This window comes from Lissotriton vulgaris, chromosome 4_1 (genome assembly GCF_964263255.1).
Source record: "Lissotriton vulgaris chromosome 4_1, aLisVul1.2, whole genome shotgun sequence".
Taxonomy (NCBI): domain Eukaryota; kingdom Metazoa; phylum Chordata; class Amphibia; order Caudata; family Salamandridae; genus Lissotriton; species Lissotriton vulgaris.
This window is the reverse complement of record NC_141691.1, coordinates 1,018,971,328-1,019,043,416: the sequence shown is the minus strand read 5'-3', so window position 1 is coordinate 1,019,043,416 and position 72,089 is coordinate 1,018,971,328.

Sequence of the window (72,089 nt, the reverse complement as noted above, 5' to 3'; positions counted from 1 at the left end):
CGATATTCATTGACAATCCTAAATTTAAAGAGAGTTTTAGCTTTGTCTCTAACAACTGTTCCCACCATGGTGCTCAAGACAGAAACAGCTCTTGAGGAAGTCAAACAGCTGATGAAAGAGAAAGCCAATTTGAAAAAATAGACCACTGATGACAAAGCACTAGTCAATGCTAAGAAAGCTATAGAACGCCTGGAGCGAACCATAAAATATTTTTATACTTACACACAGGCCAAGAAGCTAGATAGACTGGCAAGGGATATTAAAATCTACGATAAGAAAGTCACCTACCCTTACTCGGTACTCTAGTAGATGCCGGGGAGGATACAGGAGGTTGATGACTTTCTTGGACGCCTCTGCAGCTAGTGGATCCAATAGTGAGACCAGTAGACCTGGCACGAGCACAAGCACCCACAATCTGTAATACCTAGACCCCTACCCAGAACACCAGCAAGGGTTTTTAGGAGAGGGACAATGGTCGGGACGCAGGGGAAGGGGTCCACCCTGGGAGAGACTAAGTGGATTGACAGAACCAGGCTGAAAAAGAGTCAGGAGCAGGGGCAAGAAACAAGTGCGCTTCCAACTAGAAGGTAACAGCGAGATACAAACACAACACCAAAATTACAGATGATGAATTCTGCAACATTAGACCTGACAACCCTGTGGTCAATTTATCTGGTTATATCTTGATTCCAAAAGAAGAACAGGTACTCTGTAAGAATCTATCTCTTGTTTCTACCACATTACCTAACCATTTTAATCTTAAAATTGAACTACACTACTTTTTCAGGAAAATTCGTTTGAAGCAGATTCCCTCTAAACAAACTTTCTCCAACACAGGCTTAAAACAACACTCTAACATCACACCACCTTCTCAGGTTGTGTCACACAAAACATTGGCATGTGAACAAACAGTACTAAGAGATGTTATGAAATTCTTATCATAAAAGGAACATGTCAAATATAATATCTCCAAACCTGAACGCCTGCCGCTTGAATCATTGAAAAACAACACTGACATAGTAAGTAAACCTGCAGATAAGGGAGGGGCAACATGTTGTTGACTAAAAGACAGAGATTTTTACACAACTAGGTGTGCAAAAGAAATGCATGAAGCTCAGAACAGATCCCACTAGAGAAATCTCTGTGATCATCATAAGGGCCACGGATGAAGGCCTACAGGAATGTTTTTTGACCATGCACAAACATGGTTATCTTAACAAAAGACAGCAGAGGATGGCAACTATATACACTCTACCCAAAAGTCATAAACACATGAATAAGCCACCTGGTAAGCTCAATATTTCATGCTGTGGTTCCCATTTGGAGCCACTATAGTAGTATGGGTGGTGGGTTCATTGCCCACATTGCTAAGTTAGCATGAGCTTCACTGCCATGAGGCTGCTTTCATGCACAACACTACATGCCCTTATTTTGCAAGACTTTGTTTGTGCCCTTTTCACATGAGAACTGTCGCTTTTCGCGTTCTCTGCTGTGCTCTGGGGTTTAGTCTACACACAATGTACAAGGTCAATAAACAATGCCCCTTGTTATGGAGAAGTGTGGCTCAATTGTTAGAGTGGCAGACCCTGATGCAGAGGTCTAGCCTGGGACCAGGGTTCAATTCCCGCCGCGGCGGGTCTTGGGCTCAATTTCTGCAGACCTGATCATTCTCGCCTCAGTGCCTATTCTAATCTTGGGTCCCACTCTGCAACTCTGGGCATTAGTTTGCTTAATCTCCACAACGGCCCCAACAACACTAGGATGCCTGGCTTCACCTTGGGGGTGCCCAGGAGTGGGCACTTCACAGGGAAAAGCCAGGAAGGGTTCCACAGCGGTATGCGTACAAGCACCTGAGATACTCCTTCGGGGGTCGATTCGGTACATTTACATTTACGTATTCTGTTCTGGTCAAGCGAAGCATGTTGTTAAGACACTTGGGGCATATTATCAAGAACGGTGTTAAAATTATAGTCACTTTATCGGCAGGAAACTGCCACTAAAAGCGGCAATAATGGGCTTGGTAATATGCACTTGTGAATTCCCATAGAAGCCCAAGTTCTGGTGTGAACCTGGGCCTCTATGGGAATTCACAACGGCATATTATCAAGCCCATTATCGTTGCTTTAGCGGCATTTTCCTGCCACTAAAGCAGTGATAATTTTAACGCCATTCTTAATAATATGCCCCTTAGAGAGAGACATTTCCAGAGAGCAGTGCTTGTCTTGAGATGTAAACCTTTCATCTAGGTCTTGAGGTATGGGGTCTGCTGACAAAGCCCAGAGGTCTTCTTTTTTATAATAAACTACTTCTTGTCACGGTGAGGGTGGTCAGGCACCATAGCCCTTTTCAGCTGTCTTCATAAAATTATATCCTCATTTGTATTCTTTGGAATTGTGACAATGCTGACTATATATTGTATTTATGCATTTTGCTGTTTGTAGTGGCACGTGTACTGTACCACAGTGCGCGTTAGTTAAAATAAACATTTTAAACTATACAGTGACTCTGATTACTTTTATTGTGGACAAGTATGAGCGAATGAAGGGAAGAGTTGTCTTGCTCCCGCGATTCTTGAAAGAGTCAGGAGTGCGATGTTCTAGGTTGTCAAAATATTGGTTGCTTCGCTGTTAGTTGGAGAACTAATGAGACACTATTTCATGTCGCTTTTTGTGATTTTTGGCACTGAGGTGAGAGGTTGGTACACCACTATTCACCGAGGTCCTGGTTTCCTGTGCATAGCTCTGTAAATGTGAAGAATCCCTGCAACAATATGTAAGTATGTTTACATATTCCTAAAACCCATTGCAGAATGCACAGCATCTTTCCTGAGGGAAAACAATTGAAACCATCAAGTTGGTGAACAATATGACATTCAGGCCCAGCAAACAATGACTGGTTACTATGGACATAACATGACTGTATACAAGCATTCCTCAATGGGCTGCTTTAGATTTAATCACAACAGTCCTGGACAACAGACCCAGACTCTTTCAGGTCCCAACTGAATTCATAATTAGTCTGTTGGAGATTGCCATGACCAAGGTTTTTTTCTTTTTCAAGGATACTTACTACCTTCAGACCAAATTAGTTGCCATAGGGGCAGGCTTTGTACCCAATCTGTCTTTTCTATATATGGATAATTATGAACATGATCACGTACTTAGTGACCATGATCCATATAAGGCCAATATTGAACTTTGGAGATGCTACATTGACGATGTAGCTATGATCTGGATGGGGAGTGAGCAACAACTTATCGCAATTCATGACTGGCCCAATAAAAGGTCCAATGACATCCAATTCTCACTTGAATACAACAACAAGGTGATACATTTTCTGGACATCACGATATGGGAGGATAGTGGTAGGCTTTATACCTCGTTATACAGAAAAGAGAGTGAAAGGAACACTCTTTTATGGTATTTTAGCCACCACCCAAGGAATATCAGAGATAATTTACTATTCGGCCAGTTTCTTAGGTTAAGTAGGAATTGCACAAATAAATAGGACTTTTTAGAGGAATCTGGTGATCTCATGACCCGACTTGCCGAGAGGGGTTACTGGAAGAGTCTACTAAAGAAAGCTCATAAAAGAGCATGGTTCTGTCATCAGGAACTTCTTCTAGAACCTAAACAAAAAGTGGCTTGTGAACAGCAATGCATGATTTTTGTAACCCCTTTCTGTACACAGAATAATGTAGTTAGGAAGATCATCAGTCATCACTGCCACCTTGTGGCTGATGATGTAGGTATCTCTAAACCACCAATGCATGCATTCAAGAAAGGTAAAAGAATAAGACATCATGTGGTAAAATCCTTACGTCCCACACCCACTAGGGACAATCAATCCGACCTTTGGCAGATAGCACCGGTTAAGGGACATTTTAAGTGTGGTAGATGCAAAGCCTGCTCCATGACCAAGGAGATAAAAAGCTTTAAAGACAATTGTTACACTCACACCCTCAACGACCATACCAATTGCCACGCCATGGGGGGTGATATATGCAATAACATGTCCATGTGAGTTTATGTACATTGGACAGACTACACCAAAGGTTACGACACACATACAGCAACATTGCAACATTAAGGTCCAGGGTTCGCCCCTGGTTGAGTATTTCTCCCTCCACATTCGGAACACCCGTCCAGGAGTCTAAAGTTAAATCATTTTTATGAAAATTCTTATATATGAGTTCATGTTTAATGCAAATTCATCAAGCCATACTTTGCTCTGTTCTGTCCTTTGTGGATACATTACCACACACAATTGTCTGCTTTTATGTGAATCTCTAGAACTTTTTACAAGATAGTATTCGATTGAAATACAGTGCACTTTCTGTTTTTGAAGCATTTTGAATTGCTTCCTAATGCTGTATAATTGAGTTGTGTCTGTCTTCTGAGCATAACCTCAGTTAGAACATCTACAGTGTCTATAGTGGACTGAGGCACCGGGTTATGCAAGCTACTCTGACTCCATGTGCACTCGATGTATGCATGCAGAGGTCCTGTTGACCCCGGGCCTCCCAGCGCGTCTGCCAGTCAATGTCACCCGCTCACAGGAGATGATCGTATCACTGCGACTGAGCCGCTTTAGTGGGGTATGAAACTAGACATACTATGGTTATCCCTTAAACTGTGTATGAATATTCACAGGGTCGCACACCTGAAGACTGGCTTTTTCCTTATTCTGCATATCTTTCTAGATATTCCTGCTGATTTTTTCTCTTTGCAAATATGTCGCATTGAGTATGTAACACTCTCCTTCTCACATGGGGAGCTCTATTCACCACACATAAACACAGTGAAAACCTTAAGCGATTTAAGCATATGTTGGCACCACACTCTGCTGGATGCCTCATTGAATACTTTTATTGTTCTGCACCAATGTGAAATGAAAATTTCATGTATGCATTTTTGTGTTACAAACAACCCAGGCACAGGAGCTGTGACCTGGCTGGCCATATCAGGTGCCAGCTAATGGTCATTAGTCCATGCACCCATTTGAAACTCCTATTGAATCAATACACCAGAGAGACAGGTTTTAATTCAGTTTTTATCTCACTTAGCTTGTCTCTTACATACCCATTTCTCCTGATGAAGCCCCACAAGTGGAGGTCTTTAGACACCCTCTACACATTTAGGGGCTGATTACGATGGAGATCCGCCCACCATCATAACCTGATTTACCCCCGCCATATTATAAATGGTTGTCCCGATTGCTGGCCGGGCTGACTTGGGCCACAAACGTGGCAGGCACCACACGATGCCTGCCACCTTGTGCATGGAAATGTAGGGGGTACCATGGGTACCCCCCCCAGTGCACATACATCCTCCCCCACACAGAGGGGCCCATAACGGGCCCCCGAACCTAGCCTCCATCAGCCTTTCCATGGCGGTTTCACCGCTAAGGAAAGGCTGACTGACGCCAGCATTGTAATCTGGTGGGCGGTGCCTGCTAAGTACCACTGCCATTTTACCCATGCTGACTGCTCCGCTTAGCATTCGTGATGATTGCCTGTGGCGGCAGCGTGGAGGGCTGTCTTTGTAACTGCTGCAGTCACAAAGCGATTCCCCCCGCCATCCTAATGTGGCGGGGGAAATGGTAGTCAGATGGCGGAGGGATTGGCACCGCCGGCCCTGCGGTGGCGGTCCTCCCGGCATCATAATGAGCCTCTAAGTTCTAATCTCATGGCTTGGGTTCCTTTAAGAGTGTTCAAATTGCACAGATTATGAAGAATTTGACTCTCAATTACATCTGTAAAAAACTATTTTTCCACTTCAGTTATTTCAGTTGCATACTAATGAGTTGGAGGAACCTTTTGACTATAGACCAATATTAAATGGACTAAATGCCTGCGACCTAAGGCATTATAAAGTGCTGTGAGGCATGTTGAGTGTGTTCTTTTTCATTAAGACTGCTGGAGAAGCATTTCAACAATATAAGGATACGTTTTCACAACTTCCACATCTTCACTGTCTACTTCCCATTTAAACTTATTTGTCTTCCTATATATTTTTTCTCTGTAAATCAGCACTTTACTTTTCATAGTCTCCGAGCCAAATCAATCGTTTTTGTAAACTCTTTGGAGTGAGGTCAAAAATTACATTATTGTCTGCATATAACAAGAAGAGAATTGTATGATAACCAAATTTAGATGCAGTTCACTGTAGAAGATTGATGTAACAAAGATCGATGTTCTAAATATCAATTGCAAAAATATCAAATGCAAAAATATCGAGTTCAATACCTTAACAGGTAAGTACAAAAATAATGAATCAAAAATATCGAGGTAAAAAATATAGATGTAAAAAATATCAATTTTAAAATATATATGAAATAAAATAATACATAGTAAATCTATTAAATATAAATGTTATCTTTAACAAAATAACTGAAATGTTATGTACATTCTAACTAAATATAACATATGAAGTTATTTGAAAAAATATATAAACACACAAATATAAAAATATATGCATATACATATATTTAAATATAAATAATGTATTAATATTATCTTTATTTCATTTTTAAACTTTAAAATAATATAAAAATTATATATATATATATATATATATATATATATATATATATATATATATTACCTACTGGCGGTCGCCAGTAGGTAGTTATAGTTAGGATAATTTTCAATGTTAAATCTCAACATTCTATTTTGAATAACTTTGGCGCCGGTTGACGAATCTGCCTGAAATTTTCAGGAAAATGGTCTCATGGCGGTCCGGTCCTTCCCTGAAAGTTTGGGGGGGATTCGTCAAGCGGGGGCCGAGATAAAAGGGGGGTCCCAAAACGCGTTTTCCCCATGTTAATTTCCATAGGGCGGTCGATTTCACTTTTAGCCCGAACGGCTGAATGGATTTCCACCAAACTTGGCAAAATTGTAGGGACTGGTAGCCCGATGTGCCTTTGCTATGTCTCAAGATATGTGCTCCAGTGGATTTTGAGTAATTTAGGTTCAAAAAAATATATATATCTATAGGCGCTCTCCCGTGCGCGCACCCGAGTGCGCTCCAGGCGCGGCACGCGACTTGCGCGCAGGAAGCTGATTGGCTCTCAGTTGTCTGTAAACATTCTAAACAGTCCGGAGCGGCCGCCATCTTGTGTCTCGGTAAAATCGAGACACAAGGGGTTTGAAAAAAAAAGGGGCAAATGACCATAAGGGGGAAGAGTAGACCCCCTCTGACCCCCTAGGTTTGATGTAGGGACTAAAATAGGGTCCTGCAGGGCATTAAAATTTTTTTTTCGTTTTGCGCGGGGGAAGCGCATGGTACGCGCACCGGCGAAGCACGGGGAAAATCCAGGATTATATTTATGAAGGCCTTGCGCTGTTAGTTTTGCGCTTCCTGTGCGTCAATTTTTGTGACGCACCAGCGGTGTAAAAAAATGCGCATTGTTATGCAATATTTAAAAAGTGACGCATCTATCTAGATGCGTCACTTTTTAAATATAGTGCAACGAGGTACATTTTATTACACTGCTGGTGTTATGCGTCACTTTTCTGTGCGCACTCCTTATGACATTCCAGATGTGTCATATTTAATGTATGACGAATCATGTTGCAGATACAATATGGCGCAGAGTTTTAAAAAGTGACCCATGTACCTAGATGCGTCACTTTTTAAAAATAGCGTCAGGTATAATGCATGCAGAGGGGGTGTTCTCCCGCAAAAAGCTTTGTAATAGCGACGCAGTGAAATCTTTCAGATTTCACTGCGTCAGTTTTAGGATGCTGTTGCGTCAAAATCTTGTGCCTGCTTTACAGCAGGTGTTAGACTGAGGCAAGACCTTTCATATGCTGCTTTCCCCATTTGAAAGGACACATTACTGGAGTTGCGTCACTTTTGTGACGCACTCCAGCAATGCGTTACTTGGAATGTCATAAGGAGTGCGCACAGAAAAGTGACGCATTGCACCAGTAGTGTAAAAAAATGTGCCGCGTTGCGTTATATTTAAAAAGTGAGGTATCTAGGTAGATGGGTCACTTTTTAAAATCAAGCGCCACATTATATCTGCGTGAGGTATAATGCATGCAGAGGGGGTGTTCTCCCACTAAAAGCTTTGTAATAGCGACGCAGTGAAATGTTTGAGATTTCACTGCGTCACTTTTAGGATGCTGTTGCATCCTTTAAATATAGTGCAACGAGGCACATTTTATTACACTGCTGGTGTGATGCGTCACTTTTCTGTCCACAGTCCTTATGACATTCCAGATGTGTCATATTTAATGTATGACGAATCATGTTGCAAGGAGCTACAGATACGTCAGTATTTCTGACATATGTGTAAACATAAAAGTGATGCGAGGCCGGCGCAAAATTTTGACGCAATAGCATCCTAAAAGTGACGCAGGGAAATCTCATAGATTTCAGTACGTTGTTATTACCAAGCTTTTTGCGCGGGATTGCCCCTCTGCATACAATATACCTGATGCAGATACAATATGGCGCAGAGTTTTAAAAAGTGACCCATGTACCTAGATGCGTCACTTTTTAAAAAATAGTGTCAGGTATAATGCATGCAGAGGGGGTGTTCCTTGCAAAAAGCTTGGTAATAATGACGCAGTGCGTCACTTTTAGGATGCAGTTGCGCCAAAATCTTGCGCCTGCTTCACAGCAAACCTTTCACATGGTGCTTTTTCCATGTGAAAGGACACATTACTGGAGTTGCGTCACTTTTGTGACGCACTCCTGCAATGCGTTACTTTTGTGTTTACAGATATGTCAGAAATACTCCAGTTTATTCACTGTGTCATAACTTTCTTTTCTAACACTCACCTTCTTTCATTCCTCCTACTTCACTTCCTTTCACCTCTCATACCTTTCTGTTCTTTCTTACTCATTCTCCTTTCAATTATCAATGCACTATATTTCACTTACTCTTCATTTTTTAAGATTATAGCTCTTTGATGAGAATTGGAGGTAGTTCTGAAAAGAACTTTTGGTTTTCTTCTTTTAACTGAAGAGGAACAAAAACAGGGAATAGAAACTGCTCAACAGGAGCAAAAAGAAAAGAAAAAAATTAGGGGTGGGAAGGGCAGTGATGGTTCTCCAATGCCCGAACCATGAGCAGGACACTTTGCTCCCCATAGGTGAGGAGTTGATTGCAGTATCTGCATTTGACGACCCCATGGTTGAATGCAGGTTGAATGTTTGCTACCTGCCCCTGAGATTGTTCTCTTCCAGAAGAAGTTGCTCCTCCTGTTGATGTAGAGGCCCCATCTCTGGGAACCTCCTGTGCCAGAGCCCTGACACTTTCCCGGGCAAAATTCTGGGGGTGCCTCCTCTCCACATGTCGGATCATCGTAAAGTTCCCAAAAGAGTATTTTTTTTGGGGGTTACCCCGTGACAGGACCTGTTTGCAGATCCTGCACTCTACTTTTGGTGCATTCACCTTCTTCTGGCCTTCTGGAAACTTAAAAAATTTCCAAATGAAATGTTCCTTCACCTTTGGGGTAGGAGGCTCTTCATCAATGAAGTCATCTTCACTGCTGGATGGTCTGGCAGCCATGATGAATCCAGGAATATGGAGCAGCAAAAAAGGCAGGTCTTTCAGTCACAAAAGTGAAAGAAGAAGTGAAGGAAATGGGTGGGGATTTCATTCATTGTAAAAAAAAACTGTTAGCAACCAATGAAAAGTGTTATTTGAGGGTCACATGACCCGACGCGTTTACGCTGCGCGCTCCGGAGCACTTCCGGGTGCGTTTACGCAGCGCGATCGTAGGCGCTTCCGGGGCGCAAACGTGGCGCGATCGTAGGCGCTTTTCCGTGCGTTTATGCGCCGCGCACGTATGCGCTTCCGAGGGCACTTACGTTGCGCGCCGAAGTGACGTCATCAATCTTTTATAGAAATGCATAATCATTTTCCATATTAAAAAAAACTAATTTTATTTGTATGGTACGAAATGTTTTGCATTATTATTAACTTTTCATTCATATTTTTTTTTCACGAACGACAGTTGCGCTCTGGGTGCGCTTTCAGATGAGCTCTCGGAGAAGCTTACAGGAGAGCTTAGCTGAAAGCTTCCCGGAGCGCGCACCCAGAGCGCAAAAGAAAAAAATTATAAGAAAAAATGAATACTTAAAAAAAAACAGCAAATTGTAAAAAAAAAAAAGGTTAGAAACTCGATATACAAAGGAATTAGCATTTAAAAAACCTATGAAATTCACTGAAAAAACCATAGGTTTCACACCAGTTATAGTTAGGAATTAGCATTTAAAAAACCTATGAAATTCACTGAAAAAACCATAGGTTTCACACCAGTTATAGTTAGGAATTAGCATTTAAAAAACCTATTAAATTCACTGAAAAAACCATAGGTTTCACACCAGTTATAGTTAGCTGGAAATTTTACTGATATAAAACCATTGAAATTCCCACGTTATAGTTAGTCGGACTCACTATAACTTGCGCGTGCAATGCACTGCTGATGACATCACATATTACATCACTCATGACATGGTCAGTGACATCACTCATGACATCACTGATGACACCATCCTTGTGACACAGTGACAGACCTCCTTTCAGTGTAATGTAACCCATGAAACACATATTCAAAAATAGAAACTAATATTTTCAAAAAAGTGGATATACCCATACCAGTTACAACAACCAATTCAGTAATATCACCATCTAATACACATCCACTCATGTGTATGTATATGGGTTATTAGATATTTTTATTAGTATCAGTATGAGTGTCTATATGGTTTGGTGGGGGTATTACTTAGCACATAGATGCATGAGTGACTGACTCTTTGTTTGTATGTGTTTTGAAGACAACATATGTACAGGACTGTATGGGTGGATGAGTGTCTATATGTGTTTGTTAGTGAGTGAATGACTGTCTCACTAGTGTCTTTATCAGTAACTACATATGTTTTAATCTAGTATATATGAATATTGATGTATATAAGTGAGTATATGTGAGAGTAAGAGATTGTAAGAGTTCCTGTTTAAATAAGTATGTGTTTCTATAAGTGATTGTTTAAGAGAATAAATATGTGTAATTTTAAATAGAAGTAAGGTGGAAGTGTGTGTATAACTCTATATTCAAATAAATGGATGTCCAATAGTTTATTTGCACGTGTGAATATGTGTGTGAGTAACTTTTGGATGAATGTCGGTGTGTAACAGGATGTATAGGTGTATCACTTCATATGATGAGTGAGTATATGTATGAGTGACTATATAGAACTATTGGTGAATGAGTGGATGTGTATATAGATAGTGGAATTACTGAATTGCTTGTTGTAACTGATATAGGTATCTCCATTTTTTAAAAAATTTCAGTTTCTATTTTTGAATATGTGTCTCAAGGGTTACATTATAGTGAAAGGAGGTCTGTCACTATGTCACAAGGATGGTGTCATGAGTGATGTCACTGACCATGTCATGAGTGATGTAATATGTGATGTCATCAGCAGTGCATTGCACGCGCAAGTTATAGTGAGTCCGACTAACTATAACGTGGGAATTTCAATGGTTTTATATCAGTAAAATTTCCAGCTAACTATAACTGGTGTGAAACCTATGGTTTTTTCAGTGAATATATATATATATATATATCAATTATTTAAAATAAAAAGTATTCTATAATAAATAAAAAGAATAAAATTATTTTAGTAAATCAAACTTACGTTTCCCAATACCTTAGATGTAACAGTAGGGAAAGTGTTGGATAGCAGAATAATTAAATTTACTATTCCAACCCCAGTGAGTGCAACAGTAGAGAAAGTTTTGGACAGCGAATGTGTAAAAATTACTATTCCCACTCTGGTGATAGCAGTAATCGGAAAAGTGTTACATAGCTGAGGGAAAAAAATACTATTACCACTCCAAAGAGTGCAACAGTGGAGAAAGTGTTGGATAGTAGAGGGGTAAAAATTACTATTTACACTCCAACGAGTGCAACAGTAGGGAAAGTTTTGGATAGCAGAGGGGTAAAAATTACTATTCCCACTCAAGTGAGTGCAAAAGTAGAATAAGTGTTAGATAGCGGAGGAATAAAATTACTAGTCCAACTCCTCTGAGTACAACAGTAAGGAAAATGTTGGATAGCGGAGGGTTAAAAATTACTATTCCCACTCCAATGAGTGTCACAGTAGGGAAAGTTTTGGATAGTTGAGGGGCAAAAGTTACCATTCCCACTCCAAAGAGTGCAACAGTAGGGAAACTGTTGGATACCTGAGGGGAAAGAAAAAACTATTCCCACTCCAGTGAGTGGAAAAGTAGGGTAATTGTTGGATAGCGGACGAACTAAATGTACTATTACAACTCCAGTCAGTACAACAGTAAGGAAAATGTTGGATAGCGGAGGGGTAAAAATTACTATTCCCACTCCAATGAGTGTAACAGTAGGGAAAGTGTTGGATAGCGGAGGGTTACAAATTACTATTCCCACTGCAGTGAGTGCAAATGTAGGGTAAGTGTTGGATAGCAGAGGAATGAAATGTATTATTCCGACTCCAGCGAGTGCAACAGTGGGGAAAATGTAGGATAGCGGAGTAGTAAAAATGACTATTCCCTCTACAGTGAGTGCAACAGTAGGGAAGGTGTTGGATAGCGGAGGGGTAAAAACTACTTTACACACTCCAGTGAGTGCAACAGTAGGGAAAGTTTTGATTAGCGGGAGGGTGAACATTTCTATTCCCACTCCAGTGAGTGCAACCGTAAGGAACGTGCTGAATAGCGGAGGGGTAAAAATAACTATTTCCACTCCAATGAATGCAACAGTAGGGAAAGTGCTGAATAGCAGAGTGGTAAAAATGGTATTCCCACTCTAGTGATCACAACATTAGGAAAAGTGTTGGATAGAAACAAAAATTACTAATACCACTTAAAGAAATTAAAAAAACTAAAAATATTACATTTAAAAAATCATAAAAATAAATAAAGATTGTTTCGAAAACATCAAACTAAATATATTAAACATATAAAAAACACATATAATAATAATCACAAATAAAAAACACTACAAATATTTATAAAATAAATTAATGAATACATTTAATAACAAAAATTATTTAAAAGTGCCAAATATTAACTAACAAACAATTTCAATTTCAATTTTATTAGTATATGATTTGGAACTCGATTGAGGTTTCACATAAAAGCAAGACATGGAAAAACAACAACAGTTACAGATACATAAGATCCTTAAAAATACACTCTATTATCACAGAAACTGGAATATAGGGATCATGTCCATTACTACAGTTCTAAAAAACATTTAAAAAAGTTAAGAATTCTGTAGCAAAACATTTCATTGGGGGGGTTATGAATAGCATCGATTAAAGAGTTGGCTGACAAAATGCTTAATTGTAAACAAATTGGTCTCACCCACTTTCGGCGATGAGCCATTAGGGCAGGGCATACGAAGAGAACATGGGCAGTATCCTGGATCGAATTATTACACAGGTTACATTTGTCGTAGGAACCATACCATCTAGCTAGTAATTTATTCAAAGGGAGGAGATCCTGCTTCAAGAGGAACCAAAAGCGGCGTAAGCTGTGGGGAAGGTTCCAAGAAGCATAAGGTTGCATATGTTTAAATAAACAGGAATTAACAACATGAGTGACCCTTTTCTTTGAAATAAGGGAATCTCTGTCCCTCCTAAAACTTAAATTCCATGTTGCAACTTTTAGGGTGGACTTTCGCTGATGTGTAGATAACAAAAAAAGAGTTGATTCTTCCAATTCAAGTAGTGTAACGGCCCTTCTAAAATTCTTTATAAGTAGGGAGTATTCTTTTAGGGGGCCCAATAATCCTTTTTTGACAAGGTATCTTAAAGTGGCCGGTTTTCCCTTTGCCAAACAAGAGACCCAACGTATTACTCCCGCCAGGCCCTGAACCCAACTACTTCGTATGCCAAATTCAAGTCTAAGAGATGCTACCGTACAAGCATTATTAACAGAGGTTAAATATCGCAAAAGTCTGCCCTCGACAGTATCCAAAAGCCCCATTGCCCCAGATCAATAGGTTCAATGCCACAAAGCAGAGAGGCTGGAATTTTTGCCCAGAAAGCCTCTAGCAGATGAAGAAAATGTATTTTGCCTGTGGCTTTATAAAGAGCACTTAGTCCTTTACCTTGTGTCCTGGCCTTCCGAGTATTGTTATCTATGTGGGCCTTATCGCTCAAGTTACCACATACTATTTTCCCTAAGAAAACATTTTACAATTTCCAGCTTATGACCACCTAGAGACCAGCTAAAATTCCCAGAATTCGTTTATTTTTTTCCCATCATACACATTACTTTGCTTTTAGAGACATTAATCTTCAGATGATGGGACTCGGCAAATGCATGTAATGCCTGCAGACGATTATTTAGTCCTTTCTGAGTAAGGTCTAAAAGTAGTGTGGTAAATATTTGATTTACCGTCCTAATTTCTATGCAGGTAAGTACTTAATCAATAATAACTCAATCGGAAAGAAAAAGGCAGAGTCCGTGGTGTTAGAGTTCTTAGGGGTTTTATTCCTTAAAAAGGAATGGTTCTAGAACTGGATATCATGTTCCTGCAACCACAGGGGTTCAGGAAGGGATAGAGCCATATTTTATTGACAATACATAGCTTATATACTTAATTCATATTATAGAAACCAATACAGTAGGCGTAACAGCTGAGAGAAACAAGATAACAGCATCCACGTGATAGTGATACGTAATTAGAAGGCGTGAACTAGGCGTGAACATAGAGGTGTGTGCTAGAAACGTCACAGATAGGTGTCACAAGTGGGTGGCAACAAAGCAGAATCTTGTAATGTCAGCAGAAATCTGAGGCCTGGATGCGCGCGCAGCTGCATGACGTGTGATTGACGTGGAAACTGGAGGGTGCAGGGGACTTGACATTTACACTGGCGGAAAGAGACAGAAGTCTGGCATGTCAGATCAACTCGTACTTTTATCATATCTGATATCTGATGTTTGGGAACCATATTATCTAAACGGAAAAGGTCTCTGGGGCAGAAGCTATTCTATACTGACTGTGAGTGCGTGTATAAGCGCCTAAGTGTCTGCAAAAGAAGCGTGGGGGCATGGGCCTTCCATGGGAGCATGGTAACAGAGGCTATGAATTACTTGCACGGAGACAGTGAGGCCGGACCCTTTTGCTCTGCAGCTGGGGGGATGTTTACTTAAACTAGTAGGCAGGAATGCATTTTCGAGGAGCGGAACAGATAATTCGAAGGTTGAAGTCAGTCTTGGCAGGCAGCAGGCTGAGCTAAGCGCGGTGGGCCGCGCTGGAAGTAAGGCAGAGGTCACGAGTACAGAGGCAGCCTGGGCTGAGGCTTTCAGAGTCAGAAGGCAGGAAAAAGGCTCGATGGCAGAATTCAGGGCCTACTTCGCCAGAGCTGAAAAACGTGTAAAGTACACCACAAAAAGATGTTGGCATGGCATACTTACAAACGGACTATTCAACCCATTCAGGGTGGGTCTGAAAGAGGACATGTTAACGTTGGACGCAAATGTACTTGCGTCTTCATAGCTGGCACAGGAGGGAAGTTACATGCACTTTAAGCTGGTACATGGAGACGGTGGGGTACACGATAGGGAACATAGCTTGACCAAAAATTTATATTTCCTCATTCCCTCCTTGTTCCCTACGGACCCTTCATGATATATCGATCCTCATAAATCGATCAGTCTGTTCTTGTAACATCATTTGTTCATCTTTCTTTCTTTGACGTTTTGAGAGAAAACTGGAATGTTTAATGCATGATGTGGCACACAGTCCACAAATCGCTGGCCCACACTGTAGGCACAGGCAGCAACTGAATACTATGACGAGGCCAATACCTAGGAAGGATAGGATCTTCCATCCCCAAGCGGTTAACGTTGTCCAGAACCAACCGGACCAAGTCCAGGTGCCTGGATTCTGATGTATCAAACTGGCAATCTTATGAAGACGTGTAATAGCTTTGTATACGGTTGGCGCATTTTCTGGAATGAAAACACAGCAACTTGACCCGATGACCTTACAGGCTCCACCTCTATCTGCCAAGATGACGTCAATAACAAGACGATTTTGAAGGACAACAATCCGCATAGCAGACTGCTCCTCTGTTAAGTTACCTAAGGCGGAGGCAGTTTCATTCACTACTGCTTCAAGTGTTCTAGTTAATCTGCGTATTAGTTTACTATTTTGGATGGGGCCTGTGAAGAAAAGGAATCCTTTATTAAAATCTGTGTATTGCTCCCATGCCGTTTCTGTGTAGTCGACAATCGGGAGATCTCTTCGGAGTCTATTCTTTACTAGATTTGTATTTCTGTGATAATCAGGAGGGGCTAGAAAAACAGGTGGCAGAAGGAATGCAATGTAACAGGTACCATCCCAATCTGGAGGTAAACGTATGTATGCGGTATGACCACAAACAAAGTAGGAATGACGGGTAGCTCTAAAGGAAGATTTGCCTTGATCACTGAATTCGACCACAGTAGTACATTTACTATGACCTAAGTGTACTGAACCTTTCTTACTGACACATAAATCACCAGTGACTGGTAATACTGACATAGCGGGTAGAACTGGTGCAGCTTCGGATTCGACAGTAAGGATCATAAGGTTAATTGTATAATTACCTAATCCATATACTTCATTTTCTAGATCAGTTCCTATTCTAGTGGGGAGTCCCTTCTTGTCAGGGTAACAGACATTAAGCAGAACTAAGTTCAAGTTTCCCCAAACCCAGCTCCCTTTGAAAACAGCGATATCAGGATCTAAGGAATTAATTATTCTAAACCATGCACCACAGGAGCCATTGTGAGTGAACGGGTACGGAAAGAGGGGCAGAACTCCCTTGTTTTTCTGGTAGGGAGGGAGTCGGCCACATATCCAGCAGTTTGTAGCATTGTTAGTCTGATGGGAATGATGTAACATACTAATGAATGTGTTGTTGCGCAGCGCAAGTCTGTAAGAAAGTTCATGGGGAGGTAATTCACTAAAAGAATGTTCAGCAGAAACATTGTAAGCAGATTGTTCACGCTTGAAAATAGGGTAGTATATGGGAAGTAATATACTAGCAACAATAATCAGAAGACTCAGAAAAAACATAATCAATAATGTCACTATACAGTGACTACGGAGTGATTTGCAATATGTACGTTTCTTGAGTTGTCTCTCTCTCTCTCTATCTCGATCTAGGGGATACATGTCAGAAACTATTTAACCGATTCACCTAGGGGAGGACTTAAACAATTAAACTGTCTGACTTGCTAGATCGGAGTTTCAGTTTATACTCCTCTTGGGGAGTTTTCTCTCGTTCGGGAACTTTAAAGTCACTAGGCTCAATACAGTCTTTGGAGGGGGTGGACGAGTCTGGGTCTGGTTTCAGTTCGTTGCACTTTTTAATATGACTCGTATGTATCCACCCCTTTCTGCCTTCCACCTTTATTGCTGTCCTCGTAGTAAGAAGGACGGTCTTCGGCTCTTTCCAGCGGGGCTCCAGCGGACTTTTCCTGTCAAAGTTCCTTATTAGGACGGTGTCACCTGGTCGGACATCGTGCGGCTTTACATCAGTGTTGTCAGGGAAGGCTGCGGCAACCTGTGAACGACATGATTGGAGTGCAGACATCAAGGAGGCAAGGTAATCTGTCAGCATATTACAATCAACATCAGTAATTTTCTTAGGCATGGGCGTCCCCCACATATTCGGTGGTCTGCCAAAGACCACTTCATACGGGGATAGTCCTGATCTCGAGTGGGCAACCATCCTCATATAGAACAATGCAACTGGCAGGGCGACTATCCAGTCGACCCCTTTCTCTTTACATATTTTAGCAAGGCGGGTCTTTAGTGTCTGATTATGCCTCTCTACAAGGCCAGCGGCTTCGGGATGTCGGACACAATGGAATTTCCACTGATATCCTAGCAGCAAGGAAACTTGTTTCATTAATTCGGATGAGAATGGCTGTCCGTTATCTGAGTACACAACACGAGGCAAGCCGTATCGTGGGAAGAATTCTCGAACCAGCTGTCTGGCAGTGGTCGGAGCAGTGTAATCTGGGACTGGATATGCTTCGGTCCAACGGGAAAGTGCACAAACAATTACGAGGACATATTTGAATCCTCAACAACGGTCCATCTGGATATAATCCATCTGGAGGACTTCAAAAGGGTGATCGGGAGGATGGAATCCACCTTGCTCTACAGGGACGCTTTTACCTGGATTGAACTGACAACAGATCATGCAAGTACGCACTTTCTGTTTTGCTGCTGCTCGTAAGTGTTTGTTGTACCAGAGATTCTGTAAACTGTCTAACATCGCTTTCTCTCCTAGATGTGCTGGACTATGTGCTGTATTGATTATGACTTTTACCATTGAGTCGGGGAGAAACCATGTAGATTTTCCCTTCGTCATCCAACCTTGATCTGTCTGGATCCCTCCTAGTTCAGTCCATTTCTTTATTTCATCTGGAGTAGCATGTGTCTGAATATCGATTACATCTAGTGTGGGATCCCTGACTGTCATACAATGTGTCGGTACTATTGTCTTTGTCACGTCAGTTGTCTGGGTGTGAGTCAATGCTGTATGTTTTGCTGTCTGGTCTGCCAGGTCGTTACCCTGGGAAACAGAATCTGTAACTTTAGTATGTGCTTTACACTTCATGACGGATATGCCTGAGGGCAGATGTATTGCTTCTAACAGTGCTTGAATGAGGGGACCGTGTTGGATCTTGGCACCATGAGAGGTCAAGAAACCTCTTTCTTGCCATAACATGCCGAAGTCGTGTACGACTCCGAACGCATAACGGGAATCAGTGTATATGTTAACATTTCTGTTCTTGGCTAGTATACAAGCTCGGGTCAGAGCAATGAGCTCCGCCGCTTGAGCAGACAGTGTGTCAATACGATATGTTTCTTTGACTTCAGTTTCAGTGGTCACTGCATACGCGGCCACTAATTCTCCTGTACTTGTTCTCATACATGAACCATCCACGTAAAGTGTCAGGTCTGGATTTGTCAATGGAACATCGGTTAAGTCTCGTCGAGGCTTTGTTACTGCATTAATGATCTCTATACAATCATGCGGGGCTGGATCTGTCATAATTGTAGGTAACAATGTTGCGGGGTTCAGAATGCTACAGCGTCTGATTTCTATGTGTGGCTGGAATAGTGTTAATTCATAACCTGTCAGTCGTGCTATAGTCAAGTGCTGAGTCTGGGTTCTGTTTAAAAGAACCTCTACAGAATGTGGAACTTGTACTGTTAACTGATGTCCTAAAACAATTGAGTCGCTCTGTCTGATTGCTAAAGCTGTTGCTGCTACTGACTTCAAGCACGCAGGGAGTGCCTGGGCTACTGAATCCAATGTACTTGAAAAATAAGCTCAAGGTTTATGTGAACCTGCTTGGTCTTGAGTGAGGACAGACAATGCTGTACCATCACGTTCTGTAACAAAAAGTGTAAAAGGTTTGCTGTAACATGGTGTCTCTAAAACTGGTGCTTGGCATAAGGCTTTCTTTAATTCTTCAAAGGCTTGTGTGTGTTCCTGAGTCCAAGGGAGGGCAGTCGAAGTCGCTGCCTCCTGTGTTGTCAACTGAATGAGCGGTTTAGCTAGAAATGCATACTGAGGGATCCATTGTCTGCAGTACGAGGTGAGGCCTATAAAGGCCCGCACTTCCTTTTGTGTCTGGGGTTGTGACATATTTACAATTAACTGAATGCGATCAGGAGTGAGCTGTCTCCCCACTTTGGACAGCAAGTGACCCAAGTACACAACTTGCTGAACACAGAATTGTAGCTTCGAAGGAGACACCTTGTGTCCCTTGTCGGCCAGAAAATGTAACACTGTCAGTGATGCTTGTTCACATTCGGGCTCACTTCGTGCGGTGATCAGCAGATCATCGACGTATTGCAGTAAAGCGGTGTTAACTGGCATTATGATACAATCAAGTTGTCTTTTCAGTGCTTGACTATAGATGCTGGGGCTTTCTGTGAATCCTTGAGGTGCGCGGGAAAATTTGAAACTTCGTCCATTTAAACTGAATCCGAAGAGGTATTGGCTCTCTGGATCAATGGGTACACTAAAGAAGGCGTTCTTGAGGTCAATTACAGTAAAGAACGTTGCTTCAGAATCAATAGCAGTCAATAGGGAAGAGATATCGGGGACCACAGGGTACTGTGGAAAAATGCATTTATTCAGTTCTCTTAAATCAATCACCAGCCGATATACTGGCGGTGCATTGGGATCAGTACGTTTAAGAATCGGAATGATGGGTGAATTACAGATATTGGAGTCGGTCTCTACGACCACTCCTTGGGCAATGAGCTCTTCAATGATTTCCAGTAAAGCCACTACAGCATCGGGTGGTAACTTGTATTGTCTGATTCTGGGTAGAACAACACCTGGTTTGAGTGTAACACGGTATGGTGTGATATGCATGCAACCTACATCAGTTGGGCCTTGTGCCCACAAGTAATCTGGTACATTTTTCAATCTGACATCAAACTCTCGTAATACATAGTGACCCTTGAAATCTCGCAGAAAGAGTCTAACTCCGTCCGGAGAACAACATATTACGGCTCCTAGAGCCTTCAATGTCTTTATTCCTAACAGATTTTCTGGACATGATTTCGTCAGTAACAGGTCTGTAACTCGTGATAATGGACCCACAGCCAGGGGGACTGGTTCTGATACCTCATTTACAATGGGCTGTCCTGAAAAACCAAGGGAAACATTCTGTGAGCCTGAGAGGGGTGCCCCTGGGACTTCGTCATGGCTGATTGTTGTGCGGCTTGCCCCTGTGCCAATTAAAAACTTTCTGTCTTTTCCAATACTTGACTGTGTACATAAGGACCCTCTTGATCTACAGGAATTTCAATAAGAGGCAAGCCCAACTCCCTCTCTAGGCTGTTTCATGTGTATCGTGGGTAATCGGGGTAAGCAGATTGGGCATACTGGTACATCTGTTGTGAAACTTGCTGAGTCGCAGCAATGGGCTGTGGCTGTGGTACCGCTACCGTCTGTGCTGTATGAGATGAAGCATGCATAGGCTGCGTATTCTGCATGGGCTGTACGTTCTGTGAAGTCTGTTGCTGGGCCTGGTCATGTCTTGGTGGATGCGGTCTCTCTTTAGTTTTACCTGTTGCTATGTTATGTTTCAGAACTGGACATTCATGTACGTAGTGGCCTGGCTGCTTGCAATAGTTGCATGTCCCTTTAACGGGAGCTGCGGCGTGACCTGTCTGGGTCGTACCCTTTCTCTGGCTGTCGGCTGGAACTGATTGGGCCACTAACATTTTCATTTTCGTGTCTTTCATGCGTTTCTGTTCATGATCCTGTTCTTCTCTAATTCTGTTCTGATGGTATTGTAACATCTGTAACATCTGTGATGGCGTATTTGCTTGCCATGTACTCTCAACCTTGTATACACGGTTTTTAACTGCTAACAGGGAATTCTCCACTAACTTCGATACAAAAAGATGCGGGTACGACTCGCTACTTGGTTTAAGACCACTATTAATAATAAAACATTTCTCGAATCTTGAATAGAAGTCACTAGTATCTTCATCGGGTTTCTGTTTACATGCTGAGATTGCGTCCCAATCTTCCTTTCTAGTTGTCAGTAATCTTGGCAGAACCTGTACTATCAAACCTGGTAATGCTTTAGTTTTCTCCCCAAGGCCTAGCCCTGGGGTACGTTTTTCCTCCTCGTCTTCTATTTCTGCCCATACAATCTTTTTGTCTCCCACCTCCCATTCTTTTTCTTTGAGTTTCTCGTAGATGCCCGTGGGCAACAGTACCTTTAACATTTTCATGATATCTTCATATGTGTAATCCCCCATCAGTAACATGTCTTTAAGTTCTCTGTGAAAACCTGCAGGGTCTTTATCATGACACGGTACTAGTTTCTTCATTTCTAACAGTTCTAACTTGGTCAGAGGCGTGTGTACATACACACGTTTCAAGTTATGATCGGCACCCATAACTGGATGTACTTCTCGTAAGGGGTTCTGACTTTCAATGCCATGCAGACGCTCCATATGATACATTTTTCTTTCTGGGGGCGGAGCGGGTACATATTCGGCACTTAAGAAAGTATTGTATCTATGTCGTTGTTCTAGAATTATTTGTATTAACTTGGTACTTAGACCTTTCCATCTATCCATGAGTAGTGCTTCTAATGTATCGTGTAAGGGACCTGGATCAGAATGTTGGTTTCTGTATAACGTGAGGAGGTGCTGAATCATGTATACACCTGCTAATTTCTGCTCGTCTGGGGAAAGGTTCAGAAATGTCTGTGCTACTGTGTCATCATTGTATATGTTCGGATTGTCAGCCCATAATACTGCTGACCGGGCTAGTTCTTGTTCATCCATAGAATGGAGTACATGGTACCCCATTCGTTCTCGAAGCCTTTTATCAGTCTCTTGGAACTGATGTTCAGGAGAATTCGGTTTGGTTATGCCAGAGAGAAAAACTCTCTTGCTTTCTGGACGAATGCCTTTCCTAAGGTAAGTTCCCTTACCTACATACGCTATCGTGTCTGTAGTCTTTTCTTGTTCTTCAGGTTCTTCCTCCTCCTCGGAGGAAGCTTTTTCTTTCTCTTTTTCGTGTATTTCTATCACTGCTTTTCTTATTCTCTTGTACATACTGGCTATGCAACCCCCTTTATCATGTTTTCCTTCGGATATATTTTGGCCCCACTTGTTTAGTGCCTCCATTTCATCCTGTTCTGTCTCAGGCCTGTCTCGTTCTCTTATTAGGCAATTTATAAAAAAGCGTAGTATATATGCTTGAGTGTCAACTTTCTGATGCGCCATGGCATCCTTAATACTTTCAGGGTCTTCCCCAGTCTGGACAAAATGATATATTCTATCTAGGTGCTCTTTCATTCCTGAGAAAAACAGTAGATAATCTGTAGCATGTCGTAAGCGTAGTGATGCTATCATCATTCTATCGTCTTTGCCGGGTACTGGATCATATCTGCAAACTGAAAGCGGTTCTTTGAGTATGTCGAGGCGGGGTGATTGGAGCATAAAAGGGTTCTGCATATCCCTAAGGTGTAATCTGTGTGTTGGTGGCGGGGTCCGGTAACCCCCGGTCGCACCTCCTGAGGCGGAAGCTTGGACATTATCTCTCTGTGGAGTCTGTATCTGTACTTGAACTTGTCTTTTAGTAGGGTCAGGTAGAAGCGGTTTTGGTATATCAATTTTAGGTGCGGGAAGTGGTGGAGGTGGAGGAACGATGGGCTGTCGAACGGGGAAACCTGGTTGCAGTACTGGCGGAATATGGTCTGGAGGCGGGTTGCCACCCCCGTCACCGTCAGTAGGCGGGACGCGGACAGGCAGATTGGTGTAAGCGGGTGCTACATCCTCTAGATAGGAATTCAGGAATATGTCTTTAGTGGTCCTGTGAGTTACTTTAGTTGGGACCAATGGTGGCGGCAGATTTTTCGGTATTTCTGAAGTGGCCTCAGGCGAACCCTCGGCCACGAGATACATGCCATTTACGAGGTTGTTTCGTGCGCGGTCTATTTGTTCTGATTTTACTCGGATCCCTTCAGTAACTAATTCATTTTCTTGGGCTTTATCTGATTCTTTAAGTCTGTCTTCTCTACGGAGTGCTTTTTCAGCACGCTTATGGGATTCCTTACGCCAAAACTCTATGGTGTCTTTCTGAGATTGTCTGGCTTTCTTTTTCCATAGTGCTTCCTCTACCTTCATGATGCACTCGGCATCCCATGTTCCGGTAACAGGCCATCTATGTCTTTCGTCTAGATGCTTAGTATAATCGGCCCATAAATCTAGATACAATATGGCATCTAAGCCATGCTTGTGGTACATAAAATTTCCAGGAGTGTCCCTAGGGGGGATAGGAATTTCTTCCTCTAGTATCCCTTTCCTAGTTCCTATCTGCTTTAACTTGTTGAAAAACGGCATCTTGTTTACTTAGTACTGAATGCTCAATCCTTGCTACTTAATACTGAATACAGCTAGTTACACAAGAACACAATAATGCACATTAAAAACAGTCACACTCATACCACGACATTAATCACATAAAAGACATTTGAGACATATATGACTACCCCCCTATACTGGATGTACTGCTAAACAGCACAGATACACTGCTAAGAACAGTGCAAGAACTTGAAATAACTGATATACTGCTAAACAGTACAGATACACTGTCTAAAACAGTGCAGACCGGACTTGTGTACCCAAACCCGTCTAGATACGTCCCAGCAATGGTACTCACCGGGAAGCACGGAAAACAGAAGGCCTTGGAAAACTCGACTGGACTGGACCGGACTCGACTCGACTCGACACGTGGATACTTCGGAAACTGGTGGGCCTCTTGACACCTCGGACCATGCTTCTTTCGGCTAGGCTCTGGTCGGGATCCTCCGCACTCCTCACCGCCTCGTCTGGGTGCTGATTGCAGTCTTCGTCACCTCCGTGGGCCAGAGGGAGATACAGGAAATCCTGCCGGTACGCGTAGTTTCCGTCTAACTGATGGCAGGGGACAGAGTTTGCAACGCACCAACCGGCGCGTGGGGTGGGGGAGGGGTCCCTGTTCGGGCGCCAAAATATTGTGGTAAATATTTGATTTACCGTCCTAATTTCTATGTAGGTAAGTACTTAATCAATAATAACTCAATCGGAAAGAAAAAGGCAGAGTCCGTGGTGTTAGAGTTCTTAGGGGTTTTATTCCTTAAAAAGGAATGGTTCTAGAACTGGATATCATGTTCCTGCAACCACAGGGGTTCAGGAAGGGATAGAGCCATATTTTATTGACAATACATAGCTTATATACTTAATTCATTTTATAGAAACCAATACAGTAGGCGTAACAGCTGAGAGAAACAAGATAACAGCATCCACGTGATAGTGATACGTAATTAGAAGGCGTGAACTAGGCGTGAACATAGAGGTGTGTGCTAGAAACGTCACAGATAGGTGTCACAAGTGGGTGGCAACAAAGCAGAATCTTGTAATGTCAGCAGAAATCTGAGGCCTGGATGCGCGCGCAGCTGCATGACGTGTGATTGACGTGGAAACTGGAGGGTGCAGGGGACTTGACATTTACACTGGCGGAAAGAGACAGAAGTCTGGCATGTCAGATCAACTTGTACTTTTATCATATCTGATATCTGATGTTTGGGAACCATATTATCTAAACGGAAAAGGTCTCTGGGGCAGAAGCTATTCTATACTGACTGTGAGTGCGTGTATAAGCGCCTAAGTGTCTGCAAAAGAAGCGTGGGGGCATGGGCCTTCCATGGGAGCATGGTAACAGAGGCTATGAATTACTTGCACGGAGACAGTGAGGCCGGACCCTTTTGCTCTGCAGCTGGGGGGATGTTTACTTAAACTAGTAGGCAGGAATGCATTTTCGAGGAGCGGAACAGATAATTCGAAGGTTGAAGTCAGTCTTGGCAGGCAGCAGGCTGAGCTAAGCGCGGTGGGCCGCGCTGGAAGTAAGGCAGAGGTCACGAGTACAGAGGCAGCCTGGGCTGAGGCTTTCAGAGTCAGAAGGCAGGAAAAAGGCTCGATGGCAGAATTCAGGGCCTACTTCGCCAGAGCTGAAAAACGTGTAAAGTACACCACAAAAAGACGTTGGCATGGCATACTTAGAAACGGACTATTCAACCCATTCAGGGTGGGTCTGAAAGAGGACATGTTAACGTTGGACGCAAATGTACTTGCGTCTTCATAGCTGGCACAGGAGGGAAGTTACATGCACTTTAAGCTGGTACATGGAGACGGTGGGGTACACGATAGGGAACATAGCTTGACCAAAAATTTATATTTCCTCAGTAGTATATCATCTGCGTACATCAAACATGTAATTGGTTTGTCCCCCAGAAGAGGGGCAATTCCTTCGCTTGAAGATAAGGTCTGGGGGAGGTCACAAACATAAAGGGAAAACAATAGTGGGGCCAATAAACAGCCCTGTTTGAGACCATTTGCTGGCGGGATCGCTTGGGATAAGCCTCTCTCCCCTCCCAGTAATACTCTGCACCAGGTATCAGAGTGGAGGTCCTGCACTAGATCTAAAAGCCGGGCTGGCATACCAAAAGCCAATAGTTTCTTCCACAGCAGCGGGCGATCAACTTTATCAAAAGCAGTGGAAAAATCTATAAAGGCTGCATAGACTCTCCCCCTTCTGACCCTGATGTATTTATCGGATATTACTTGCAGGGCTGTTAAGTTATCCATGGTGCCATGGTTCTTTCGAAATCCCGTCTGCTCAAAGGGAAGTATATTGGTCTGGTCCACCCAATTATTAATTAATTTCAGAAGGCATCTTGCGAAAACTTTGCCAATTGCATCCAGAAGAGCAATTTGACAATAGTTTTGGGGAGACAACCGGACAACCTTTTTAAAGAGGGGAACCAAAATACTCCCCTTCCAAGATGGAAGAACCTTTCCGCTCAAAAAGCAAATGTTGAACACCGGGCATAGCAGTTTGCTCCATTTTGCACTACTTTGCTTTAGAACAGAAATTGGAAGTTTGTCCGGTCCCATTGCCCCAGAAGAGCGCATTTCCCTAATAGCTAATTCAATATCCCTTTCAGAGAGTGGGAATAGAGGCTGACTGTCCTCATTAAAACTTATGCGGGGGACCACTGTTCCATTACTTGCATAAAGGGCTGTGACATAGTCCACCCAAATTTGCTCTTCAATGGGGATAGGAAGCGGACTTGTTCTGGCCCCGCAACCCTCGCCTATGAGGGACCAAAACTGTTTCATTTCTCCATTAAAGGCGGCCTCTCTTAGTTTTATCCAAATAATGTCCTCCCCCTCTTTTTGTAATTTTGCCTGTAACCTTCTCCTCCTTCTTTTTAATAGGGCTATTCTACACGCTCCTTCAGCCGATTTACTCAAATATTGTTCCCTTACTAACCTATTTATTTCTAAATTGAGTAGTCGCAAGGGACTAAAGGGTATTGTATTATATCTTTTCCTATTTGGATTTTTAGCGACTAAGATCACCACCTTCATAAAATCTGAGAAACGCACAATTTCGGAGCCATGCCAATTAGCGAGGTCATTGATTGCTACATCAAGAACACTCTCTAACTCTCGTTGGGCTTTTGTATTCCAGTAGCATCTCCCAGATTTAACTCCAAAACTTACCAGATCGCTGTTAAGTGACCACTGGTCAGATTTGGGGGGATTTATATTCACAGAGGTAGAAAGTATTTTATGGTCGCTAAAGAGAGTTTCAATAACCCTAAGATCCTTCAATAGGGCAAAGGTAGAATTCCCCACCATTACATAATCTAGAATAGATTCTCCCTGATGAGATTTATGGGTGAAATTTGCAGGGGAATCCAAGGGAGCCTTCCATTCGCAATGATCCCATCCATATCGGACAGTTCTTTAAGAAGTATCTTCCCTCGCTAATTTGTTTTAATGCTCTCCGGGAAGAGAGCTTGGGGGATATGTTGTGATTCTTCTTTGTATTTGTGACGAAACAGGCTCATACTCAAATTAGAAATTTTACAACTCAAGTCCCCTACTAGAATTATGTTAGGAGAAGGAGTTTTCTCCCTAATACTCTGTATATAGACAAAGACCTTTTTTAGAATTAGATTAAAACAAACTTCGAGGGGAATATAGGTGTTAATCAGAACTAAAGGTTTAGAAGCTTCAACATTGTCAAAACTAAACAACGTTACAGCCTGAAAAAGATTACAAGGATCCAGATAGTGAGAGAAATTCCATTTTATCTGGTTGGACAATAAACAGGCAATACCCCCGCTAGCGTGGCCTCTCCTGGAGGGGGAAGCACAGCCCTCCAATACAAAGTAATCCCCTCCTACCTGAACTAACAAACAAATTAATTAAAACATACATTTATTTATTTTATTACCTACTCTATAGCACTACAAGAATAACAAAACCCTTCAGCATTTTTAATTAAATGTAGTTCCATAATTAACATAATTAGTAATCAATTTAAAACATCTTATTAATAAAAACAAAACAATAAACATTCATTGAGTACACATGTTTTAACACTATAATATCCACAACATACACCTAAATTTAATTATAAAATACTAAAACACAAATACTTTTTTAAAACTATTACTATTAATAACTAATAAATAAATATTAAAAACATTATTTAATACCCACCTTTTACCCCACAAAAATAATTACACAAAATAAGTATCAAATAATTAACATTAATTAACAACTATATATTAATTAGTTAAACAAAAAATACTTACCACCCTCTACTCCTATAAAAACCACAAAACACCTTAATTTTCTTACACAATTACCATAATTAATTACTAATTAATTAATTCAAATTAACTCAAAACTAATTATTATTTCATTAATTAAAAATAAATTACTTTTCACCCTATACACCTATAAAAACCTCAACCCTCGCCTAAAATAATTACACATTTACATAATTAATTACCAATTAACCAATTAAAATTACTTAACAACCAATTACTAATGAATTACTAATAAATTACTTTACTCATTCAACACAATAACATCTCAATTAAATGAGTAATAATAAATACAAAATATTCAGGAATTTTCATATAAATACATTACCTCCCACCCTATTCCCCTATAAACCCACAACCCGAAAAGGGACTAAAAATGCAAAATTCAAATAAAAAATGTAATAACTACAAAAAATAATCAATACAATTTTATATAATTAAATTACTTCCCACCCTATACCCCTATAAAACCACAACCTGCTGCGGAAGTGAAAATGCAAAAATCAAATACAAAATAATAAATAACTACTAAAAATGTAACACATATATTAAAAATGCAAAAAATCTTATACAGTAAACATACGTCACATACATAGATATAAATATATGCTAAAATACAGAACAGTAATTAAAAAATCGATATTTTTAACAACTGTATTTTCACAAACAATATTTTACACTTCGATATTTTAAACATCGATATTACTTACCTAAATTCAATCTTCTTGACCACAAGAATTTGTCGTTATTTCCTACCCAAAATATTTTTAACTGAATATTTGAGTAAATTGATATTTGTGATTTGATATTCAGTCTCTACACCTTTAGATGCATCACTCATATACTCAGATAAGCACAAAGGCAAATCATACAGTAAAGAAGTCAACAGACAGCCCTGTTTAAGACCATTTATGGTAGGAAAACTGGGCGAAAAACCCTGGGCTCCACCAATAAGCACCTGGCACCAAACGCAGGACTGCAAGGCTATGTTTAATTGTAATAGATTCTCAGGTATGCCTAGACTGAACACTTCTTTTAAAAGTGTTTGTCTGTTTACACAGTCAAATGTCTTGGAAAAAACTTCGAAAGCAGCATAATCAAACTGACCACAGAAAGTGACATGTTTTTCTAAAATTAATTGTAGGATGGCTATATTGTCCAGAGGACAATCATGTTTTCTAAAATCTGCTTGTTCGATGGGGATTACCCTTTTCTCAGTCCCCCAAGCATGCAAATGATCAATGATACTTTTAGTGTATAACTTCCCAACAGAATTAAGTAAGGCAATCTGCCTATAATTATATGGCCCTTTTTGTGCATTGGCACAATAATACTCCAGGACCAGAATTCAGATATCAGTACTAATACAAGGGGGTTAAAAAAATAGACCAGAGAAACACTTCCTTCTTTATTACTGAGATTGGGTTATCATCAGGTCCCTTGCCCCTGAATTAAACTTTGAATTGGTTCGATTGTAGGGAGGCACATATGGGATGAGTGAGTATGCTAGAAGATTCAATGTTAGCAGGGTATCGGAATCAATAGTGCTAGAAGCATATCATTCAGTAATATAATTAACCCAAACAAATTCTTTGATTGGAATTGGCATAAGCCTAACCATATTGTTGCAACCAATAATGATGATCTTTAAATGTTTTCTTGTGTCTTTAGAAATCACAGCCTCTTTTAAGTCAATCCACTTGTAGTCACAGTATCATTTCTTATTGGTAGCTATCTGCTTAGCTTGTTGTCTTTTTAAAAGGCTGCTTATTTTGTTTGACTCTGCAAATTATATAAAAATGTCCTTCTAATTAATCTTTTGATCTCCATATTTAGTAATAGAACACTTCCTGTTCATTTCCCAGAAGGCTTAAAAGATCGGGCTTGCCCAGAAATGACTTCATAAGCAAATCAAATTGAGCAAGAGAGATTTGGTGTAAAGTTTAAGTTTCCACAGTCATTACTGGAAGCTTTTTCCTTTAAATCAGCTATTGTATTTGATTTCCAGTGAGTTCTCCCATTTACCCTGCTAAAAGGCACAGCAACATCTCCCTTAATGTTCCAGTCCTCGATCCTGCTACCAGGAAATCAATATAAAATAAATGTCATGTTATGGTCACTCAAGGAATTATCTATAACATTCAACGCAGAAAGTAATCCAAAACAGGAATAGGAGGCAATCAAACAATCAATTAGGGAAGGATCCACAATTTCATTGTCCATTCTACCATTCACAATCAGGCATTCTTGTTTCCTCAAAAGCTCTAAAAAGGTATTCTGAAATATACCCATTGTAGATTAGCTGGAAGTGTTGCTGAAAGGCTATTAAAAGCCTCCTCCCTTTCTCCATACGCAAATACCTTTAATGCATGACTGGTGTGCAGTCTTTTGTGTTGAAGTCCCCAACCAAAACTATATTTTGACTATTTTCTAGAATATAAATAAGAACACAGATCTAATCAGAAGGGTGTGGAATAGACCTGGTTTAAGGTATATTTTAATTTACACAAAAGAACTGAGGGGTTTCAACACAATGCAACCAGGTGCCAGAGAGGGATCAGAAGAAGAAAGGAAAAACCAGAGTATTGTGAACAACAGAGAAACCTTGAGCAGAGCTTGGATTCCCATCAATTATCTTAGTGATCAGTATTATCATCTGATCCAGAACATCACCCTTATTCCTCTTTTTCTCCTGTAGAGCGGGCCTCATATTTCTGAGTAAGGTTCCAGGTGAGGTGAGGTCCAGTCCCTGATCAAGACGGGTGAGCAGTAAAGTAATATATATACGAATACCCAGACTCAAAGAGAACGGACTGGGTCTATTGTCATAAAACAGTATACATTGGTTGGTCGTTTGAGAGAGTGTATTAACTAACAGGCACATGCATCAAGCGATTTTGGAATCGCAAACGGTGCGAATCGCAAAAATCGGCCATTTGCGATTCCAAAATCACTTATTTGGATGCATCATTTATTTTTCATGTATCGCGATAGCATTTAAGAAATCGCAAAATTTGCGATGTCTTAAATGCTATGCATGATTTATTTTATTTTGCGAATTCGCAATTTTGTGGCGAAAAATTACCATGAAGTACACCTTCATGGTAATTATGCGAAAAGTGTAAAAAATGCAAATAAATGCATATTTGACACTTACATGTTGCACACACACATGCCCTTGGGACATGTGTGTGAGTAAAATGTTCTTACGTGACATTCCAGGGGTGCAAGGGAGGTCCTTTGGACCCCCCCTGCACCCTTGAAATTGCATTCTCATTTTGCGATTCCTTAATTGCGAATTCGCAAAATGAAAACGCCTTCCCATTGATTCCTATGGGCCTCTAGGCCCATAGGAATCAATGTAAAGCGATTCCTTATTTGCGATTCGCAATTAAGGAATCGCAAATAAGGAATATTAAGAAATCGCTAAAACTTTTGCGATTTCTTGATGCATTGCCGTTTGCGATTCCTTAATTGCGATTCCTTAATTTTCGCAATTAAGGAATCGCAAATGGCACCAATGATGCATGTACCTGTAAGAGTATTGTTTGTTTGATTTGTTGTGATTATTGTGTCGTTGTTAAGGTGCCATCTGCATCCCTTGAATCTGAGGATCTGAAAAGGATAGGTTGTATTGATTCCAACCTTCTTACTAATCAATTTCAATTTTTTTTTGGCTTTGAACCCCTTAGAGATTTCTCTGTTGGTGTGGTAATGCGGTAGCAAAACTTGACTAACATAGGTCCTGAAGAAAGCCTGGGTTAATTTTCTTACCCGCATGGCTAAAACATGCCGACCTAATATTTAGCAGTTATTTGTTAACACTGCGTGTTGCACTGTTTTTATGTAGAGTGTTATGGAACTTCTTTAATAAAATTTCTCTTCTCTCCTAACAAATCTATTTTAAATATGACACTCATTATTTCATGCACAACATGGTTTCTCAGAAGTTATTTGAGAATTTCTTTGTGATTATCTATCGAAGAAAGGTATTATCTGTTTTTTCGTAGGGTCTGCCCTGCACGCCCTGCGCCCTACCTCCAATCTGCGATGTTCGCATTCGATGGAACCTACCAATAAAGGGGCTCGGTGCGAAACTTGCAACTGGGGTATGTGCTCCCCGGTGCCAGGGAAATGCTCCTCTGTGCTAAAATGGAGGATGTTCCTCCTTAATTGTCGGTCCTTGTCAAAGCACCACACCGAGTTGGCAATACTCATAGAGGAGTACACACCCGAAGCCCTCTTCTTAACGGAGACATGGCTTCAACTTGAGTCCGACCCCGCGGCAGTCTGGGCGCCCCCCCCGGGTTATACCATTAAACGACTGGACCGCCAGACTGGAAGAGGAGGAGGGCTGGCTATTATCTATAGAGAGAACTATAGGTGTCGCATCTCCCCTACCACAACACTAGGTTGCGAGAGTCTACATTTTACTCTGGAATTCTCCCCTACTACCACCTTCACAGGAGTTCTAGCTTATCGTCCACCTGGGCCTCTCGGTAATTTTGTCACCGACATTACAGACATAGCCGCCAACTCAACGCTTACTTCGGCTAACTTCACCATGTTGGGTGATCTGAATTTACATTTAGACGACCCATCTGACTCAGTAGCCAATAGTCTTCGTTCGAACCTCCTGGCTATTGACTTATGTCAGAAAGGGTTCCACCCGACGCACATCAGGGGCCATCTTCTTGACCATATTTTTAGCAATCTAGATAATCTTATAGTTGAGGTACCTATCCCCCTACCCTGGACCGATCACTTTTTAATACCCTTTGTTTGGTCTTTAACCACCCGCCCTATCCTACCGAGCCATAACAAACGATGGGGAAGGAAGTGGGCTTTGCTCCCGTCCTCTGAGTGGATAAAGGCCCTTAATGAACATCCTCCTGTGACGGAGACCAATCCTACTATGGCCACAGCCAATTTTGACAACTGGATAACCTGTGCCCTTGACCAAGTCCTCCCTAAGAAACCCCTCGACCTAATAAAAAGATCCAAAGTTGCCCCCTGGTACTCCCCCGCTCTTAGGCTCATGAATCAATCTTGTCGCAAACTGGAGAGAGCTTGGCGAAGTGATCACTCACTCACAAAAAAAGCTGATTATAGAGCTGCTATAAAACTCTTTAAACTTGAAATGAAATCTGCGCAAGCTCTATTCTACGACTTGAAAATTAATTTAGCTGCTAACTCTCCCAAAGAAATCTTCGGAATAGCCAAATCTTTAATCTCTCCTGCCCCCGAGCGTCTGTCTCCAGCGGGCGCCCAATCCCGCTGTGATGAGTTGGCTCTTTACTTCTTTCAGAAGATTCAAACTATTTATTCTTCATTTTCTGGAGGTAACGAGGTTGGGGGACCTACCACCCCCTCGGAGATTGCTCGCACTGCTTTTCGCACGCTGGATAAATTCCCTCTGTTAGACTCCATCACACTCAATAAAATCATCCCTAAAGTTACCTCGGGATCTCCTAACGACCCAGCACCTCTGCGGATTCTCACCAAGGCTTGGGATGCTATTCGCCCGACCATTCTGAATACTCTTAATGCCTCCATTACCACTAATTCTGTCCCTGCTTCGTGGAAGTGTGCGATGGTCAGGGCTTTGTTGAAAAAGCCCTCCCTGGACCAGAACAACTTAGCCAACTTCCGCCAAATCTCCTTGCTCCCCTGGTAGAGTACATTTCTTGAGAGGCACATTAACACCATCTTACTAGACTACCTGGAATCAGTGGGTCTGCTCTGTGCCTCTCAGACAGGGTTCCGCCCCCAGCACGGGACCGAAACTGCTCTTTTTGCTGTGACGGAGGAAGCCCGAGCCGTACTGGACCGGGGAGGAAAGGCAGCCATCATTTTACTCGATCTCAGCGCCGCGTTCGACACTGTCAACCACACGATTTTATTACAACGTTTAATGGGGTTGGGTGTGTCGGGCGCGGCACTGGAATGGCTGTCCTCCTTCCTGGATGAGCGTTCTTCCAGGTGTTCGAGGATGAGGCAGTTTCCATCAAACATCCACTTAGCTGCGGGGTGCCTCAGGGCTCCTCCCTGAGCCCCACGCTTTTTAACATTCATATGCAACCTCTAGCAGGGATAGTCCAACCCTTTGGTGTGCGTATTGTCACCTACGCGGACGATACCCAACTGGTGGTCTCTCTTGACCACACGGAAGGGTCGTCCAACACCTTAGGTCCCTGTCTGGAGGCGGTTGCTAGGTGGATGCAACTTTCCTGCCTCAAACTCAATGGAGAGAAGACGGAGGTTATGCTGTTGGGAAATTCTCCATTGACCTCTTTGGTTTTTATCTGGCCCTCCTGCCTTGGCGTCCCTCCCCCACCTAAACCCCAGATAAAGTCGCTTGATTTCTCGGCTCAAGCAACTAAAACAGCGGCTACATGTGTGGGGCTTATGAAGATGCTTTGTAAAGTGCTCCCTCTGCTCCCTCTCCAGGCGAGGAGAATCATGGTCCAGGCCCTGTTCCTCTCTCGCCTGGATTATGGAAACGCGTTGTACCTAGGAGCTCCGGTAGCGGTGACTCACAGGCTCCAGGTTACACAAAACTGTCCAGCTCGCCTACTGTACAAAATCCCCCGCTGGCAATCAGCCAAGCAGGCCCTAAAGGACCTTCACTGGCTTCCAGTCGCCGCCAGAGCTCAGTTCAAGGCCATGTGCATTGTGCACAAATCCTTCCATCGAACGGGCCCTGCCATCCTATTCCCCTTAGTTTTACCCTACGTTCCTTCCAGAGCCCTTCGCTCCGGTTCACTGCATCTAGCGACCACAATAAAAATCAACAAAGCTAGGTGGGGTGGCCGCTCCTTTTCCCACACTGCTGCTAGGCTCTGGAACTCCCTTCCCCTCGCCCTTAGAGGGAACCCAAACAGGATGGCTTTCAGGAAAGCGCTGAAAACATATTTGTACACAAAAACTCGTTAACCTTCAGGGTAGCCCATTTTAGCAATCATTATAAGCGCTGCGAGGCCTCCGGGTAGTTTTGGCGCAATATAAATATAATTTTTTCATTTAATTTAATTTCATTTAATTTCATTTCATTTCATTTTGTCTGGCTCTCCTTTGTTGAGCCATTTGAGAGAGTTTTTCTCGCAAGATAGCCTTATGGTCAAGAGGTATATTGTCCAACTGGTAGGATGACCAGATGATAATACTGATCACTAAGATAATTGATGGGAATCTAAGCTCTGTTCAAGGTTTCTCTGTTGTTCACAACACTCTGGTTTTTCCTTTCTGCTTCTGATCCCTCCTGGGATGCTGAGGATGAGTCTGGCTGTGGCGATCTGGACAGTCTGAAGTTTGTGGAGTAGAGATTACTTGATTCCGGCATAGAGGACGCTTCCGTAGTCCAGGCTGCTGGTGATGTGTGCATGGGTGACGGTCTTCTTTGATTCGGGCTGGGTCCATTTGAAGGTATTGTTGAGTATGTGGAAGGTGTTAAAGCATGTGGAAGCTGCAGCGTTGGCCTATTGGTCTGTCACATTAAACATGTTTATCCACTTTACATCTGAGTTGGGGAGACTTACTACTGTGGTAATTTCATTTGTGGCACACTTCATTTGATGATTTGAATTTTACTTGATTACAAGTGTTTAATATTGCTAAACATTTTCCTCGCATTATGCTGATAATTTCACCTGGAATTTTTTGGTAGTTACTACTGATAATTGTGCTTATGGTGGTCATAGTGTAATGTTAATACATACCCAAAGCAAAACTCCTACACTTCACAAACACCACTACACTACCCTAAACCCTAAAACCCTACCCCCAGCACGACACCCTACACTACACAAACACTACATGCCTGCAGTTTCAGCAGCAGTGCAGAGGGAAGCACAGATTTCCAACATAGTTATGTACATATGTTCCGTCCTTGTGCTTCGGAAGTAGCTCAGCACGCTGTAGCTAAAGAGCTCACAGTGTCATGCTACAGCAATTATACATTCACCATATATCACAAATGCATTCTTTAGTCAGTTTCGGTTTATTAAGCTTTATTCGATTTTTAAACAAAATCATAAAAGCACAGATATACAATACATTTGTTAAAATCATGTAGCAACAAAGTTAATATATGCGGGGAGAGCATACAGAGGCATTGTATGAAAATGACAAAGACATATTTAAAAAGGTTAGCAGATTAGGTGGTACACCAATAAAATGATTCCGTAGGTATATGTAAACATTTAAAATTCAATTCTAATATGAAAAGGAATAAAATTGAATTAATAAAAACAATTTACGGGTATCAGAATACAGGTATTAAGTTACGGGCACTGCTGGTAATTCTCATAGTTTACATAGTCTTCCTTAAACCAATTAAAGTTCCCAAATAGGATGATACTGCTTTAATCTCCAGTACTGATTCCAAACATTTTAATTTACAATACGCTGCCCTGCATCCTCTGATTCCCCAGTTGATAAAAATTGGTTTTAAAAACAGTTTCCTTGGTGCCTCAAAAAATTTACAGTAAAGAATCGTGTGGATATTCGATTGGTCTGATATTCCATCACAGGGGCATTTCACCAGTTGTTTTGACCAATCGTTACAATTGGGGAATGTTACCAGACGATAGAAGGTATCCGCACGGAACCTAAACAATAACATTCTTAAAAAAGGGCTCGGACCAATATTAAATAAGGTTGAATGCCTGTGTAGAAAGTAAGAGCTTGACCCATCTTAGCAGTAAATTTATCTTTTATTGTGAGCAATCTTTTATTCTCTAAATGGTCCATGATCAGCTTTTTAATCACACGCCTTGGGACAGATTCTAAGCACGTTGGGTTCTCAAAATATTCTATGTGGCCGATATCTATTGCCATAATTTTTATATGTTGCAGCCATTTTATGTTTCTCACGCCATCTAACTGTAGACAATCGTGTATGATATCTCTATTAAGAGATGTCTCTGGGGTAACCCAGATCTTGTGCCACAGAAGGAGTGGGGAGGATTTGATCGTGTCCTCTATATATGCAATCCCCAATTCTCTATGGCTGGGAAACATAGACATAGATTTTGGTATCGCCAATAAATAGCGAATAAAATCATTTTCAGTGTGCTGTATCTGGTCTGTTTTAACAAAACCCCAGATGCCCGCACCATAGATACCATTAGGGATGCATTTAGCTTTATATATTTGCATAAGTTCTTTAACTGGACGGCCACCTAACTTCCTTGAGAAGTTTATCAGAGCACCCTTTGCTCTACTAATTGCAAGGTTTCTAGCCTCAACTGCCTTGGACCAGGTTTCCCTGCTATCAAAATTTACACCCAGGTATGTGAAGCTGTTAGTGTTTTCAATTATTTTCCTATTTAAAAAAATTACCTTCTTGGTTTTTAAGAAGGAACCACATCTCATGGAAAATGTTTTTGAGACGTTAATCTCTAACCCCCGCACACTCATGAAGTCAGAAAAATAAACTACAGCCCTTTGTAGACCAATTAAGGTACGTGAAATGATTGCAGCGTCATCCGCGTATAGGAGGATGGGAATAGAACTTACCCTATCACCGGATAACTGCATTGGAAAGACTGAAGGTATTGTCCAACGCTATTTATATATAGGATAATAAGGAAGGGTGCCAAAATGCACCCTTGCATTACTCCTCTTTTGAAAGAGTATTTATCGGAACAAGCCCCTTCTCTCCCATACCTTACCCTAGCTCCAGCGTCCCTGTATATTTCTTTAATGAATGTTATATTATGCTGCTCCATGCCTATGTCAACTAATGTATCCCAAAGCATGGAGTGATCTACACAGTCGAACGCGGAGCTTAGGTCCACAAAGGTTATGTAAAGGGATTCATTTTTAGCTTGGGTATACTTTGCAGTTAACAGTGCCAAATTAAGGCCCTGCTCTATCGTCCCCTTACCTGAGCGAAAACCATATTGTAGGGGGGAGATAACCTGGTTTTCATCTGCCCATTCCTGTAGTCTGTTAAGAACGATCCTGCCTGCTACCTTCATTAAAGCATCCAGGAGGGCTATTGGTCGATAGCAGGCAGGATCGTTTCTATCCCTCTTTTTAAAAATGGGCACCACAACAGCCTCTGGCCAAGTAGTGATAAAGCCTGAGGCATTAATACTATTTAAAACATTTGTTAAAAGGGGTGTCCACAGCTCCGGTTCTGATTTGTATATGTCGATCAGGACACCATCCGGTCCCGATGCCTTCCCTGAGGCGCTTTCTTTAATAGCCCTGCATTCTTTAGTCAATTATACAGTATGTATGCATTTCTAAAAGTTTCACACACTCTAGCATATAAATGTAGCTATTTCTTTAACCAGAGTAGTTAGTTCTGAAAATACCTTTTTTTTTGTTTTTTGTACTTTTATATTCTTTTTATGATTTTTCTTCTTCTTTTTTTTGGTTTTTTTTAAAAAGAAAAAAGTCAACAGGATGAACAAACCATGAACTTTGAGGGAACCAAAAAAAAATAATCTAGCATCGATACTAGCAGTGCCACAGGAGTATTTCTTGTTTGGATCCCCTCTGGACAGTACTGCCTGGCAAATCTTGCAGGTGATTTTGGTGGCATTACATTTCTTTTTCCCCTCCGGAAAAGTAAAACATTTCCATGTGATGGATGTGTATGTTTCGGGAGGGGGAGGTTCTGGTAGAAATTGTTCAGCGACAAATCATCAGATTCAGATGATTCTTGCAGTGGTGTGGCCATTTTTGTCAGGTTTACAATGAAGAAAAAGTGACGTTCTTTTCAGGACAGGTCATCTCCTAAGGAAGGTCTAGGAAGAGTAATTCAAATGGGTAGGGTTCTTCAATAGTTAGAACAGTAAGTGTTATAAACCAATCAAATCTCTTTTTTTTTTGGTCACATGGGATCCGCGTTGGGTGCGTACACGCAGCACGCACCTGGTGCGACTTCGCAAAATTGCATTGAAAATTAATATAAGTGTATTAAAACTAAAAGAATATACTTTGTTTTTGCCTTTATATTTTAATTAAATAGATATACATATATATATCTTTTTATATATCAAAAAATGTTGCGGAAGTCGCGCGCCCACCGCGTTGAACATGTAGATGACGTCATGCGGAAACGCGTGCGCGTGGTGTGGTGTGATACCTATATGTTGCGTATGCGCTCGAAGTCACGTACGGGTCGATAGCGATTGTGTATGAAAATACGCACCTATCGCACACCCTATGAGGATCCTGCAGAGCAATTGTAAAATGGCAGCTACATTCCACTCAGTAGTTGAGAAAGGTGAATTTTGCATGCGCGACTCCTCCAAAAAATTGAAAAATATATATTATGAAAATATTTTACAAAATATAAAAAATATATTTATTATATATATTTTTTTAATATTAAAAATGTGTAATGCAATCCAAATATTAGGATATCTAAAAATAAATAGATAAAAAAATGTAGTAAATCAGTATCAAAGAAATAAATATAACAATACGTTTAAAAATTGTCATTGCAAACATCTTTCAAAATTACTGAAAAAAAACATAGGTTTCAGGCAGGTTATACTAAGGAATTATCTTTTAAAAAAACCTTTGAAATTCTCAGTAAAAAACCACTGGTTTTAGGCAGGTTATAGTTAGGAGTTATCATTTAAAAAACCTTAGAAATTCACTGAAAAAAACATAGGTTTCAGGGGTTTTATAGTTAGCTGGATATTTCACTCGTACAAAACCATTGAAATTCCACTGTTATAGTTAGTTGAGCTAACTATAACTCGAGCACCCGCAATGCACTGCTGATGACGTTACATATTACATCACTCATGACATGGTCAGTGACATCACTCATGACATCCCAGACAACTTCTCAAATGACATCACTGATGACATCACTGATAACATCATCCAGTGAATGTGTATTTTTCTGAAAATTAAATATATTTTAACTACTAAAGCATAGGAGTAGCACAGTGCTGTTCTTGCAGAGCTTTACTCATTTCAGGTTGACTTGAGTTGGTATTTTACCAATTCAAAGCTGTAATACTGTGCCTGGAGTGGTAAATGGCTTTTGTCATTTTACAGCTCGGCAAGGACAGCACTGTGCTAGTCCTATGCTTACAGACTTTGCTGTAGAAATGGCAAAAGATTTTGTCCTTTTCTATCTCGGCGTAGATGGCACTGTGCTAATCTTATGCCTAAAGACTTTGATAGAAAAGCAGACATTTGATGTATATATTTATATATATATATATATATATATATATATATATATATATATATATATATATATATATATATATATATACATACATATATACATACATACATACATACATACATATATATATATATATATATATATATATATATATATATATATATATATATATATAAATATATATATATATATATAAATATATCGATGAACAGTCTTCTTCAATCCTTCTCGTTCAGGAAAAGACAAAGCGAACCCAAATATGGTAAAATTAATTTATTTTCAACCCCATGCACCCAGCCATAACATGTTTCAGCCCTCGTGGTGCCTTGATCACATGACACATTGGAGGATCATGTAAACCCTTGTAAAGTGATAGTGCAACACGTAGTGACAATCAGATTAATAGACATGGAAAAAATCCTCACAGTTTCCAACTCTATGGCTACATTGTTTCACAGTATTTAAAATTGTCAAATGGCAAATAGTTTGAAGTGCAGAATAGAGCAGTTTGTAATTCAATAAATATATAAATAAATAAATATTAAATATATACCTATGAGGCTCATTAAGAACAAAGCGCAAATGCTTGATGTTTAAAATTCACATACAATGGATAAAAAATGCTTACAAAAAGTAAAACCAATGTAAACCTTTCCATTATGTTAAAAGCATAAATCCAATTCCTCATGATCATGATTATTATACACCATATTGCAAAATTAAGACAATTAAAAAAATACTTTTTGATACAGTCCAAAGGGGCATATCATTTCATCATATATATTCAATGAAAAAACGAAAGGTTACAGGGACTTTATAGTTAAGCTCTGATTTCACACTCATAAAACCAGAGGAATTCGGCAGTTATAGTTAGCTCACTTGCACCCCCACAATGCACTGCTTATAACCCCACCCAGAACGTCCTTTGAAAGGTGCAGACTACTGCAAAAGATATGGCTCTAGAGTTTTAAATAATGGCCGAGTACAAAACCAGAAATAAAGAGTAAAAAGAAAAAAGAAAATCACGTCACTGAGAAATAAAGGAATATCACTGGATAATACACTTATCCATTAAGGTACGTGAAATGATTGCAGCGCCATCCGCGTATAGGAGGATGGGAATAGAACTTACCCTATCATCGGATAATTGCATTGGAAAGACTGAAGGTATTGTCCGACGCTATTTATATATAGGATAATAAGGAAGGGTGCCAAAATGCACCCTTGCCTTACTCCTCTTTTGATAGAGTATTTATCGGAACAAGCCCCTTCTCTCCCATACCTTACCCTAGCTCCAGCGTCCCTGTATATTTCTTTAATGAATGTTATAATATGCTGCTCCATGCCTATGTCAACTAATGTATCCCAAAGCATGGAGTGATCTACACAGTCGAACGCGGTGCTTAGGTCCACAAAGGTTATGTAAAGGGATTCATTTTTAGCTTGTGTATACTTTGCAGTTAACAGTGCCAAATTAAGGCTCTGCTCTATCGTCCCCTTACCTGAAAATATATATTATGAAAATATTTTACAAAATATAAAAAATATATATATTATATATATTTTTTTATATTAAAAATGTGTAATGTAATCTAAATATTAGGATATCTAAAAATAAATAGATAAAAAAATGTAGTAAATCAGTATCAAAGAAATAAATATAACAATACGTTTAAAAATTGTCATTGCAAAAATCTTTCAAAATTACTGAAAAAAAACATAGGTTTCAGGCAGGTTATACTAAGGAATTATCTTTTAAAAAAACCTTTGAAATTCTCAGAAAAAACCACTGGTTTTAGGCAGGTTACAGTTAGGAGTTATCATTTAAAAAACCTTAGAAATTCACTGAAAAAAACATAGGTTTCAGGGGTTTTATAGTTAGCTGGATATTTCACTCGTACAAAACCATTGAAATTCCACTGTTATAGTTAGTTGAGCTAACTATAACTCGAGCACCCGCAATGCACTGCTGATGACGTTACATATTACATCACTCATGACATGGTCAGTGACATCACTCATGACATCCCAGACAACTTCTCAAATGACATCACTGATGACATCACTGATAACATCATCCAGTGAATGTGTATTTTTCTGAAAATTAAATATATTTTAACTACTAAAGCATAGGAGTAGCACAGTGCTGTTCTTGCAGAGCTTTACTCATTTCAGGTTGACTTGAGTTGGTATTTTACCAATTCAAAGCTGTAATACTGTGCCTGGAGTGGTAAATGGCTTTTGTCATTTTACAGCTCGGCAAGGACAGCACTGTGCTAGTCCTATGCTTACAGACTTTGCTGTAGAAATGGCAAAAGATTTTGTCCTTTTCTATCTCGGCGTAGATGGCACTGTGCTAATCCTATGCCTAAAGACTTTGATAGAAAAGCAGACATTTGATGTACATATATATATATATATATATATATATATATATATATATATATATATATATATATATATATATATATATATATATATATATATATATATATATATGGTGCTCACTGTCCCACTGAAGAGTCAGGGCACTCGCGAGCGGGTGCAGTTTGCGGTAATGGGTACCCGCAATAGTATACAGCTCAGCCTCAGAATTGTGATATCCAAAGAACCGCACTCGTGGAAACCAAAAGATTGCAGTGCTCACACCAAAAGTTTAATCACACTTGTTGACAGACGCGTTTCAGCAATACGCCTTCCTCAGTGTCAGTTACACTGTGAGGACCTGCCTGGGATATAGCATCAACACAATCATCAACATGGTAGATGGACTACCTCAGTCTAACGGGCGCGCCATCTTGGAACATGTTAATACAGTTCACAGTAAGGTGCATATTACCCACTAAGGAAACAAATTAAATCAAGCCCCTGGTGAACGTTTCCAAAGTCCATCCTGCCATGTATTGGCAAGTACTCTAGTGTTTAATATGTACAGTGTCCCCATACGTCCTTCACCCATCAATTAATAAACTTAGTAAACTAAACTCTAATAAACAATTAATAAACAATTCATAAACTACATCGCTGTTGATTTCACCAAGTCTCTGTACATCAGTTCATGAAGAAGTGTCGGGAAAATCTCACATTACTTATTTCCATAAATGAACCGCCAATTCCTCCCCATGATTAAGCCCCCCTGGAGCTTTAGTCATGAGGTCGATTATGTACCTTGATTCTAGGCGTCTCAATGTTTTTAGCCTATCTCCTCCTCTTGGGTTTTCAGGTACACAATCTATGCCAAAGTACCGTAGTTTAGTCCTATCCCTTTGATGAACCAAATCAAAATGTCTCGCGACTGGATATGCCGGATCCGCCTTGTCTATTGCCCTTTGGTGTTCGAGTACCCTGATTTTGAGTTGGTGGATCGTACTCCCGATGTATCTCAGTCCACACGGGCAAATTAGGCAATAGACCGCGTAGTTAGTACTGCAGGTTAAGAATTTCTTGATGGGTTTCGTGATATCTGCTCCCGGGATGTCATAGTTTCACACTCTCTTGCATCCCGAGCAGGCCTTACATTTTCCGCAAGGGAAAAACCCACCCATCTCTGCAATTTTACCTGTTCTTGGGGTCACATTCTTGAAATGGCTTCTCACTAGGGAGTCTCTCAATGATCTTGCTTTACGGTATGTGATCAGGGGTTTCGTAGGGATTTCATCTTTCAGGATCGGATCTGTCTCCAGAATATGCCAGTTCTTTTGCATAATTCTTCTCAATCCCATGGAATCACTGGTGTATGGTGTGATTAAACGAAATTTCCCCTCATCCTTGGTTTGTTCATTTGGTACTTTTGGCTTTAGGAGATCTTCCCTTTTTATTTTTCTCACTTTCTTCAGGGTTTTATTCAAAGACTCTGGATCGTATCCCCTCCTTGTGAACCTTTCTATGCAACCTGCTGCCGCTGTTTCAAAGTCCTTCTCTCTACTGCTATTTCTTTTCATCCTGAGAAGTTCCCCATACGGGATGCTTTGTATCAGCCTCTTCGGATGGTTGCTATCGGCTCGCAGGATGGAGTTGCCTGCCGTCGCTTTGCGATACAGTGATGTATGTAGCTGATTGCTATCTATTTCCACCCTCAGGTCCAAATACTCAGCTGTTGTTGTATTGATAGTTCCTGAGAAGTGTAGATTACAGTTGTTATCGTTCAGCATTCTTATATATTGCTGTGCCCCCTCCATCGTCCCTTGCCACACGATGAAGAGGTCATCGATGTACCTGAACCACTGTATTACTCTCTCTGTTCCTTGTCCCTCAGTCTGAAGGACCATGGGCACCCGCTCCTCCCACCAGCCGACGAACAAGTTCGCGTAGCTGGGAGCAAAGCAGGTGCCCATCGCGGTCCCAGAGACCTGTGTATATAACTGGTCATTGAACAGGAAGATGTTGCTTGTTAGACAGAATTCAATGAATTCCAGCAACATGCGATTATGCAATGCGAATCTGGCAGGTCTCTTGTTCAGAAAATGTTCCACTGCCGCCAAGCCTAAGTCATGTCTAATGTTGGTATATAGGCTAGTTATGTCTAACACAATCATCAGGTATGTTGGATCCCATGTCATCACAGATACTTTCGTGAGGAAGTCTTTGGTGTCTTTTACATGAGATTTAAGCTTAGTTACCAGAGGGAATAAGTAACTGTCTATAAATTTTGACATATTTTCAGTCAATCCATTCATAGATGACACTATTGGTCTTCCCGGGGGCTCCCTTGCGTTCTTGTGTAGCTTGGGTAAGTGGTAGAAGGTGGGGATCGTGGGGTTGTTGCTTCTCAGATACAAATTTTCGTCACTTCCCAACATGGATTTCTTGTACCATTTGTTTACTAAGTCATCATACCTCCTAATGCCCTCCTTGTAGTGTTTGTCATCTGTTTGCCGGTAATATTGCATGTCAGATAATTGCCTTAGTGCCTCTCTCTGGTAGTACTCACGTGTTAGAAGCACAACATTTCCACCCTTATCTGAGGGCTTGATTATTATATTCTCCTCTTTTTCCAGGGTACGTAGGGCCTCCCTTTCTTGTGGGGTGATGTTGTCTTTCCTAGTTGGCTTCTCCCGTTTTCCTCTTAGAGTCACTAAGTCTTTCAAAACCGTCTCTGAGAATGCATCTATTGCATCCCACGGCATTATTGGGCAGAATGTTGACATTGGCTTCATGTTGCTTTCCTCTCTCTCCTGATCTATTTCATTTTCAAGAGCTCTATTAATCATGGTATCCTCCTGTGATGGTTGTGTCTCTCTTTCCAATCTTAAATTTTCAAGATTCTCTATCCCTCTCAGATCTTCACAGGATAGGATGTCGGTGGCTGTTAATCTTTTCTGTACAAGTTTCGATCCTTTCGTATTGATTCTGATTTTGTGGTATTTGTGTAACTTGAGTTTCCTCACAAATGCATATAGATCGATCCTCATCTGTGTGTATTCACTCTTGTTGTTAGGACAAAAACTTAATCCTCGACTTAGTAAGTTTTGTTCAACTTCAGTTAACATTTTGTCTGTTAGGTTAACCACAGTGAGGTCGTCTGCATGGTTCACATTCAATTTTTGTTCGGTTTTCGCTTGCTCCTCCACCTTTGTGCCCTTCCTCTTCCTACCGCCTCCGGCTCTTCTTGTTCTTCTCCTGCCACGGTTTCTGGCGGCTTGTTCTTGCCGCCCCGTAGCCATGACTGGCGGATTACCGTGCACTCGTTGTGAAAAGGAGGGGGAAGTGGTGTCTGGCCTCCTCTTTGTCTCCCGGTTGTCGTTCTCTTCCTCTGTTCATCCACAGCCTCACTGTCGGTGACTTCTGATTCCGACGTGTCCAGTGGAGATAGTGTACCCTGAGCTCTTTTTCGATCAACTTCTTTCCTTGGGGCGTCGTACTTTTTGGCAAAAGTTAAGATTCTACCCGATAGGTAGTCGTTTTCGTCTCTTATGTATTTTTCTTGTTTACGAGTCTTTATCTTTTCCTCGTACTTATTCAGACGGATTTTGAGTTGGTCCTTGAACGTTGCTAGTTTATCGGGTTTCTCTTCTTTCAGCAGTTCTTGTTCTAATAACTCTATCTCTGCCAGAGATTTTTCGCGGTCACTCCACGCGTACTTCACAAGTATTGCCAAAGTTCCTTCGCAATAATGTGCGGTGTGTTCTGCCCAGTCTGTTAGAAGCTGAGGGTCGGGGTTCTCGTAGGACGGGATTGTATACACTCTTAAACCCCTCGGTACCCTCTTGTCGTCTATGTAGCTCTGGAGGCTGGTGGCCTCCCACCACTTCCGAATTTCTCTCTCGTGTAGTCTCTCAAGTTTCAACAGCAGTTCATTAAGTTTAGTTTTAGGTGGCTGGGGAGCTGCACCCGCACTAGAGCTTGCTGCTATAGTCTCTTGTTTCTTAAACATCCCTCTCGCTGCATCTCTGCGCGTGTCCTCACAGTACATATCCTATCATGGATTATACTTAAAACAATGTGGGAGGGTGTGAGCACTGGTTTGGTTAAGCCACTGACGCCCTACTGCTGCTTCTGATGCCCGTATAGATCCGGGCTCGCGCTCTCACCGTGAGGGTGCGTGTCCCGCGTCGTCCTCCCGTTCTCCCGCGGTCCGCCTCCTTCCTCCGGTTTGCGTTTTTCTCCAGTTACGCGTTTCAGATCTGCAGCGGTGCCCGTCTGTAAATGGTGCTCACTGTCCCACTGAAGAGTCAGGGCACTCGCGAGCGGGTGCAGTTTGCGGTAATGGGTACCCGCAATAGTATACAGCTCAGCCTCAGAATTGTGATATCCAAAGAACCGCACTCGTGGAAACCAAAAGATTGCAGTGCTCACACCAAAAGTTTAATCACACTTGTTGACAGACGTGTTTCAGCAATACGCCTTCCTCAGTGTCAGTTACGCTGTGAGGACCTGCCTGGGATATAGCATCAACACAATCATCAACATGGTAGATGGACTACCTCAGTCTAACGGGCGCGCCATCTTGGAACATGTTAATACAGTTCACAGTAAGGTGCAAACTGCACCCGCTCGCGATTGCCCTGACTCTTCAGTGGGACAGTGAGCACCATTTACAGACGGGCACCGCTGCAGATCTGAAACGCGTAACTGGAGAAAAACGCAAACCGGAGGAAGGAGGCGGACCGCGGGAGAACGGGAGGACGACGCGGGACACGCACCCTCACGGTGAGAGCGCGAGCCCGGATCTATACGGGCATCAGAAGCAGCAGTAGGGCGTCAGTGGCTTAACCAAACCAGTGCTCACACCCTCCCACATTGTTTTCAGTATAATCCATGATAGGATATGTACTGTGAGGACACGCGCAGAGATGCAGCGAGAGGGATGTTTAAGAAACAAGAGACTATAGCAGCAAGCTCTAGTGCGGGTGCAGCTCCCCAGCCACCTAAAACTAAACTTAATGAACTGCTGTTGAAACTTGAGAGACTACACGAGAGAGAAATTCGGAAGTGGTGGGAGGCCACCAGCCTCCAGAGCTACATAGACGACAAGAGGGTACCGAGGGGTTTAAGAGTGTATACAATCCCGTCCTACGAGAACCCGGACCCTCAGCTTCTAACAGACTGGGCAGAACACACCGCACATTATTGCGAAGGAACTTTGGCAATACTTGTGAAGTACGCGTGGAGTGACCGCGAAAAAACTCTGGCAGAGATAGAGTTATTAGAACAAGAACTGCTGAAAGAAGAGAAACCCGATAAACTAGCAACGTTCAAGGACCAACTCAAAATCCGTCTGAATAAGTACGAGGAAAAGATAAAGACTCGTAAACAAGAAAAATACATAAGAGACGAAAACGACTACCTATCGGGTAGAATCTTAACTTTTGCCAAAAAGTACGACGCCCCAAGGAAAGAAGTTGATCGAAAAAGAGCTCAGGGTACACTATCTCCACTGGACACGTCGGAATCAGAAGTCACCGACAGTGAGGCTGTGGATGAACAGAGGAAGAGAACGACAACCGGGAGACAAAGAGGAGGCCAGACACCACTTCCCCCTCCTTTTCACAACGAGTGCACGGTAATCCGCCAGTCATGGCTACGGGGCGGCAAGAACAAGCCGCCAGAAACCGTGGCAGGAGAAGAACAAGAAGAGCCGGAGGCGGTAGGAAGAGGAAGGGCACAAAGGTGGAGGAGCAAGCGAAAACCGAACAAAAATTGAATGTGAACCATGCAGACGACCTCACTGTGGTTAACCTAACAGACAGAATGTTAACTGAAGTTGAACAAAACTTACTAAGTCGAGGATTAAGTTTTTGTCCTAACAACAAGAGTGAATACACACAGATGAGGATCGATCTATATGCATTTGTGAGGAAACTCAAGTTACACAAATACCACAAAATCAGAATCAATACGAAAGGATCGAAACTTGTACAGAAAAGATTAACAGCCACCGACATCCTATCCTGTAAAGATCTGAGAGGGATAGAGAATCTTGAAAATTTAAGATTGGAAAGAGAGACACAACCATCACAGGAGGATACCATGATTAATAGAGCTCTTGAAAATGAAATAGATCAGGAGAGAGAGGAAAGCAACATGAAGCCAATGTCAACATTCTGCCCAATAATGCCGTGGGATGCAATAGATGCATTCTCAGAGACGGTTTTGAAAGACTTAGTGACTCTAAGAGGAAAACGGGAGAAGCCAACTAGGAAAGACAACATCACCCCACAAGAAAGGGAGGCCCTACGTACCCTGGAAAAAGAGGAGAATATAATAATCAAGCCCTCAGATAAGTGTGGAAATGTTGTGCTTCTAACACGTGAGTACTACCAGAGAGAGGCACTAAGGCAATTATCTGACATGCAATATTACCGGCAAACAGATGACAAACACTACAAGGAGGGCATTAGGAGCTATGATGACTTAGTAAACAAATGGTACAAGAAATCCATGTTGGGAAGTGACGAAACTTTGTATCTGAGAAGCAACAACCCCACGATCCCCACCTTCTACCACTTACCCAAGCTACACAAGAACGCAAGGGAGCCCCCGGGAAGACCAATAGTGTCATCTATGAATGGATTGACTGAAAATATGTCAAAATTTATAGACAGTTACTTATTCCCTCTGGTAACTAAGCTTAAATCTCATGTAAAAGACACCAAAGACTTCCTCACGAAAGTATCTGTGATGACATGGGATCCAACATACCTGATGATTGTGTTAGACATAACTAGCCTATATACCAACATTAGACATGACTTAGGCTTGGCGGCAGTGGAACATTTTCTGAACAAGAGACCTGCCAGATTCGCATTGCATAATCGCATGTTGCTGGAATTCATTGAATTCTGTCTAACAAGCAACATCTTCCTGTTCAATGACCAGTTATATACACAGGTCTCTGGGACCGCGATGGGCACCTGCTTTGCTCCCAGCTACGCGAACTTGTTCGTCGGCTGGTGGGAGGAGCGGGTGCCCATGGTCCTTCAGACTGAGGGATAAGGAACAGAGAGAGTAATACAGTGGTTCAGGTACATCGATGACCTCTTCATCGTGTGGCAATTGACGATGGAGGGGGCACAGCAATATATAAGAATGCTGAACGATAACAACTGTAATCTACACTTCTCAGGAACTATCAATACAACAACAGCTGAGTATTTGGACCTGAGGGTGGAAATAGATAACAATCAGCTACATACATCACTGTATCGCAAAGCGACGGCAGGCAACTCCATCCTGCGAGCCGATAGCAACCATCCGAAGAGGCTGATACAAAGCATCCCGTATGGGGAACTTCTCAGGATGAAAAGAAATAGCAGTAGAGAGAAGGACTTTGAAACAGCGGCAGCAGGTTGCATTGAAAGGTTCACAAGGAGGGGATACGATCCAGAGTCTTTGAATAAAACCCTGAAGAAAGTGAGAAAAATAAAAAGGGAAGATCTCCTAAAGCCAAAAGTACCAAATGAACAAACCAAGGATGAGGGGAAATTTCGTTTAATCACACCATACACCAGTGATTCCATGGGATTGAGAAGAATTATGCAAAAGAACTGGCATATTCTGGAGACAGATCCGATCCTGAAAGATGAAATCCCTACGAAACCCCTGATCACATACCGTAAAGCAAGATCATTGAGAGACTCCCTAGTGAGAAGCCATTTCAAGAATGTGACCCCAAGAACAGGTAAAATTGCAGAGATGGGTGGGTTTTTCCCTTGCGGAAAATGTAAGGCCTGCTCGTGATGCAAGAGAGTGCGAAACTATGACATCCCGGGAGCAGATATCACGAAACCCATCAAGAAATTCTTAACCTGCAGTACTAACTACGCGGTCTATTGCCTAATTTGCCCGTGTGGACTGAGATACATCGGGAGTACGATCCACCAACTCAAAATCAGGGTACTCGAACACCAAAGGGCAATAGACAAGGCGGATCCGGCATATCCATTAGCGAGACATTTTGATTTGGTTCATCAAAGGGATAGGACTAAACTACGGTACTTTGGCATAGATTGTGTACCTGAAAACCCAAGAGGAGGAGATAGGCTAAAAACATTGAGACGCCTAGAATCAAGGTACATAATCGACCTCATGACTAAAGCTCCAGGGGGGCTTAATCATGGGGAGGAATTGGCGGTTCATTTAGGGAAATAAGTAATGTGAGATTTTCCCGACACTTCTTCATGAACTGATGTACAGAGACTTGGTGAAATCAACAGCATTGTAGTTTATGAATTGTTTATTAATTGTTTATTAGAGTTTAGTTTACTAAGTTTATTAATTGATGGGTGAAGGACGTATGGGGACACTGTACATATTAAACACTAGAGTACTTGCCAATACATGGCAGGATGGACTTTGGAAACGTTCACCAGGGGCCTTATCTTAGAGCACCCCACATTACCCCGGATGTGGATACACGGGGTTCCATGCCGATCCACGGCTTGATTTAATTTGTTTCCTTAGTGGGTAATATGCACCTTACTGTGAACTGTATTAACATGTTCCAAGATGGCGCGCCCGTTAGACTGAGGTAGTCCATCTACCATGTTGATGATTGTGTTGATGCTATATCCCAGGCAGGTCCTCACAGTGTAACTGACACTGAGGAAGGTGTATTGCTGAAACGCGTCTGTCAACAAGTGTGATTAAACTTTTGGTGTGAGCACTGCAATCTTTTGGTTTCCACGAGTGCGGTTCTTTGGATATATATATATATATATATATATATATATATATATATATATATATATATATATATATATATATATATATATATATATATATATATATATATACATATATATATATATATATATATATATATATATATATATACATATATATATATGTATATATATATATATATATATATAAATATATCGATGAACAGTCTTCTTCAATCCTTCTCGTTCAGGAAAAGACAAAGCGAACCCAAATATGGTGCAATTAATTTATTTTCAACCCCATGCACCCAGCCATAACGTGTTTCAGCCCTTGTGGAGCCTTGATCACATGACACATTGGAGGATCATGTAAAGCCTTGTAAAGTGATAGTGCAACACGTAGTGACAATCAGATTAATAGACATGGAAAAAATCCTCACAGTTTCCAACTCTATGGCTACATTGTTTCACAGTATTTAAAAATGTCAAATGGCAAATAGTTTGAAGTGTAGAATAGAGCAGTTTGTAATTCAATAAATATATAAATAAATAAATATTAAATATATACCTATGAGGCTCATTAAGAACAAAGCGCAAATGCTTGATGTTAAAAATTTACATAGAATGGATAAAAAATGCTTACAAAAAGTAAAACCAATGTAAACCTTTCCATTATGTTAAAAGCTTAAATCCAATTCCTCATGATCATGATTATTATACACCATATTGCAAAATTAAGACAATTAAAAAAATACTCTTTGATACAGTCCAAAGGGGCATATCATTTCATCATATATATTCAATGAAAAACGAAAGGTTACAGGGAGTTTATAGTTAAGCTCTGATTTCACACTCATAAAACCAGAGAAATTCAGCAGTTATAGTTAGCTCACTTGCACCCCCACAATGCACTGCTTATAACCCCACCCAGAACGTCCTTTGAGAGGTGCAGACTACTGCAAAAGATATGGCTCTAGAGTTTTCAATAATGGCCGAGTACAAAACCACAAATAAAGAGTAAAAAGAAAAAAGAAAATCACGTCACTGAGAAATAAAGGAATATCATTGGATAATACACTTCTCAACTAAAAAAGCTAAAAAGAACACGACCATTTATCTGTCTTGAATATTCTTTAAGAGGAGCGGGTAGTGATCAGATTTGTAAAATGCACAATATGTCACTAGACACTCTCATTGTATACAAATTAAAATATTTGTGGGCCACGTCCATACTTTACTATCTAAAAACATACAAAAGCAATAGTGTAAAAGCAGCATGAAGGTTACACATGGTTCAAAGACCCTGAACTTCAATACCATCCACAACAACACTGGGGCAGAGAGTGCCTTCAGAGGACCAATCTCAACTTCCAGATTTGGCTCCACAGTTTTCCCAGATGGCATCATACTGTATGCATTGTGGAGTTGTAGTGAGTGCTAGAGAGCGGTCCATAAGAGCCCTTCACAATGCTGCAAAGAATCATAAATGTATTTTTTTATTTTTTATTTTAGGCCCTTCATAATTTTTCTATATTAGCAGGTATTTTATTATCTACATATGGGTATCTCATAGCTATGTGTTTATTGTAACACTAGTTACATATAATTAGCCACAAATGAAAACTCAGCTAACTTTTGCCAGTTATCATTTTTTACATTTTCACTATTTAAATACAAGTTAACAGTCTGTGTTTAAATCTTCTAGTGAGTGTGTCAACAACATATACAAACATACTCTGTTTTTTTAGACCACACTGTGTAAAATAATGTAAGCTCTTCTTCCAAACTATGCCCGAATGGTAAAACGTTATGATCTCTTGCCAGGACAGGCAACTCTTAGATAGCTGCTGATACTACGGGGATCTTCGCGAAGGGGAACCCCTGGCACACCCTGTACTACACACAATACTGCATATGGGGCGGATAGAAACGTAGTCACCTGGCATTACAAAGTTATCCCGGAACTGATCAGTACTCCTTTAGACAGATTACGATGGAAATGGGAAGACGAGGTAGGACGGTTATTTAATTATAAGGAATGGGAAAAGGCACTGGAGTACCTGAAAAAGGTCTCTAGGAATGCGCGCTTCAAAAACATTCAATTCAATATCCTCCACCGAGCATACCTCACACCAAACCGACTTCACCTTTTCTATCCTGATACACATTTTGCGTGCCCCCACTGCCAGGCCTTGGAGGCGAACTTTGAACATATGTTCTGGGATTTCCCCACCATCCAACAGTATTGGGATAAGGTACACTGTACACTCCGAGCGACAGTCAATCTTCTGAACATATCCACATGGGAGGCATGTGCCCTAGGAATCTTCCGCAAGAGAAAGACTGAAAAGTTACAATGCTGCTTTGCATCCCTAGCCATTCTCTTAGCAAAAGGGGGGATAGCCATGCATTGGTGGGGCCCAGCAGGACCCCCAGCAGCGGCCTGGGTAGGTGCTATGAAAAAGTGGGGTGCAGCAGAAGAAGAGGTGGAGCGACCTCTGACCCTGCTTGCAGGCCTGGTCACTACCCACGCCACACAGCTCCACAAGTTGTGCATGTGCCTTCCCCCCTGCTGCCTTCTGCCTCGTGAGTTAACCGCTACTCTGCTGCGCTGAGCAGCTCGGCTGGCTCAGCCACACTTGTAGTTTTTGTGATAGTGTATTGTTGTGTACTGTTTTCTGGTTCATTGCACTTTGTCTTATCCTCTGTGCCCCCTGTTTTCCGGCCTCATCCCCCCATTTGCTTCTGGACCCCTTACCTTTGTCCCCGCTTCTGCCGCTGGTCCCCTGCAGCCACGCCCCCTTTCTTTCTGTATCCCACCCGCCCCACTCCCGCCTCCCAGCTGCTCCCTCCCACCTCGCCTTAAATGGCAGCCTCTGTGTGGTGGTGAGAGCGACCCCTGACCCTGCTTGCAGGCCAGGTCGCTCCCCATGCTGCACAGCTCCACCAGTTGTGCCCATGCCTTCCCCCCTGCTGCCTCCTGCCTCGTGAGTTTGCCTCTGCTCTGCTGCACTGAGCAGCTCTGCTGGCTCAGCCACACTTGTAGTTTTTGTGATACTGTACTGTTGTGTACTGTTTTCTGGTTCATTGCCCTTTGTCTGTTCCTCTGTGCCCCCTATTTTCCAGCCTCACCCCCCTTTGCTTCTGGACCCCTTGCCTTTTTCCCCGCTCCCGCCGCAGCTCCCCTGCAGCCACACCCCCTTTTCTTTCTGTATCCCGCCCGCTGCCGCCTCCCAGCTGCTCCTACCTCTCACCTAACCTTAAATGGCAGCCGCTGTGCGGCTGTGCGCAGTGGTCGTGTCAGAGGCAAGTCCGTCTGCACCTGTCCGCACCTGGACCGTGCCCAGTGCCAGAACCCCTGGACCCTGCAACCGCCACGCCACCAGACTCTGCAACAACACCAGCACCCTCCACACCCTCAATGCCGGCCGAAACCATCACTGCTTCCAGGCTGCCTTGAATCGCACCCACGGACCTTTCTCCTGCCGCACTTGCAGCTTCACCTGCAACAGAGCCACCAATACTCCTAGGACCAGACCCAACCACCTTCACTGCATACTCCTCAACACCCGCTCCGTACGCAAACACGCCGTCGAACTCTAGGACCTGCTCGACACCAACACCCCAGACATCACTTTTTTGACCGAGACCTGGTAGAACGACTCCTCAGCGCCACACATCGCCATAGCCATCCCTGACGTCTACAAGATCACCTGCAGGGATCTCGCCAACGGAATCGGAGGAGGAATAGTCATCATGCACAAGTCCACCCTCAAGGTGTTCACCCACGCGGATGACACCCTCAACACCGCCGAACACCTGCACTTCCGTATCCACACCGACCCCAACACCACCCTTAGAGGAACACTTATCTACAGGCCCCCGTACCCCGGGTACAGTTCAGCGACTCCATTGCGGACCTCACCAGCACCCACAAACTCGCCTGCACGGACTAAATCCACCTCAGGGACCTGAACTTCCACCTCGAGAACAACAACACCAACTCCACCACCCTAATCGACAACCTCGCCAACCTCGGCCTCAAACAACTCGTCACTGCACCCACGACGCCGGACACACACTGGACCCCATCTTCTCTACTAGCACCCACGTCACCTACCACTATACCACTGAGCTCCATTGGACCGACCACCGCTGCACCCACTTCTCCTTCAAGAAACAAACCACGCACCACTGCACCCAACTGCTGCCCCAACGCCGCTGGAGCAATGTCACCAAAGAACAGCTGACCTCCACCTTCGCCCAGAACCCACCTACCGACCCAGACACCGCCGCCCGCAACCTCAGGCAGTGGATCAACGACTGCGCCAACACCCTCACACCGCTCAAGAAACCTTCCAACAGTCACACCAGCAAGAATGACACCCGGTTCTCCGACGAGATCCAGACCTCCAAACGTGCATACCGAATACTGGAGAGGAAATGGCTCCACAAACGCACACCGGACATCAACGCAGCCCACAAGGACACCACCCACAGACATCACCACCTCATCAGACTAGCCAAGACATCCTCCTTCAAAGACTGCCTGGTGAACAACACACACAACAGCAAAGAGCTCTTCAGCATCGTGAAGGAACTCTCCAACCCCAGCGCCAACATCAATGACATCTCGCCCTCACAAGAACTGTGCGACTCACTGGCCACCTTCTTCCACCGCAAGATCGCTGACATCCATGACAGCTTCAACACCACGACTGCCCTGACTACGCCAGACTCCACCCCCCCTGCTAACACCACCCACACCAGCCGTCTGTCCTCCTGGGTCAACATCAACGGCGACGAGACACGCAAGGTCATGAACTCCATCCACTCAGGATCCCCGTCAGACCCGTGCCCTAACCACGTATTCAACAAAGGAGACGCAGCCATCGCACCCCAACTACGAACGGTCATCAACATCTCCTTCGAAACAGTCAGATTCCAAGAATTCTGGAAGCACACCGAAATCAGCGCCCTCCTCAAGAAACCTAAAGTGGACCCCAAGGACCTCAAGAACTTCCGGCCCATCTACCTACTCCCATTCCCGGCAAAGGTCATTGATAAAATAGTCAACATGCAACTGGCCCACCACCTTGAAGACAACAACATCATAGACCCCTCCCAGTCTGGATTCAGGCAAAACCACAGCACTGACACAGCCCTCATCGCTGCCACAGACGACATCAGGTACCAACTAGACAACGGCGAAACATCAGCCCTCATCCTCCTGGACGCATTCGACACAGTCTGCCACCGCACTCTAAAGACACGCCTCCAAGAAGCCGGATTCCAAGAGAAGGCCCTCGACTGGACCACGTCCTTCTTCTCCGGCAGAACTCAGAGTGTCCACTCCCACCCTTCAATTCAAAGTCAATGACATCATCTGCGGCATTCCCCAGGGCTCATCCCTCAGCCCGACACTGTTCAATGTCTAAATGGCCCCCCTCTCACAAATGGCCTGCCAACACAACCTCAACTTCATCTCCTACGCCGACGACACCCAGCTCACCCTCTCCCTCACCAAGGACCCACACACCGCCAAAACCAACCTCCACAAGGAAATGAAGAACGTCGCCGACTGGATGAGGAACAGCCGTCTGAAGCTGAACTCGGACAAGACGGAGGTCCTCATCCTCTGACCCACCCCCTCGGCCTGGAACGTCACCTGGTGGCACGCAACCTAGGGTTTGTCCTTGACTCCTCCCTCTCCATGTCAAAGCAGGTCAGCGCCGTCTCCTCCACCTGCTACAACACCCTCTGCATGCTCCACAGGATCTACAAGTGGATCCCGACCGAAACAAGAAGAACAGTGACACAGGCCCTCGTCAGCTGCAGGCTGGACTATGGCAACCCTCTCTACGCAGGAATCCCAGCCAAACACCTGCGACGCATCCAAAACGCCTCCGGCCTACTGATCCTCAACATCCCCCGCCACAGCCACATCACCCTCACCTAAGAGACCTACACTGGCTCCCTGTCGACAAGAGGATCACCTTCAAGCTCCTCACCCATGCACACAAAGCACTCCACAACGCGGGACCAGCCTACCTGAACAGCAAAGTCAGCTTCTATACCCCCACCTGCCAGCTCCCCTTAGCCAGCCTCGTCGCCACCGCATCCAACGAAAGACCTTCGGAAGCAGATCTTTCTCCTACCTCACCGCCAAGACCTGGAAAACTCTCCCGACCAACCTATGGCAGACCCAGGACCTACTCACCTTCAGAAGGCTCCTCAAGACCTGGCTCTTCGAGCAGTAGCAGCTCCCTCCTCCCCTCAGCGCCTTGAGACCCTCATGGGTATGTAGTGCACTTTACAAGTACTTTGATTTGATTTGATTTGATTATTAAGGGATGAGGAGGTAAATGATGTGCGATAGGATTGTGGAATTCTTCTACACAGGTATCATTCAAACACCTGCAAATGTATGTTAAAATATGAAAAAGATGAAGTATCAACGTGTAACATGAAATGTAAAATCCCAATAAATAAATGTAAACAAAAAAAATAAAATCTCATCTTTAAAACTATCAACTGTTATATCTGGGTCCTGTTCTACAACTCTTCGTTTTCCCTAGGATCCTGCTGAAGACCAAAAAATCGAAACTGCACATCATCGCAAACCTTTTCAACATCTACCAAAGTACCACATAAAGGTGCTGTATTCATTTCTCCTTGAAATGAATACAGACACTTTCACATAGTAAAGCCTCCTAACTAAAGTTCTCATTGTTGAGAGGTGTACTACTAACATCCTGAAATGATGAAAGGTGCTTTGGCACAGTTTGTGTGATAAACAAGCTACTAAGTGTCCCTGCAAATGTGTTTGCTTTCTAATCTGGCAAGAATCCAATCTTTGTAAAGTACTTATTTTCTGTGGAAATGTCGTTAATATATCAATGAATTGCTATACAATGCGGCAAACACTACTACAATTCTATTTCTGTACAGGCACTTGACTCTGTCTTCTTGTACCTGTTCTCCAATACCTCGCTCTACACTTGTAGGCACCATCATCTCTTTTGTTATAGGAATGGAAGTCTTCATTTCATAACATGGTCCTATGTACTCAATACCATGAACTAATCTAGCTTGCTTCATTATAGAAAGATTCTGTACTAAAGATTCTGTGCTAAAAACTGCACAAAACGTACTTCTATTCACTATTTTTTTTTGGTTTAGTCTCTTCAAGTACAACACCATTTTGTCAGAGTCTTCAATCGATTTATAATCAAAATAAAAATCTTCACCTTCAAAGCAAAGGCGTTATAAACTACTCTCCAAATTTGCTCTTTCTGTTTCACTGCATGTCTCCTATATTTCTTAATATTTCTCAGTAGATTTAAAACTACTCTACTACAAAATATCATATATCTGATTTCCTTAAACTGCTTCTGTTTCCTGGGTAAGGTATATACACCTTTGTTACATTCTTTCCTGTTCTTGCTATATAGATTTTGTCCATTGTTATTCTTTCTCATAGTTTGAATTTTATATTCATTATTTCATAATCTTTGGAAATATTGACATTTTCTTTTTAAGAAATTAGTTTGTCCTCTTACTAATAGCTCTTTTTGCGCTCACTACTCTTTCTTCATTTTTCCCCTATTGAGTCTCAGTTCTGCGTAGATACTGTACTTGCTTCTGTTCATTTTGCCTGTGAACTTCTGTATGCAGTCTGCCTGAACTTATGAGGACATTGTTCTATAAAACAAAAACTGTAATTGATTTTTTTTTGTAGTCAATGTACCAGCTCTTTACTGCTGGCTTTTACATAATACAAAGATAGGTTTTCTGTTATGTTGCAGTTTTAAATGTATGAATCAACTTACCTATATGACTACAATCACTTACTTCGATGTACCAATCCCAAACCAAAACTCAAAACTTAATTTATTACTTACCTTTCTAATATTATAGCACCCTCTCCTACAACACAGCTGCACCATATCTCAGTTCTCACCTATACACACTAAAAGACCACTTTATCCCTTATGTAATCAATTTTAAAATAAACAATAACCAAAGTGTAAAATTACAAACAGTGTCTCAGCACTGTAAATCCTAAAACACAACATAAGACCTATTTCAGCGCCTCTCTAAAACTGTGTCACTGGTACATTTACTGTTTCAACACTTTCTACTTAGATGTGTCAGATTTAAATTTTGAGAAACCCTCCATTTAAAAATCTGCACATTAATGTGTATCACAGCATATAGCTCACTAATTCTTCAGAGTACATGCAAACAGTGTGTGACAATTTACATATATAGTTCACAACATGGTTCAAAAAGATGACATATTCCTTATTAAATCTTTTAAATCCATGTGTTTCTGGTTGAGTACACCATTACTCCCTAGGTGATTGGAAGAGTGCATAGGTAGTGCCTATGTAATTCCCTCAGAATATAGGTAGTGCCTGCATGATTCTCAAAGCCTAAAGGAACTACATTCGTAATTCCATATCTGGATAGTTAGTGCATGTGTATTCACATAACTTTATTGCTACTTTCTGGGTGATCGGATGAATGCATGGGTGTTACCTGCATAGTTTAATCAGTACATAATTAGTGCCTGTGTGATTGAAAGAGTGCATGTGTAGAACCTGGGTGATTGAATAAGTCTAGCTATCACACTTGACATATAATTGCATACATGGCTCTCTAAGTGTATACATTGCTCTGTTACTCAGCTTCCACATGCATCAATAAGTATCTAAAACTGAAAACAACCATTCTCACCTTCTGAAAGCATAAAACTTTTTCTTAATGGCATACCTACATCATTTCACTAATATTTCTTGTGTGTTTAAAACATATATTTGGAATTTCCCAAGAAAAGTTACATGCAAGTGAAGGTAGCACACAAGCTCTCAAAATACATTGTTCACTATTCCCCCACCCCAATTGTTAACAGATCATACTGAAAGAAATGCACCACCCTCACTATATACATGACATTTTGAACTGACTTGAAGAAAATAGTTCACCATGTAAACATATATGTGATTTCATAAAAGGTATACAGCTTCAGGCCATCTTTCCAAAAATATATAGTTCTCTGTATCTTTAAGTAAACTCAACAATCTCATTATATATATAAATATCTGCAACCAGAAAAAGCATATCTCAGCATCCAAACAGACCCTCCAGGATTTCGTGATTTGCCGCTAAATCGGCACTTCTGTAAAAATGCAGCGATTTTTACAAAAGTGCCCGCGAAATTGAAGGAATGCAGAGACAAACTAAAACGGCACTAGACCTGTGCGGTTTTAGTTTGTCTCTGCATTTCTTTCTAGATGCAACCGTGCAACTGCGACAGTCCTCAGACATTCTCCCCTGAAATGGAGGCACAAGCACAAAAAATGGTTGCAAAACAACACCTTGAATTCAGCCTACTCTGAGCAAAGCTGAGAGGCCATTCTTCTGAATGGTCTGGCACTATAAGCGACTTATTGTCAGAATCCAGTGATATACAAATCAAAAAATAAAATGAGAATTAGTGAAATAAATACTGAAGGGATTGGGAGGCAAACATTGAAAACGAGCTCAGGGAGAATCGCTGAAATTATAGATGCTGCCAGGACAGCGAGCTCAGGACGGGGGGGCGGGGGGGGGGGGTAGTCCCTTTTATCACGTCTGCTGATCATCAGATGCAGTCAAGCTTCCTTATGTTGGGAGCAAAGCCTGGTTTGTCAAATGGCTAATGCACATGAGCGGCCCACAGGTTTTGTAAAGGGTAGCAGTTCCATACATTCTTACGAGAGCACAGATTTTGTGACAGGTCAGAGAACCACACGTTATGGTACCGTTCAGGCTTACACATATTCTAAACTAGGTCAAAGGTCGGAAATTCTGGGAGAACTCTGATTACACGGAGTACACTGATTATGAAACAAATTATGAAAATACAGTCTACAACCCAGGTCCATGTTTTTCTAAGACAACTCTGGGGCAACACATTCTGAAAAAAAGGCTATGAGGGACAGATTCTGCTTTTGGCAGCAGTATACAGGTCATGCACAGTTTAATGTATGCACATATCCCAGGCAGGCAATGGCCACACGTGCTGTCACGTATTCTAGCACAAGTTGAGAGCCCAAAGATTATTGGACAGACCAGGAGGCATGAACTGTGAAACACCTTGGTGGCATACTCTATAGGTATTTTCCATCTATGCACCAAGGAGGAGCAGATTAAATTTAACAAGGGGCTCAGACTGTTATCTAAGCTCCGGGTGCCATTGGCATGCAGATAAAAAGAGGACCCCTATAAGCTCAAAAACTAGAGTGTAGGTAGGGGTGAAAAAATCAGGGGAGACAGGAAAGCTTGAAACATCCATGAGGGAACCATACACAGAGGTGAAAAGTGGCACTGGGATACCCAGCTTCCTAACAAACATGAAGTAATCCTGCTCAAAGCGTGCCCTAAACAGGGGTTCCCAGAAGTGCTTGTGTGATCCTGTGTGTCAATTGGCAATAGATCCTATAAACAAAGGGCTGATTCACAAAGGTTCCTGTGCTAACATTTTGCAGTGGAGCAAATATTTCATCTGCTGTAATGGCATAATTCGGGAATTTCACGTAGCAATTGTCACGTAAGTTCTGATTTGCAGCAGCCAAATAGCCTAAATTCACAAAGAAAAATACAAGCAGAGTTCTAAGACTCCATCTGAATGTAGTTTTACACTTTCCCCCAGTTCACAAAACAGATGGGACTTCTGGAAAGCCATGCCAGCTGCATGATTCCACTCGCAGTATTGCATCTCTCACATATCTTTTTTTTGGGATGCCTATTTTTCCCTGTGCTGAATTATACAATTTGTTACTGTGTTTTTTTTCTTCTCGGGTAAAACATTTTCCTCATGGAGAAAACCCTTCCACCTAACAGCAAAAAACACACAAAAAGCATGATGCGGTCTAGCTAATGTAGAGGCAACTAGAACAGCAGTTGATTATTAATTCAATATACATTAAAAATTACTATTACCTGCCGCCCAAGCCTTTCCTAATGGTTTGGGGGCCTGAAATAGTCGGAATTGCCACACTTGTAGGAGTGTGATGGTTAGTAGTTGTGTTGGTACTGTCATTGGTAGCATGGCAGGAACAATGTATGGTGCAAGCTGCAGTGGTCTTCCGATGAGAGTCCTGACCCTTATTTTTTTTTTTTACAAATTAAACACTGTGAACTGAGGAGATACAAATCAATTTATGTAACAATGGCACAGTGCTCAAGCTGAAAGTAATGCTAACATAAATACTGCTTGATACACACAGTAGATAAGCCTGGAAACCTTAATACTGTACACAGTGCTTTGGTGTAAACTTTCATATTGTAAAATACCTCCTAAAAATAAGATCTCTGCATTTGGTGTTGAATAAATTGCAAAATAATGTGCCACAAAATGCAGCTAAATTCCCAAATTTGTGACGCCAAATTTCCATATTTGTGCCGCTAAGTTTGCTAATCCATGCCGCAATATCCTGGGTGGTTTGTCTAAACATATGCAAACTGATCATATAGATTAAAAACCACATTGATGAACACTTCCTACTGCTTACCTATTAAGCATTACTATTTTATAATTTATATACAGGCACAGCACATATTATGTTTTATTCATGACTACAGTACTCCTGTTTAATAATGCAACTACAACTACCACTACTCCCAGAATGCAAATTAAATAGATGTATTTGTTCTGCACATAATGCTTAGACATTTAAAACATTGTCATTGTTAAAGGCATTGCTCATGGTAATTCTCAACAATACTAACATCTTAAACACATAGCCTCTGCCAGATGGAGCCCATCTGATATATTTTTTTACATCTCTATGATACTCTTCTCAATCAAACTCCCATTTCTAATTTCTAATGTAAATTTTTTATATGATTAAAAAGTTGTATGCATACCAGTAAATTGAGATTGTAGATTATATTGTTCTTTTAGTTCTTTCAGGGTAGTTATGACACTGTTAAGATTTGTAAAAACTAAGCACAAGATTGGTAACCACTCTTATAGAAACCAACTATAAAATAGCAACCTCTTCAACTTTTCACTCTATCATCATGAGAAAGTCAGCAATTAAAAATGATGTATTTCATTTTAAACTACTCTAGCTCCACTTGTAAATGGTTAGCATCTGTTAACCCTTGCCCTCTCTTTCAAAACAAGTTTCCTGTCAGCGCATTTTTGCGATGTTTTCGCGATTATTGCGGAGTAATCGCGGGAAAAGCATCCAAACCGATATCCAGCTTAATTTTTTTTAAATGTAAATACTGCACAACAGTTTATTACATAGTCCTGAGTTAGAAATTAAAGCTTGCCATGACTTAAATCGTCGATACACCTAACAGTAGGTTCAAGAGAAAGGTCGCTTAGACTGTGCAACTCAACACATCCAATTAAAATTAGGAAACAATAATGAATAAACAGTAACAAATAAATAAAAAAGAAAAAGAAAAGAAAAGTGAAGAAGCCTTTCAATTCATAAACCCAATATTTTCAATATCAAAAGTTATCATTTATTACATAGTAAGAAAAATTTCTTAAAACAGTTATGCTCAAGACAAAGTGCTAGTATACAAAAAACCATATCACAAACTCGACAACTGGCAAACAAAAACATTACATGTTACACTAAAGGAACAACATATACATAAATAACGTGTCCTTAGAAAATTTTGGACACAAAATGCGTCAACGGCGTTTCGACCGCTGTATTACTACACGGTCATCTTCAGGACTCACAGTTCACTTGAGCGTTAAAGGTCTATATAAAAACTTGGACCTATCATTCATTGATAGTTGTCCACAGGAATTCCAAAGCTATATACCACAAACGAAGTTTGAATGGGGCACAATGTATCGAAGACACTTAATTGAGTCTATCCATAGGATCAGAAGTCCACCATAGGTTTTGCCTAAATTATCTAAGGGCACATTATTTATGTATATGTTGTTCCTTTAGTGTAACATGTAATGTTTTTGTTTGCCACTTGCCTGGTTTGTGATATTTTTTTTGTATACCAGCACTTTGTCTTGAGCGTAACTGTTTTAAGAAATTTCTCTTACTATGTGCAATAAAGAATAACTTTTGATATTGAAAATATTGAGTTTATGAATTGAAAGGCTTCTTCACTTTTCTTTTCTTTTTCTTTTTTATTTATTTGTTACTGTTTATTCATTATTGTTTCCTAATTTTAATTGGATGTGTTGAGTTGCACAACCGAAGTGACCTTTCTCCTGAACCTACTGTTAGGTGTATCGACTGATTATCCCTGGTTCAGGGTTGTCGGACAGACCCTGTGGTTGCTAATGACTTAAATTGTGGCATGACTCGTCAACTTTAAAAAAAAAATTCTGCCTCTTTAATACCCTTCCCCCAAACACTCTTAGCTCAGTGTACCTTGCAACCCAGTACAACCAGTAAGTCACAAGTTCACAGCACATTCTAGAAGGAACATGCTACTTCCAAATGAGATACAGCAGGTGTGGTTTACTCCACAGATTCAAAAGCATATCCATGTTTGTATTACATTTCTTTTTTTAAACAACACTCAATAATAAGACTTCTTTCTAAGGCATCCAACACACTGCCCTAATTTATTATCTTTCATGCTGATAGCATCCAATGAAATATATCTTTTTTAAACACCTCCATTTAAACTGGCTTTCCTTTGGAAACCTACCTCATTCAGCTCCAGCCTTCTCCTGACTACTATTGCTCCTTCACTTCAAAACGCTTCAAGTATGTATTGTGATCGGGCTGGAGGCAAGATGGCGGCTGCGATGTCAGCTGAGTGAGCTGGCTATTCGACTCTTCCTGACTAACTTCTCCCCCCTTCCTTACCCGATCCCGAGGCAATGCAGCGGGGAAAGAAATATATATTTTGGCCTCCCGGCATGTTTTAGCACTTATGGCTGCGGCTTTGGGTACTGCTTGCACCTTCGAGACTGGTCTGTGCGTCCTCTTTTTTTCCCACTACGGCTATTGCTGCTCTTACCTGCTTGATCCTCCCAATGCCACCTAAGACTTCCACTAGGGGCACTAGGACCCAGTGGCCAGTAGGTTCTGGGAGCCCTGGGAAACCTGCTTTGGAAGGTGAAGGTGCAGACGCTGGAGCACGCCGGTCTGCTGCATGGGTGCCTACTGGATCATTAGGAACTGGAGAGCAAGTAGGCAAAGGAGGTGCCCCAGGCCGTGGGCATCAGATGATCCCTGCGCTATTTAAGGCACAGGCTGGAAAAATCAAAATAATGGGAGATTCATCTGTTGGAGGTAATGCCGCTATTAAAACTGTAATGATACCGGTTATGTCTGGGATAGCTACAGCACTTCGGAAAGGGCTTACTCAAGGTACTAAATCCTCTTTTTTGATGGGGTGAAAGGGCTGAGCGTGGAGAGTGTGGGAAGGGGAAGACACTGGAAGGTGCAAACCGATCACCTGAGATTAGAGGGCATGATGATAACCAACAGACTTTGATTACTGCTGCAGGACCGCTGGGTGTAGTGGATGGAGTATCTGATAAACAACAAGGACAAAGCATTATGGGAACTGTAGTTCATCAAGATAGTAGCCAGGGAAAAAGCAGCAGGGGAGCCAGAAGGATGGGAATGTCCTTAGCATGAGGGCTGGAATACTTGAAATGAACCCGCAGGGACCGCAAGAAGGGGGTTCAACCCCAGGCTTTGTAAAAGAGGTGGATTCAGGGGATACGTTTTAATCCATGTCGGATCACTCCAATTCCTCGGGGGATGATAGTTTTGGGAAAGATTGTGCTGAAGATGAAAGTGATACAAGTAGTTACGATGGGGAGAAGAAGGGACAGGAGATATGTCTCCTGGAAAGTTTTGTAAGCAAAGGAAACAAGGTGATTCCCTACCAGATAAGGTTCTAGGCTCAACCGGCTCAATGACATGGGACTACTCTTTTTCACCTAAATTGTATGGGAGTGAAGCAATGGCCGGAGTGACGCCTATGGAAGCCGCAAGGGTAAATCCAGGTGACCCTGATGAAATTACAGTTTCCACGATCTAGTATCATGGCTCATCGCGAGGAGACCCGGTTGGAGAGTTCTTGCACTCAAGGTGTGTGCCGCCAATGACAAAATTCAATATGCAGGGTCGCAAAGACTTGCTCTGACTTCGCAGTCAGGAGTGGTGAAACTGAAGCTAGAATATCTATGCTTAAGGACAAGCTTACTGCACAGAAATCTCTTACTAATTCCCTGAAAGCCCAGAAGGAAGATACGTTTTGGAAACTGACGGATCTTGAGAATCGATCAAGGAGGAACAACCTGCAGATTCTGAGCGTCCCTGAGGGCAAGGAGGGATCTGATGTTCGGCAGTTTGTGATTAAGTCTTTGAGGAAGCATTTCCTGAACTAAGGCAATGTGACTGGAATTGAGAACTGCAAAGGGCTCATTGGTTCCCTTTCAACCAACGTAAAAAAGCGGGACAAGCTACTGATAGGCCGCGGGCTGTTCTTTTATGTCTCAACAATTTTTTGGCCTGAGAGGCATTATTTGATTTGGCTAGACCGGAGAGGAAATGGGTGGGAAAGGGCAGTGATTTTTTTGTGAGACCCGATTTTTGTCAGGCCACAGTTGAGAAAAGATGGCAGTTTAGTTCGCCAATTGCTCCCATTGTTTCAGACAAAGGGGGCGCAAATGTTTTTGCTCAATCTTGCTAAACTGAAAGTGGGATTTCAAGGTCAGACGCAATTATTTTCTTCTGAAGTTTTAGCAACAGAATTCTTGCATTCAATATAGGGGGATATGTAAATATGATGGCTTCGGCAGCTTATGTCCATGAGGGGTCAGGCATGGTATACCTAGTATATCCTTACTTAGTTGTTAGAATCAGGTTTCTTTTTGCTTTGTGTGTATGTTTTTTCTTTAACCTTTGTTATCCTATTGGGGGGTTAGTCTAGGGGACAGGGGTGGTGGTCTATCTCTTCATCATCAAGGACCGCTGATCCTTAGGCCTCATGAGGTGGGTGGGAGGGGTTCTTAGGGTGGAGGGTAGGTGGGGTATAGTGTTGGGGTAGGGGGGTTTGGAGGGTAGCACTGCTGGTGTTTTTGATATATTGTCATGGCATCTGTCTTAATGTAAGAATGAAAGTACTCCTTGGCATGATCTGCAAAACGTTGCTGCATTGTTTGTACTGTTTGGCTACTTCTGGTAAAGATTGTGTATCCCATAAGGATGATGGGTAGAAGGGGTAGAATCTGTATCTGTTCACAGAATATATGTGGCATGAACAACAGGAAAAAAAGAGGTTTATTGGCCAAGGTTATACAATTTATGTGGATAGAGTTGCAATGCCTGCAAGAGACCCATATGCCTTGGAGTAAATGTGGCTGGCTGAAGGATCGAGGCCTAGACTTACAGGCGTGTACTCATCAAGGTACTACAACAAGGAGGTGGCTATCTTAGCAAAGTGAGGTGTTGGAATCTGTAAGCGAGTTAAGGAGGATAAATTGGGGCGATGGGTGATTTTGGAACTTATATTAAATGAAACCCCACTCTCAATTTGCTCAATATATGGATCAAACTTGGATGACCCAGAGGCTTTGAATCATTTAAGCGTAGAACTGCCTCTATGGTCACATCCGCTAATCTTCTGTGGAGATTTCACTATTCATCTGGATAGTAATTTCAATCTTCTCAGTAATTCTCCATATCAAGGAAGAAACGTCAGGATTTTAAGGCTCTCCAAGGATTAGTTAGGGAACACAGTTTGGTTGATGCCTGGTATAGGCATAGACAAGAGGATCAAGGGTTCACTTTTTATTCGGCCCCTCATAACAAACTAGTCCGTCTTGATTTTTTTTTCATCTCACATCAAATAGCTGAGAGAGTTGGCATTGAGATCTCCTCTAGGGTCATTTCAGACCATAACCTGCTAGTAGTAGAACTCCCATTAAGTAGCATTTTAAGAGTTCAGAGGACACAGACTTTTGAAAGGAAATTGCTACTTGATCAGACATATTGTGAGCATATGGCTAATTGGATTCTGAGATTTTTAAATATAAATAGGAACTCAGCTTCTGAAATCATAGTTTGGGATGCGTTTAGAGAGGCTGTACATGGTGAGACTCTTAGGGGCCGATTACGATGGCGGGAAGTCTGCCACCGCTGAGCCGGCAGTCAGGATTGCCAGCCCGGCGGTGGCGGACTTCCCACCACCAAATTAGGATGACGGTAGGAATGGGAAAGGTACTGCAGCGGACGGAAAGACTGTCAGCTGTGGTCCCGCAAGGTGGGCCTTTTCCGCCTGCCTTGCGGGACAAGGTGCAATGGGGCTATGGCGGCGGTGCCGTGCAGGCACCGCTGTGGGCATTAGGATGCCTGTCTTATTTGGCGGCAATGAGAAAGATGAGAAAGATCATCACTCCTTTGATTTCCATCTGCCAATATGGGTTTATCCCGAGTAGAGACACGACTGATCATGTGAGACGTGTATTGCCTTTCTTGATTGGGCTCAGGCCACGAAGGCACCGCTAGTAATGGTTCTGTTGGACGTGGAGAAAGCGTTTGACAGGGTCTCCTGGCGGTATTTGTGGTCTATCCAGCGATGGAAGGGGCTGTGCACTGAATTTATTCAAGCAGTAGGGGCACTTTATCTAGCACCAGATGCTAGGAACCGTTTATCAGGACAGGAATCAAAATCATTCAATATAAGTAGAGGCACTAGACAGGGGTGTCCATGCACTTCACTGCTGTTTGTGCTATACATTGACCTTTTTCTTAATAAATTAGAAATGAGTATGAATATTAAACCAGTGAAGAATAATGATACGGAGTGTAACACACTGGCATATGCGGATGATATTGTGATACTTACTAGTGATATCACATAGGCTTTCCCAGCAGTGAAGACTTTGGCAGAGCGATTTGGGGTCTTGTCAGGGTACAAATTAAATATCGACAACACTCAGATTCTCTCTCTGATACCATGCTCTTTGTAGATCTCCCAATTGCTTCCGAAGTAATGTATTTAGGGGTTAACATCACATCAGCGGTAGTTCAAATTCTGGAATTAAATATTGTGCCAATGATTGAAACTGTTAATAGGACTCTGGAGAGGTTAGATCATTTACATCTATCTCAACATGGACAAAGTAACATCATTAAAATGTTGGTTTTCCCTAAATTCTTATAACTCTTCAGGACCATCCCCCTGACGTTTTCTACATCTTGCTTAGCAAGGGTAGAAAGGGTGTGTTTTAGATTTTTATGGGGGTATCATAGATCGAGAAGGGCGGCTAAGTGGATGACACTTCCAAGACTGTAGGGGGTGGGGCATACCCAGTTTCCTTCTTTATTACTGGGCGTCACTTATGCAACAAATGGGGATACTTCTGGTCGAGGCTAAGGCTGAAATTTGGGCGGCTGCTAGATAAACTAAATATGAAAAAGCACTGGGGGATGAAGCAAAGCAATGTTTAGTTATGATATTAGAACCCAGCTACTACAAAAAGACTAGATTCAAAATAATCAAGGCGGCTTATTCCATCTGGCGACAGATATGGCGTAGATTGAAGATTTTAAACATAAATGCACATACTCCACTCTCGACTTGCGGTACCTTGCCATCAATCTTCCAAGATCAAACTACTTTTAGATGGGGGGGATGCTGGAATTAATGTTTTGGGGGATTTATGTAAAGAAGGCCAAATAGCCTCATTTATGTTTTTACAAGAGAAGTTTTGGGCTGTGCAGTCGAGATTTCTTTATGTATTTGCAGATTCAGAGTTTTCTCGAGAGGAATAAGCAAGGGTTAGTCGTAAATATTAAAAACAAAAGTCTGGTGGAAACAATACAAACTAAATTTCGAATATGTAAAATCTATTAAAACTTATTGGAAGCTCTCCCTGATGATATATGTAGTCAGAATACCAAATGGGAAAGAAAGTGTGGGATGGAAGGAATACACATAGAGGACTCACTTGAATTATCCAATCAGATCTTAATAACAGGAAGTCTTTGGAGCCAACATTATATGTCCATTTTTGACCTTTATTATACTCCTGCAAAGGTAGCTAATGGGGGGGGTACAAGGGGAGGTAAAAGTAGCAGATGTGGGCTACAGGGTGTTGATACCCTACACATGTTCTACTCGTGCCCTAGCTTAGTGAAGTTTTTACAGGATATTGAGTCCTTTTTTAATACAATTTTAGGTATCGCTAATAATGACACCAGACCTTGTTATTTTGGGTACTGAATGCAATACGGGGGAAAATAGGAGGACAAGGTCCGAGATCGGATTCATGTTCATTGTCATAGCTATTGTGCGAATATGTATTACCTCTCAGTGGATAAGTCCTGATTTTCCTACTTTTTCTAATTGGCGGTCTAGGAAACTTGCTGGGGCACAAAATCTGGGCTCCAATTCCAGGATTGATAGAGCAAATAAGAACAAGACAACCCAAAAAACTAGCAGGGTAATGCTCCTTTCTGTCTTTTTTCTTTTTTCCTTTCTCTTTCTTTTCTCTTTGTTCTTCTTTTGGATCTGTATTATGAAATTATGTTATACCATTTAATTGCTGATGTTGCTAATTTATTGAAAAACTTTCAATGTATTGTTTTCTGATGAATTTGCCATGACATGTAGTTACTATTTTTTGGAGAAAAAAAAGAGTATGTATTGTGGGCCACAGCTATGTCTATTGGGCTAAAAAGGCTGCAAAAAACAGAGGTATTGACAGGGACTTGGGTTTGACAAATGTGCAGATTACTTGGTTTGGCCAGAGAGGGTTAATGTTTCATCAGTTGCTAACTTTGGTTAAATCCATTGTGGATTCCCAAGCTCATTACCTCATGATTGTGCACTATGGTGGCAATTACATAGGCACTTTAAGTGGAGTAGGGCTGAAAAGCCGAATGAAAGAAACCTTTGCAAATCTTATGTAGCGTTTTCCTCACACTGTGTTTGTGTACTCTAATATATGCCAAAGACAGAAATCGAAGTGGTCAATTCAATTCTGTCCACAGATTGACAAACCCTGGTAACATATTATTAAAAGTGTTTCAGAATTCCTCAGAGGCCATTGCATGGGCTGTATCTATGACAAAAACCTGAGTTTTGCATGAAATTTAAAGAGGTGATGGAGTGCACAGTTGACGGCAACAGGGTGTTTCTAAGTAACTTGAAACTATGCATCCAATCTTATGTGTAGCAGCTATATACACAACCAAAGGAACAGTTCTTGTCAGAGCCACTCTAGTACCCAAAATATTTTGAAGTTTGTTTCTAAAGGATTTTTTTTATTTTTTCTCCTCCTGCTTTTCTGCTCCTCCATTCACCTGCTGCTCCCAACAGTCCCCAACCAGTCCAGACGCTGTGCTCCCACTATGAGAGCTAGATCGGGATTGGCCTGAACAGGTTGGTTTGACACTCCTGTGAGGCACAGGGAGTTTGCACAGTTTCTCCACCCGGCTGTAGAATACAGCTGGGTTAGAGAAACCTAACTGCTCATTTCTGTTTGGCCAGCGTAAGAAGGCACAGCCAAACAGACATGCAGAATCTGATGTGCGCCAACCACTTCTCCTTGTAGCCCCTGCCCCGCCCCACCCTACACACACTGG